At 38.1% G+C, this 67,506-nt stretch overlaps 1 protein-coding gene across 3 annotated transcripts; it reads right to left on the reverse strand.

Annotated features, from left to right (window-relative positions):
* Positions 1 to 2,605: 2,605 nt before the first annotated feature.
* On the reverse strand, positions 2,606 to 44,750 carry STX7 (syntaxin 7). Of its 3 annotated transcripts, none has more exons than XM_017662658.3 (10): positions 44,668 to 44,750; positions 38,186 to 38,335; positions 13,315 to 13,384; positions 11,257 to 11,350; positions 10,457 to 10,594; positions 9,624 to 9,676; positions 8,979 to 9,075; positions 7,686 to 7,758; positions 6,198 to 6,280; positions 2,606 to 3,951 (listed from the first exon to the last, which is right to left on the reverse strand). In XM_017662658.3, exons 2-10 carry the CDS (start codon positions 38,268 to 38,270, stop codon positions 3,859 to 3,861), a joined length of 786 nt encoding a protein of 261 aa, XP_017518147.1. In that variant the 5' UTR covers positions 38,271 to 38,335; positions 44,668 to 44,750; the 3' UTR covers positions 2,606 to 3,858. The 3 variants fall into 3 exon arrangements, with proteins under 3 accessions (XP_017518147.1, XP_017518146.1, XP_017518148.1); XM_017662657.3 differs by having other exon boundaries at positions 44,624 to 44,743; XM_017662659.3 differs by lacking the exon at positions 2,606 to 3,951 and adding an exon at positions 3,958 to 4,604 and having other exon boundaries at positions 44,624 to 44,743.
* Positions 44,751 to 67,506: the final 22,756 nt, after the last annotated feature.

Here is a 67,506-nt window from a genome sequence, read left to right on the forward strand (position 1 = left end):
GCGGGCAGGTGCTGGCCGGACGCAGACAGCAGCGTTGCAGCGGCTTCACGATCTCTTGCAGGTCACCTGCCTCGGTGCTAACAGCCAAGACAGTCACAGCTCCTTGAGACTCACGGCATCAGGGCTGCAGAGACGGGCGACAGGCTTCCCAGTGTTTCCAGAGTCACAGTGGCTCCCGGCCAGCTCCTGAGACCTGCCCCAGGTGGGGCTGCTGCGGCACCTTCCCTCTCCTGCCCTTCTGAAGCTGCTGGAGGCTTTTGATTCCCCACATTGAAACCCTTTGCACTCGTATCAAGTTATCTTGATAGAAACATTAAAATAGTTTAAATTAGCACTAAAGGAAAATGAGTTTCTTACATGTCCTGTTAACTCAAAGAATGAGATGCTGCCTTGCTAAATCCAGTGATTTTGGAAAATGCTGAAATGATAATGACCCTGCAGGTTTATATCCAATTTTTATTTCCTGTGTTTCACTATTTGGAGGACTAAATATGCGGAAAAAGTGGTTTACTTTCACCAACTTATGAACTGGACAGTTGTTATGTAGAGATGTCACGCATTCTGTTGAAGAAGTGGGATAACATAAAACAGGCTCCTATTGGTGTAAATTGTGCCAAGTGCTGTTTCCTTGCTGAGAATTCTAGCTGCTCAGATCTTACAGTGGACCGAAGAGGTCTGGGTTGCACAGGTTAGTTTTTTTGTTTTCTTAAGTGAATCATGAAAATGTACAAACAACTGCTTTTTTTTTTTCCTTTCCAGGAAAGGAGGTTGCCTGATGACGTTCTTTACCACTAATGAGTTATTTTCATCAGACTTAAATGAATTACAAATGTCACATAACTCGTCATTTACCCAAACAGCTCTCTTTATTCCATTTGGAAATTTAATTTTTATTGCAGCAACCTGGTTGCGTGTTAAAAATACAGTCACTTTTTCAGTTCAAATAGTAAGTGCTGAACAAGTTACCCTTGTGAATTGCTCTTTACTATCAAGGTGGAAGATGACCTTTTTTCTTTCTACAGGTTTTATCTTTCATTATGAGTTTTTTCTGAATGAATAAATGGAAAAATTATGCCAACTAGGAAACCTATTCTGCACTTTGCTTGCTAAACCAGACTAATTTTGTGGGACAAGGTTTCCAAAGTCATTTTGTTTTTATCTATTTACCTAAAGAGATTGGTATTCAAAACATTCTTTTGTACAGAGAAAATTTTACCATTTTTGACCAAAGAAGTAAAGACCTGGAGGACCTCAGGCAACCTCTTCAAGATGCAGTGTTCTTAGTCAATGAAGCACCGCCACTGGGCACCCAGCGCCACAGGCTGCATCCATGATGTGCTGTCCTACCTCAAGCTCCGTCTATGCCCACAGCTCTGTTTCCTTAAAGTTGATCCCACGCCTACCAAAGAACAAGCTGTATTATGTTGAAGTAGTACCAGTTATCTTCCATCATCAATCACTATGCAAAACCAAAGCATTTTCATAATACTAATGACCAAGACAATAGTCAAACTTCATGCTACACTGTCATTCGATTTAAGCAAAAAAGGCTGGTGAATGTCTATCTGTGTCATTCAAGTAGGCCTTTGGAGCACACTGAAATGAGCAATGTATTACTCCAGCAGGAAAATGTTCTTCAGTTTGAAACTGGCTGACCCACACAGATTGAGATATGCTGACAGTCATGAAAACTCTTTTTCCAGAGCGTAAACTTCACCTTGCAAAGAGATTCTAAAACTAACTGGAAGGAACACTTAAAGAAGTTTGAAAATCTGGCTATTGTACTGTTTTTAATTTTTTTCTAGTCAAGACTATTCTGTGTTCCAAATATTCTGTGTAAATTTCTCTCTCAAAATTATTGGTTCTTAAAAGAATGCAAGTCACTAAAGTTTCCGTTTTTAATCACTGATTTGTATCCCAGTTAAAATAGTTTATGAAATATTACACTTTTATAAAACACACTGAAATCATGCCCCCCCCCCCAATTAAGTGCTTTTGCTGTTGCTGGGACCTCTCCATGGAATGAACAGAAATAAACGCCTTTGCCTAAATGAGAACAAACATTTTATCAAGTACAACTGTGACCAAAAATTGAATTGATTTGTGGCAGCCACTGGGACTTTTATACAGCCACAAGCTGCTGCTGTATCACATGAAAGAGCATGCTCCTCTGTACTCAGAGAAGGAACATGTTCAAGCAGGCCCGATGGGTTCATACTGACCTCCGAAACGGTCATATCCTATCTGTATGAATTCTCCTCTCTGCATTATCCAACCTGTTCACTAAAGCAAGCTGATTCTGCTGAACACAAAGTCTCAAAGTTTCTAATTGTTCATGCACAGAGAAGTTTCCTAGAGTCTCTTTTGTGGAAAAAACTGAGTTTTGCAACAAATAAAGCAGCTTCTACCTGCTAGTGGAAAAAACCTCTTAAGATCGCCCAAATAAAAACTTTGAGTGAACAGGTATTCTAGAAAAATGTAGAATGGCCACCATATGGTCATAATCTCCTCAAAATTTCAGGTACCCCAGTGGCAGGAGTGTGAAGTCAATGTCAACTGTTGGTCCCATGGAAGCAAAACCTCATGAACTGTAACTACCCAGACACACTTTCAAAATCATCTTTATTTTGGTTGCAAAGGTACAATTCATTAGTTACTTAATATATTATTTGTTCCCATTTGAAGTCTCATAGTTTGCCATGTAAAACAATGCCTTCGCTATCAAACTGCTATATAAGAACATTATAAAATACAAACTACAAACTAAGATAATCCCCTTTACAGTGTTCACATTAGTGCATCAAAACAATGTTGATTTAAAAAGGCAAGTGAGTTAATTGGCAAACATCCCATTCCTTTTCTAACAAAAGACGGTATAAAATGTCACAAGGTAAACATTACATTTTAAGTGTTAGGTGTTCAAAAACAATAATTGTGGGAAAGTTATTTCCCAAAAGTAATTTTGCCCTAAGGATAAAAATGTAACCATTATTCTATAACACAAAGGAAGGTAATTAATTTTCCACCATAATAGTTGTAGAAATAGTGGATAACAAGTTGGGACCTTAGACTTCTAAGACAATAGATGGTGCTTTGTCATACTCTTCCTCCAAATTACATTAAACATTTATAGTGACTACACATACCTCAGTAAATGTCAGACTAAAACAGATCCTATGCAAAAACAATCTATCCTCATATTTACTAGGCAATCTACAGCAAATGCTTAATATATACACATCAGGAGTATGAGATATACTATGGAATTATTCATGAGTTCATTTGAGTAAACAAGGGACTTAACAGAAAACCAATCATAAAAGTTAAATAGATAGTTTATGCTGTTACGTACCTTAGAGGAAACAAAACAAAACACACGACAAACAGATAACGTTAATTTTGTTAAGTTGTTGAGAATATTTCCTCTGCTGACCCAAATCAAAATTAAATTTGAGATTTTTAATTGATGTAACACAATTCTGGGTGCATGTTACACTGACAGAAAGACAGATGTACACAGAACTTCACACACACCTTTAAATTTACTAATTCCAAAAGCTAAGTCAACAAGAATAAATAAATTAGAAATGAAAGGTATATACAATGTAGGCAACAACCGAACAGTCATTAGACCGAAAGCACAGAAGGTATATGCCAGCAGTGATATTTAGAAAAACTTTCAGTATTAGAAACTATCAGTTCTAATCCAAAGGAAGCTTAACCCCCAAACAAAAATAACAAAGTATGGGAACCATTCTTTATGCAATAGCTTAAAAATAATTAAAAAAAACAGGATTACAGGGAAATCTTCCTACATAATTTAGCTAATGTAGTGCAACAGTGTGCTCCTTTATAATTTTAGCTTGACACTCTCCATATGATGAGACCAATAATTACAATTCCGATGATAAGGATAAAAATGATGATGCACAGGGTTTTCCTGGATTTGCGCTGCAGATGTAAAAATAAAAAACATGTTTACAGATGTAATGGAGCATCTCTATAGCAACTGAACATTATTTGGCTCATTTCAAGTTTTTATTGCCCTCAAATTTTGGCTCTACTTTTTTTTTGCTGTTCAAAAATCTCTTAAATACATATGGCACTAATTTTTCAAGTAAATTTTCTTGAATTAATTAATTATTCAGGGGTTAGTGATTGAACTTTTGTTAGTCATTTTTCTGGGTGTGGTTAGGCTTCAAAAAGAAGACACAGCATAATGAAAGTTACTAACTTCAGCAACAGACTGAGGTTATCTATGTATGAAAACAGAGAACAACTTAAAAAAGCTTATACATTTTTTGACTTTTATCAGAAAGTTGCTCTTCAAAATAAGTTCTCTGAAAATATCAGCAAGTATGTTTGGCAATTTTTCCTAAAGCAACTTTGTTGTTTTCCATAATCATTCTCACTCTTTAATATTAATGGAAACTGCATTCACAATCTCAACATACAAATAAAAAAAGAGCTAAAAAAATTATAATACAATCATTTAAAAAGTAAAGGTTAAGAGTTGTGCTCCATTCTTCATTCCTGGCCCAGCTGTAGATTTCTATTTCTTTAATGGCTTATGTATCTCACAGCAACATGCAGGAGTCCTTTTTCTTACAAAAGAGAAAAATTTGTAAATTTGCTTTGTGTCAATTATACAAAACAAAGAATTTCCAGGAAGATATGTTTCTGACTCTGAAATATCCTGGCAACTATGAATACTTTCAGGATTCCACATATTCATCTGCTTTTTCAACTGAATACTCCTCACACATTAAACACAGCTTCTCTACAGCTTCAAGGTCATCATGCCTCCGTGTTTCCCACAGACGCCACTCAGTCCCCACAGCTGCGTGTGTGATGTGTCTACCGAGCAATCACAGGGACTCCACTCCAGTTCCTTGCTGCCTAGGGCAGCCTCTCTAGTGTGGAGGAGGGAGGTCGTGAGTGCGACGGTGACAGGGGCATTTATCACCTTCCTTTATGCTCGTGGTTCACCCACATGGTCTAGAAGTGCCATATTTCACCAAGACATGAGTTTTCTATCAAGGCTCCCAAGCAGAGCTATCAGGAAGCTGCTCTTTCCTGGCACTGGTGTTGTCTGGCTCTCTCCTCATCCCTTCAGGGCCTGTGAGTGTAAGTATGGGGGCAGCTCCAGACCTGGAAGTACAGCTTAGGAAGATGTGTTCCTTTTCCTCAGGTGGCTGCAGGCTTGTCCTTCCACAAAGAGGAAAAGTAAAACCTGGATATATCTCTATATGCCGCCCAAATCCAAAAGCAAAATGAAATAATATGTAAGCCTAATCACTGATGAATCCTGATGCTTGAGTAGTTACAACTGTTGGCACTAAGTGCCATGTGTGTGTGTGTAAAAACGACATTACAATGAGAGGGAACTTCTACGATTAGTGAGAAAAGTGAAAAGCAACTGAAAATATCTAAGATGGTGGCACTATCTTAGATATTTTATAAAAAGGTAGCAAGGTCTGAGAAAATAATTATGAAAAACAACAAAATATGGAGTTTTAAAAGAGAAAGCAAATGCTATGGTTGTATCTAGGGGTTTCCAAAAAGCCTGGTTTTACCCTTGCTGTCTTCATAATGTATGATATATTAATAGCTCATGGTCCTAATATTTGTATAGTACTTTATATTTGATGTGTACATACAAACTCCCTATATTACTCTGATTCACTTAAGAAATCAATTCATTCCTAGTGAAGGGTCTGCTAAATGCTGAGAGAGTATGATCGAGGACACTCCAGGCAAGAGTAATTTCCAAAGGACCTGATGAGATCTCTCTAGGACAAAGATCTTTGCTCTTCAGTGCAGGGTGTCACTGATGAAAAGAGGAAAACGAAGTGAAAGGGAACAGTGGGAAATGGAGGGAGAAGGTGTCCGAGGTTTCTGGGTCAGAAGGTCACAGAGGCACTGGAGACCACCAGCTGTCAGAAAAGCTGGGACTGTCTGCTCCTCTCAGGATTCTAAGCACTGAACTTCCTATCCTGTGGACCACAGATCTGGCTCAATTCTGAGAATAAACAGGATAAACTCAGTTTAAAACTGACTGGTGCAATTTCTGACCTGTCTTCCATAGGATTTTAAATTTAAACATCTCCAGCCACTTTCAGCCTGATCTCCCTCTCTCTCTCACACACACAGGATTAGAAGTCTGAATTAGATGACAATTTATTAGTTAATATTACCTGATATTCTGCCGCTCTTGACAGCTGCTGGTTTGCTTGCTGGACATGCACCTCTGCATTTTCAACATTGGCTTCTATGCTATCTTTAAAATAAAACACATACACACACACATGAAACTGTTACATGTGTTGGTGCTCCAGTAACAGAGCTGCATAAACCATGAGATTTCATGCAAGGTAAGATTAAGCATGTTCACTACTCATAGTTAATAGTAGTAGTATATGGGCAAAGCTGAATTTCTTCTTAAACTGGCTGTGATTCTTCACTATACTATTTCTCAGATGATCCAAACTATACATAAAATTTTGAGGAAAAGAAACTTGACAACACAACTCCAATCCTACCTGGTAACTCCTGAAAATCACTGTCTCCTTAGTTTGCATTCTGATGGCCACCTGAGTACTAAGCATCTGACAACTTTCATTTAGGGTAAATAAAGGGAATTAAAAACTATCATTTGCTCTGTGGCTATCATCAACCTCTTTCTGTGCTAAAACCTAGCCTTCCCTAAGGGCCCATGTGCCAGCTCTAGTGGTTGTTTTCCTTCCCATCATTTACTTACTTTTCTTTCTTTTATGAAAAAATTATCTCTATCTCCAATTGAATTATAAGATCCATGAAGTCAGGGTCTTTTATCTGTTGTTTAATTTCAGTTGAATCCCCAGTGCCTATATTTGCACCTGGGTATGGTAGGCCCTCAATAAATAGTTACTAGATGAATGAATGAATTGCATTCTGAAATTTTACCCCATGATCTCCTGGTGCTTCAGAGGAGGTTAAGAATGGACAAAAGTTATATTAAACTACAGGTCAAAGTATTTGAAACGAACTAAATTCAGAAAACATTAAATGTATCTTTACACATACCCAGTGATATCTTCGTATTTCAAAATTACAAAAGTGACCAGGATCCTAATCAATACTGACAATTAATTACACCTTACTTGGAGAACTATTACATTTAAAACTTAGAGGAAGTCTTGGCTCCTGACATTTTAAAAGAATTCTTAAATACTTTTGAGCATCTAAGTAATACTACTAGATTCATCTACTGTAAAGATACTAGAATGACTGGTTAGGCAAAGAGCTACCTATTTCCTCTAACCTAAAAGACAAGATAACTATGCACAATTATCACTAGCACAAGTTTCCGGAACAGTCCTTGGTGTGATGACAGTTAAACTGGGATAACACTGAAACCAGGGGTCTGGCTGGAGTGATGTTCCATGGTGCCTTCCATGGTCTCAGTAGCAGTAGATTAAGTTTGGGGCTTCTGAAATACATGAAGCTGGTCATTTCAGCCATTAGGAGCTGAAAACGAGACCTGTTTTAGATAACTCCAATGATTTTGTCTGTTGCAGAGATTGTGCTTTTGATTTCAGGGGCACCAAAAGAGAGAGAGGAAGCAGTTATGCTTGCCTGAGAAGTCACCACACATAAATTGCAAAGGTTGCCCCCACCTCATGAAATCTAATCAGCAGGCTTACCTATCACATCTCCTTGCTCATGAATCATCATTCCCAAATCTTTAAATATTTCATTAATATCCATGATATCAGCCTAAGAGAAAACCACACATATTAGTATAAACAGAATTCAGTCCCCAATCCAGAAAGAGGGAAAAATTAAAAAATAAAAACAAAAACTACCATTCATACATAAGTGATCTTACTACTCGACCTAATAAACAAATTCTGGACATATCAAGGAATGGGTTTCACTATAAGCAATCCTAAGTAAGGAGATCTTCAATAACAGTAATCAGTTCTTTAAAAATAAGTTTGTGTCATTAAAAATACCAAGCAAGGCAGGATGGAAATGAAGGGTCTATAACAAAGAAGGGCCCTGGTTACCTAGTTTATGTTATGCAATCTGATGGTTTTGTTATCATAAGCAGTATTTCCTCACAAGAGTAAAGTAAAGAATTTTGTTATGAGGTATTTCTAGTAAAAATTTACACATCAATTTGGCAATTTAAAAAATAAACATTAGGGCTAAATTCAGTCTCATGTTACTAAATAGGAATATGCAATAGAGTAGTGATGGATAAAGAAGTTATAAATTTACTTCTCTTCAACATGTTATAACTATTATTTTGCCTGATTATAGAGTAAGTTTTCATATTTTATGGAGGGAACAATTTACATATTCATCCTGTGCCTTAGTTTTCCTGTCTGTAAAATGGTGATGATAATAACACAGGTAAGTATTTCATAGAGCTTTTGTGAGAATTAAATGAGATAACAAACACAAGCATTTATCACATACTGCATGGCACATGGAAGCCCTCAATACATGGTAGCTATTCCTAGCTGTTATTGGCTCATCTAAGGAATAGACAGGTTCCAGAGAACTCAGGCTTACTTAACTTTTAGATCTCCTTGATGTCATAAATATACTAAAGATAAATAAAATACTTTCAAAGCTCTCATAGAAAGTCTTATTCACGCAGGTATGAGGTTTATCATGTGCCATGGAAGCCACCCAGTCTCTTTGAAATGGATATTTATCTCGAGACTGATTATTTTCTCAATGTTAAGGTGACCTGAGATGACTTAACAGAATAAAAAACAAAAGCTGGAGTTGAGGGAGGTATGTTCTCTCATCTTAGCACAAATTCTAAAAAAAAGGGAATTATTCTAATTTATATAAGAAATGCCACCAAACAGATACATTTATTTATTTTCTTTCTCCACCCCTTTCCTAGCATTACCGAGGCATCCTGAAGATAAACACGTTAAGAACAGAGCAGAAGTCCACCTATATGGTGTGAAGCTTACTTCAAGTTGCCGAATAGAAGACTCTCTCTCATGAATAAGGCGGAGGTCATCCTCCGTAATTTCTTCATCCTGCACCTGCACTTGTGGTTGAGTTTGGCTAAGAGAAAGAACAGAACATGGAAAAAAGAAAGACTGGGATTAAATAACAGGACTTCTTTCTTTACTTAAGAAATACTTACTAAATGGAGTATTTTTTCTTCAAAGTCTGATAATTGCTCCCTTAAATTCTAAGAACAGAAGTGTGAATCAAATTTTATTCATGTTTCACTTCACTGATACTGTTTTTTATTGTTACTTAATTACTGGAGGCTACATTTGGCAACAGTGTATTTCTTTTCAGTTGACTTAAACTTCACATGAGGAAATAATCTATATCAAATGATAATTAACTCAGCAATATTTTGGATAAACAACTACTTATAAAATAAAGTATTACTGCTATATTAGAATGTTATCAAATTTGTAATTCATACTTTATAAATCATTGTCTTGAATTTTTTCAAATTTGTTGTTTTCTATTTATAAATAACAGGATAGTCATTACATAATATACTGAAAGCTTGAATTCTATTTCAGAGATTATAGTGTATAAAATGTATATGAAAAATCTATCTTTTGATCTACACAGTGTTTTCTATTTCTTACCTTTCCCAGGATACAAGATTCCTTTCTTTTGAGGTGTCCTCAGGAAAACCACCCTGAATAATTCAGTAATAGAATAGACTGAGAAGGAGCAAAGAAAACCCCCATAAAACTCACATTTTCCTTTATAATAACCTAACCTGATTTACAAATACCTGTGTGCACACGTGTGTAGAGGAAGAGCAAAGTTCGTGTTCTAATTTTATAGGTCAAGTACTTCAAGTAATAATAAAATTACATCCTAAACTGACAAGGAAGGAATTCATTAAATATCCTCAAGGGCCAAATAATAAATATTACTTGATCAAAACATTATGTAGTCTTGGAACCTCTATATTAAGAAACAAAAAACTTGTGACAGTTTCTAAGGGAATTTAGATTAAGTCAAAATCCCACTTTACATTATCCTTTTATGTATTTTCTCCAGTCTTCTATTCATTTTTAGTGTTTATATGACATACTGTGCTCATCTGCATCCTCTTCATATAACCCAGGAGAGTAAAATGCTGTCTAATGGAGCACAGACACTGACAGCCTCAAGTACAGATCAGTGAGGGAATACTAGTCAGGATTTACCTCTCATCTTTTCTGATAAAATGTTCCTATATTTTTGTATAATCTGTAATGTTCTGTTCCATGACATGGGCAAAATAACCACAATACATAACTATCATCCTTCTTAAAATTGAGCAGAAAAAAACTGAAAATAAATATTCAAATACCAACTTCCAAGATATTTAGGTATTTATGACTTAAATGCTCATGCCAATGTAGTCTTTTAAGGGACCCTTAGAGAATATCACATTCATTTTTACAATGCCTTTTCAAATACTTACAGATACTCTGGAACTGGCTCTTACTCGAGCCACAAACTCTTTCTCTTTCTCAGCAGCTTGCCTCTGGACCTTTTGAAAATTTGTCAGTGATGTTGTGAACTCAGCCACTAGGCGATCCTTCTGTATTTTCCTTTGACGCTGGAGGAAATGGGGAAAAAAACCTACTAGAATCAAGCTGTGAAGTTCTATAGAATTTGCAAAAGCTGTTTTACCACTAGCTGGCTCTTTATTTAATTCTGAAATTCTCACTCACTCTCAATTACAGGGTCTTACTCAATAAGTCTCAATAACATTGACAATTAACGTTCAAATACTGTGTACATTTACCTTGAGGTAAAAGGCCCATAATGCTGGATTTCTCACCAAAAACTTTTATTCAAACAACTGAGCCATGATTCTGAGGTTATTTCAAAGTAGTCTTTTTTTTTTTAGGAAAATGAAACCTTAAACTCCTATCTAAGCAATAACTTTCACTAAATAAGCAAGGAATAAAGACATGGTAAATGAGTGTGCATGTTACATAGAGTCAGTCCTGGAAAGCAGGAAACAATTACTCAGGAAGTATTTTCTGAGCACATAATTAGGGGTTACAGCAACAGCATGGAAATAAATTTTGCTTTACTGAACCACAGGATACTACCTGGGCAATTAAATAGTTTTGTGTTATGTGAACTAATCTCAAATAGAATTCCCCCCTCCCCTAATTTCCTTTCTAGTACAGCAATTCAAAGATCCTACAATGCATTTGATTTCTTTCACATTCATTCAGCACATCAACAATGCGTCTTTAAGCCTGATACCTGTTCACTGGGGGTGGTGGGCAGAGATCCAAACTCTTTAATGTACTTATCTGTTTCTTTGGCGAGTTGGTTAGTGTACTGCTGCTTCTGATGCCTGAAGGGAGGAAACACGCATTACGGCCAAGAGGCTAATGTATTTCTTATTTAAGCTACTGCTCAGCCACTTCAATCACCCCTGATAGTTTCATAAAAATCACTTTTTTATAGACTGCTTCCAAATTTTCCCTATAAGAACAAAATTTGTAGGTTCCATTCTTTGATACATATCGAGCAAATTGCACATGGGAAGTTCTTTATTCACATAGGGTAACTGAGCTTTGAGAAATAAAAAGCAGCAGCTTTGGACAGGAACATGGCTTGAGCAGGCATGATACAGTAGGATGTCTGGTGTTGGAGATACTGGAAGTGTGGGAGCCTTTTATCTGCATCCCACAATTGAGAAGTCAATGGAATAAGTAAAAACAGATCTGTTGCTTTAGATTCTACCTAGTTCCTAAATCTTAGGGTATATCTAGCCTCTCTTCTTTCTCTCCTGTCCATTTATATCTTTAAAATGCTTACATTAAAAAAAAAAGGAAAGACGTAATAAGCAATAGTATAAATTTCCTACTATTTCAGTCTGCTGTGAAAAAAATAATATTGTTTCTCTGTAAAGGAAACAGGATTACAAGAGGTAAACTGTACTGTATCTTTAAGTTGGTATCTTTAGCTCTTGTTAGCAGGCTTATGAAGTAAAAAAGTAAAATTTTTAAATAAAGAACTTAACACTAAACAGATAAGCTTGTATTAACGTGATGCTTTACAAATTACAGTATTTGAACCTCTCAAATATATTCTCTCTTATTATAACATGTATTGCTCACATTTAGGACCCTTTAAAATAATGAGATACTACATAAAAGTATGGTTAAGTGTTGATATCTGTATTTGAGTGATAAGAAAGAATTACAGCCTACTTATATATATTTATCATGTACCCTATCTTTAATATGCCTTTTTAAATCTTTAGGAAACATAATATAGTTAAATTTCTTAAAGGAAGGTTTTATTTTACACCATTCAGAATCTCCACTATTTACACCTTAGCAAATGTTGTAGCTATTAAGAATTATGTGTTTCTATTACATTTTACTTTAATAATGATGGTTTATTATTTAGATTTGGGGCATTTTTACTACCCTATCTATCTGCTGCAGAAAAATACAATATAAATGAGAGAGAATTATAAATTCCTCCAGTTTCACATCAGAAAAAATATGAATTCTTATTACCTCTTTTAATTTCTTCCTCTTTGCAATTTTTCCTTTTATGGCTAATGTTGTTTGGAATATCACCTACTACATATATATTACTTGAAATTTGGCTGTAACAGCATTGAATTAAGATTTAAGATTCAGGTGCAGAATGATGTTAGACAAATCATCAAACCCACAAGAGACACATCTTCCTTATGAGCAAAATGGAAATAGTTCTTTTAATCTATACATCTCACTCCAATTTTGTAGGGTTCAGAGGAGAAAATGTGTAAAAACTATAAAATCTATAATACCATGAAGTATTATTGTTCTTCTAACGGCATATTTACTTACTAAAACATGTATTATATAACCTCGTGATAACTTTTTTTAAACCGAGGCTAATGCTTTCCTAAATTCAAGGATCTCAGCATAAGCTTTTGGGGGGATAGTTCATATTGGATATGTACTGGATCTAAACGAAATAAAAATCTGGTCATTGTGGGGATTGTCAGCTATGGGAAGTAGGTCACATAAACAGAGAAGTTTAGAGTACCATTTTTCAAAAGCCATCCAAAATAACCTATTTAAATAGTATGATAAAGGCCTTAAAGGAAGTTCTGCTTTGATAGATCTTTAAAGATCTGCTTTAAGCCAGATCTTTAAAGTAAAAGGAAAACACTTGCCTACACTGGACAGGGAAAAACCTACACAGAATCTTGGTACAATTAATTTTCCATTTGCTTCTCCAGTTAACATAACACTAAACCCTATCAAAGCAACAAAACAATAGGTCTTTCTTTCTGTTTAATTAAATACTTACAGCTGTTGCCTCAATTCAGGTGAGTCTTGAGGTGTGCCAAGTTGATTCAGAGTCCTCTGTATTTCCACAGCTATTACGGTGGTAAATAAATACATGATTGTTACAAATGTCAGGGCAACAGAAATTAAGTTAGAAATTAACATAGGCAATTGGACAATTAGAAAATGATAGAAAAATAAAGATGAAAACATTAACTGAGAAAAAAGAAAGGGTTTTGGGGTTTTGTTTTGTTTAAACCTAATTAGTGACAATAATAGATTACTTTTTAAGTGGAAATTATGTGGAGATGTGAACATGTGAAAATGTACTTATTATCCAGAAATACTACCTTCTTCCCTATCACATCACAACATTTAGTACAACGGCACATGGACTTTCACTTAAACTCTATTGGCATAAAAAATGTGAGGAAAACAATTGTAAGAATTATATAATTCATCAGAATATAAAGTGAATGAATTAGTTAATAAGTGAGGGAGGACCAGAAAATAAGGGAGAACTAGAAAAAAGAATTTTTTGATTATCTGTGTAATAACTGAATGAGGCAAGGATCATCAAAGGATGTTAAAAACAGAAAATAGTCACACAACCTGAAATTATCACCTCACAGGTGACATTAATTATAAAAGTGTTAACTTTATCATAGATAAGTTTGTTGCTTAAATCAAATGACCAAATTTAGCAGCACCAATGGGACAAATTGGTATTAAGAGCATCCTGACACACAATGAGAAAATCAAATTGGATCTATACTTTTCTCTTGTCAAAATATTTAACCTGAATCCAATAATAAGAGGAAAAAAATCACACCAATGTAGACTGTGGTATAATCTACAAAACCAACTTGGTCTGGACTTTTAAAAATAGCGATGTCTCTCACACATACACACACAAACAGCACAGGCAGGGAGCATTCCAAATTAAAGAAGTAAAGCACCCAAAATACTAAACCACTCAAAAGGCAATGTATGAGTTTTGACGGGATTCAGAATCAGTCTAATGCTATAAAAATACTGTGGGGACAATTAAGAAACTTGGATTTTGAAATCTGAATTTGGAGAGAAATAGATACTAGACAAAAGTGGAACAATGTCAGCAGTTGGTGAGCCTAGGTGAAGGGCATATAAAAAGTTCATCCTACTATACTTCTACTTTTCATAGGTTTAACATATTTAAGATGATCAGTCAGGGTTTTAAAATTCATGCTAAGCTCACTATCTAAGTGAGCTCACATTCTAATCCAAAATCTAAGTACTGCAATAAAAAAGTCTCTTCACAAAAGGGGAGATCTATAGCTTTATGCCAGTGTGTCCACAAATAACATGTTAAGCAGAAATAAGTTGAAAATCCATCTCCAAGCAGTGAAGTTTCACATTGCCCAGAACTAGGGAAAAATGATCTAACCCACCCAATTCTTTTTATTTTAAACAAGTGGTGTATTTATATAGTTTAAATGTTTTAAAATAGTCATTATTTATTTATGGGATCAAGGAAATGATTGCACTCCAAATGCAGGATAATTGTGTTCATTGAGGATGATGTAATGAACATTGCTTTCAAGTCAAAGCTGGAAAATATAAATACTGCAGAGAGTCATAGAGCTTATAGGGACTGTTAACCATTCACGTAGTTTCAAAGGAGTTTTTTGCCTGTTTCTGTTTGGTAGTAGATTTTTCTTTTGCAGGGTAGAGAAATCATGTTTGCTGTTTTTAACTTATGACTCCTTGCAATTAGTTATATATATTTTTTTCAATCTCAACAGGTTTTTTGGACTTTCTTACAGGAATGTAAAGCTTTTATTTTCAAAAGAAGTATGTTAAGACAAACTGTAGCGTGGGCATCTGTAGGATAGAAGCAGGCATTCCGCTCATCTCTCGAGGGTTCTTATCTTTTAAAAAAGTCATTTTAAGTGAGAAAAAAACAGATTATTTAATAAATGACACAAGGAAAACTTACTAACCATTTGGGGATTGAAGCAGAACTCTATCTTACTTTAACAAAATAAATCTGTAATAAGTTATTAATTTAAATATTAAAAATTTAAATCATTAAACTGACACATGAAACTACAAATAGATATTTAGCATATGATCTTATTTATGATTTTAGAGGAGGATAAAATATTACCTAATGATACAAAACTAAAAAGCCTGAAGGAAAATACGACAAATTTGACAACACAAAACTTTTTAAGTTATATGAAAAATGTGTACCTGTACTACAGATATACATAAATTACACATGTGTATGTGTGTATATGGGATAAAATATCTGCAGCCATTGAGAAGGAAAGGTCAATATCCCTAACATAGAAAAAACTCCTACAAATTGGTAACAGAAAAATGGATAAAGGATATCATCTTGATATTTACAAGCAAACAAACATAGGAAATTCAACTTCTCATCAATAATAACTTTTCACAGATCAGACTGGTAACAAGAAAAATAAGCAGGTAAAGATATTATAAACAAAGCCCTAAAAACAAGAAGTAGAGGTACATGTAAGAAGAAAAATATCAATATTGCATGAAGAACCAGAAATTATTGAGAAAAAGTCACACAAGCCAGCATAAAAATGGGCCAAGAACAGTTACTTTAATAATAGTCACTGGATAAATGAAAAGCAAAAAACGACTGAAAAGTAGATCAATCTTGGAAAGGATAAATAACTCTGACGTATGACTGCTCTGTAGAATTGCTCAGCCATTCAAAAGAATTAAGTAGAACTGCTTCTGACAGGCCCCATGGGAGCCTCTATCTACCAAGTGGTTATTTCCCTGGTATTTTTAACAGATATACTCAGCGAGCCCCGTGTTCACCCTTACCTCCTGAGTAAGGGCTCTCAGGGGAAGGAAGAGAGAGATCATCTGAAGCCACTGGAGGCGCTGCATGCTAACAAAACTGTAAACCAAAAGCAATTACCTACTCCTGTCAAATTGCTCAGAAATGCCACTACAAGCTGAGAGTGCTGATGCCCTCCTCTTCCCACTATGCTGGCCAGCCTGGCAGGGGCATGCAGATGTCATGATGGCTAGAAGTGTTTTCAGATGCTGACTTCAAATTCAATAACCTGCATTTGAAGAGATCATTACAATCTCCTGATGATACGGTAAATACTTATTTGCTCTATCTTAAAAAAGTAGAGAACATGAGAAGAAGTTTGCATTCAGTTGGATGAGACAGCAGTGAGCTTTCAGTGTCAGGGTTATCTATTATACACACTCTTCATCTCTATACTACAATTTAGTTTTCAAGGATGATCACCTACACTAGTCCAACTCACTGCTTACATCTGCTTTTAGGACCTGAAAAGCAGCAAGTACACCCTTGGAAGGAGGTAAATGTGCCAGCTGGTAAAAGATAAATCCCACAGCAAGACAGGGCCTTGTTTCCTCAGCCAAGAACCTTGGTCTATTCATTCATCTGTATGAAGTACTGACATGCTCCTACAAAATAAATGACATATTGCTTTTCTTTGCAATCTCAAGTACAAATGAGGAGCAGTGCTTAGTGAAACTTTCTAGTTTGCTCCAAACCATTTCACTGAATGCCCGCCAAGGTTGGCAGCTCTGGTTTTAAGTCCCCAAAAGAAAGGCTACCCAGCTGGTTCAAGTGCGTACCCAGCAATACAATCACCTCAACAACTTGGCTTTAGTGGCTGTTTGATCCAATGGTAACTTAAGTGCCTGTGTAAGTATCAGGATGCTGTATAAAACTCCTAATAGGAAAAAACACGAGTCCTTTAGAATGGATTTGGTAGTGCATGGGATTCCACACACTAGTGCTTCTGATCAGACATTCATTTTACAGAGAAAAAAAATTAACACATCTTCCAAAGACAACAGGATTCACTGGTCTGCCAGTATGGCATTATCCAGAACCTGGTGAACTTCTGGAATGTTTAATGGCCCATTTTAGACTAATTATGGTGTCACCTAGGAGACAATATCATGGGAAGCTAATGTGCTGTCCTATAGGAATTGAATGCTCTCAAATAACAACCATGCTGTTTCACCCACAGCCAGTGAGAAAACTCAAGATTTGGGAACTAAGGTGAAAGTGAAGAGAAACATTTCATATTAACACCTAAGTACCTACTTACAAGTTTTCTTCCATCCCCCGAGGTAATTTAGAGACAATATCCAAGTGAGGAGTACAACCCGGTCAAGGCTGGGACTACATCTAGCCACCTGGAGCCAGGGTACTGTAATGTCAACTGAGGTAGTTAAAGGGGTGCAAGCGTATGCTTACACCAAAGTCAGAAAGAGGAGTGCAAATAAGCTCAGTAGATTAGCTGGAGGAAACTTGCTAATACTGCCACCTTCAGTCATATAGTCAGTACCACATAGCATGTGAGCAGGAGCAAGGACCCGGCTTCAAAGTCTGGGTCACTGCAAACAGCCGAGGTGTGAAATGAAGGTAAGAGCATGAAACAGCCCTCAAGGAGAAGCAGTATTCATGCAAACTGCAGCTACGTTTCCTGCAGAGCAGCAACTCCAGCGCCTGTCAGTATCTTCTTCCTTGCTCTGCAATGTGTGTATTTAGATGGTATAACTATCTGCCTCCTGCCCTATCCATATCCCCCACTGTTTTATAGGGGTGTGTTGTTAGTGGTCATCACACTTACACTCTGGTCTACAGGCTAAGGAATACTGTGACTCAATCCTGCCGAAGCAGGGGAGGAAAGAACTGGAATCGCTGACGAGACCTGGCACTGGATGCAGGAGCTGAACAGGCCTTGCTTTTACCCCTTCTGGGGAAATGGGAGAGGCACTCTGATGGTGTGACAGTAGAACTATGTTAGGCAGGGGATTTTTTTTTTTTTTTAGCTTATGTATTAAAAAAAAAAGGAAATGTCACTGTGGGAAATAAAAGGGATGAACTATAATGCATATTTATTTTTGGCTAACTAATATCCAAAATGCTTATTATATTCAGATCTTTCGGTTAAAATATCATGACCACTGGGAAGCACCATTAGAGAACCAGTCCTACAGGAAAATGCTGGTTGTTAAAGCAATATAATGGTTTTAAGAATCCTTGAGCTTTGCTTACCTCCATTATAAATAGATGTAACTAATAATGAAAAACTTAGTAGCAATCACAAAAATAAAGACCAGATTCTGAAACAAGCTGGTTGTAATGAAAAGCTATATTTATTTAGTGCCAGTTAGGTTTTATAGATACTGAAATTCCTTACAAGTCCAATTCTTTGGTTGACAACCTTTTCATTCTGAAACAATTATTTTAACACAGTATTTTATAAAATGAAATTTCTTAGGAACACTAATAGAATGCATTTAACTGAAGGGCTAGATGTTTCCATGAATACAAAAACAGGGCCCACTATACTCATGTAACACACAATCTAAGAAAGGGAAGTAAAGTGCATGATATAAACCCAAAGAAGAAGTTACTAATGCTATTATTGGAAGTGCTTCAAATAAGGACCTGTATGAGTTCTCTTAGAGGACAATCCAAAAAGTTTTAATGGAGGTGGTATCTGTAACGGTTAGTTTGGAGGTTCAAACCTCTAATACCATGCTTAAATATAAACTGAAATGATCAGATTACCTACTGGTAATGCTCATCTTGCAAGCAAACTCCTTAAAGGCAAGAACTAGGTCTTACTCACTTTTGTGTCTCTAGAACCCACAAAATGGTTGACATTCAAAGAGTATTTTAAGAACTGTACCACAAAAGAGCATTAGAAAGATCAAACCTTATGTAAGAAATTACACGTATTTCTAAAATAGAAAGCATATATAAGAGGAGAGTTAAGAAAGGTAGTAATACTGATTTATTTTTCATTCATTCAACAAACATTTACTGGGCATCCACTATGTACCAAGCACAGTGGGCAGGCTTTGGACATCAACAATGATTCAATTGTTCCTTTGATTTGTAAAGCTCTAAATTTGAGGATCACTTAAAGGTATCATCTGGTCAGGTGATAAAGGGCCAATAGAAACATAAATTCGAAATTACCGCATCAAACTTAGGAGAAATATTATATGGCCTTAGTTTAATCCTATTTTACAAATGAAGAAGTTGAGACCAGACAGAATAACTGATTTGTCCAAGAAACTACAGTTATTTCACAGAAGAGCAGGGATTAGAATGCAGATTTTTGGTTTTCAAAACAATTTTCTCCAGACTGCTAAAAAGGACTCAAAGTAAGTCTTTTTAAAAGATTATTTTGTAATTTAGGTGTATGACAGTTGCCACAGCAAACAAAGGAAAAATTAAGTGTGCGAATAATTTAAAGAGTTGAGTTGTTGAGTTTCACAGTCACCAGTCGGGCAGAAGGTCCTACAGCCCATAGGAAACTGAACAAGAAATAAATGCTTGTCTTTTCTTCAGGCAGTATGAACTGGCAAGATTCCAGCGACATCATTTAACATATGCCTGGCATTATCCTCTTACATCAGGCGCAGCAAATTAGGCCGGTTTTGTAAAGCCTTCCAGCTGAGAAAGGTTGTTACATTTTTAAAGAATTAACAAAAACAAAAACAAAAACAAAAACAAATAAGGACAATATGCAAGAAACCATGTGACTTGCAAAGCCGAAACTATTTAGTATTTGGTCCAGGAAAAAACTGGCCAATCCCTGTCTTAAATTAGTAAAAATTCTAAAACTTTGTATTCACAAACTAAACTCCCCAGGTTACTTGTACTAAGTATTATTATGTGACTAGGTCTACCTGCTATAATGTTTAACAATGTTTCAAATCTTCTACTGAACATGTGTACTTACTGATTTGAATTTTCTACAATTTTCAGAAAGAACATGTAATCAAAACTTCACAGGTTCTGGCTTGAGTAGGTTATTATTTCCAACCTCATATTAATTTAGAAACAACTGTAGTTAGTTTGTCATATGTAGGAGAAACACTTTTGAAGAGTGACTGTTGTTACTGTTATCACTATTATTTTATTACTCTCCAGTTTTTGACTATCTCCTAGTTTTTTTTCCTTCTGTTAGGTAAGAATAGTAGGAGAGTAGTTCATGGGATCTTTAGCCACCCCCAAGTGGACCATGTTAAAAATGTTTAAGAAAAATTAGCTTAGAGACAAAAATTTAGGTTTCTAAGAAGACAACAAGCAAGACGGTGATCTGCAACCACTGAGAAACACTCTTAGTTTCTTCTAAGTCAGTTCCTTTAGGATTTCACTTCCTTAGCCTGGGGTTTTGTGAATTTATAGGGTAGTCACATTCAATTTTAATCGGTATATGTCCAACTTTAAAGAAAAAAAAAGTCATGAAACACGAAAATTAAGGAACAAAAAGTCTTCACATAACCATAAACAGTTTCTTGAAGACCAGACACATGGAGGTAGGATTAAAAGAAAGATGCACCTCTGCAAGAATGCAATGAACAGATTATTTTTGCCTTGCCCACAATTTTGAACTATTTGCACCATTTCTCACTTCCAGAGAGGTGAGTTTAAAGAATATAACACATTTTTCATAACATAAAGAGAACAGTATTTCCCACACATCCAAAAAGGAGCACTATTATCTCCTCAAAAACAGAACAGTCCCCTTTCTGGCTCTTTTTACCTTCAGTACCGAAACCACATTCTATTCCATGTGGGTCTGCTGCCATCTAGTGGATTATTTAAGAAAACAAGCCTCACAGCAAAGAGCATGTATTTTGCCATAAAATTGTAGATAACAGCTGGTACTCGGGGTTCCAGCCTGCTGGAGTTCACCGGGGTATGGGGAGGACCCTGCCGAGCAGTAAGGCTGGCTGGGCTGCAGGGACACCTGGGCCAGCCCTAACAGCCATGTACAGCTTTCCAAGAACTGTCTCCGAATTACTGAGAACAGAATACAGCTATCTTCTTTTATAGCCCAAAACATTTCTTTTGCTCAACACAAAATAACTCAAAGTTGTAATAGCTAATCACAGAAAAAAAACAATGGTTAGTGAAACTCCTGGACAGGTGAATTTGAGATTCTCACTCAGTCTGACCCACATCCCACTGAGGAAGAAGAAGTAGAGTTTAATGCTGACCAGCCGGCAGCCTGGGAGGCAGTCTGATTTGGAAACCCGCCCTCACTTCTTCCTGGCTGCTGACCTTGGGCAATTCACCTAATCTCTCTAAGCTAAAACTGTTCCAAATGGAGAGAAAAATCACCTCTTTCTCAGTTGTCATGAACTTGCATGGAAAACAACATTAAGTACCTTGTACATACATAGTAAGAGCAAGTTCAATAAATGAAAGCTAACAGTATCAAGTAGTTTATGTTCTTCTGAAAGTCAGAAAAGAATATTCTTATTAACATGTTTAACTAAATAATGTGAACCAAGCTTTAGGAGAGCACTGGAACTTAAGAATCTGTGACATAGTTATAAGGATTGTAGAGATAATGATAAATATCAATGGACATAAAATATTTATATCCCAGAATTAAGAGAAAAGAGTCACTACTAGTAACAGTGATAAGCATGTAGCAGTTACATACAAGGGATATACTTTAAACTAAACTAGAAAAAGGAACCTAAATATTAAACCAACTCTGTTTTATTTAGACTTAACTCTTCTCATCTATCAATCCTTCCACCTGCTTTAAAGGGGGTTTGGAGAATTACATGAAATTGTATATACACATGAAAACATTGTGGAACTGGCATAGATCTCTGTAAGAACACAAGATGCTATTACTAATAAGTTTACAGTAATTAGAATCATTAGTTAGGTTTGTTACAGAGTACAAGGGGCACGGGGTCACAGAGCAAAGAAACTATCAGCTAGCTGAAAAAAGTAAAATATCAAAACAAAATGGTTGTAAGGAAAAAAAATCAAGTGAACTTGGTCTATCTCATAAACCAAGAAAAACTAAGAAACGAATATTATAATTCTATAAGGCACATCACAAGCAGGAAAACTCCCTAAAGGATCTGAAAGACAGCTACTAAAATAATTATGGGCTTTTTTCGAATATGCCCTCTATCTCATGTTGTGTCTTGTGATCCAAACAGGGAATTTATCTTCCCTGTATGTAAAAGAATTGATGCAATCTGTGAAGAAGAGAAGGGGTGGGGAGGAAGGTGAAGGATCAAGAGCTGAGCTCCCTCCCCGTGGAGTCTGTGCCTCCAGGGGCCAAGCCTACCGGGTGTGCCAAGCTCTGCATCCCAGACCAGCACAAGGCAGGCATATTCACAAAGCAATCTCAGATTTAAAACACACTAAACACATTTATTTTTCACTTTCTCACCAGTTTTCTTCCCAGAAACTGCAAAGGTAGAAAGGCATACAGGTTAGCAAAGTAGAAATACAGTGCATTTTAAAGTTATTACAGATTAATGAGTTAAATCTGAAGGTACGGTTCTTAAAAATAAACAAAGTAAAAAAACAAGCGATTTGAAAACTGTATGTAAACAATACTTTGCATTTGTAAGATTGCTGGAACACTGCAAACAATCTCTTAGCAAAGATACTTGATGCTAACACTTTATCACATGGGCTTGCTCAGGGGGAGTCCAGAATCAGAAGTACCAAAAGCCCAGAGGAGGACATGGCCCCTTGAGAAGGGCATCTGTGGAGGACTTGCCCAGCCCTGCCATTCCAGTTCCCCAGCCTGACCCTCCCTTGGCCCACCTCCTTGATGAGCTTCCTTCCTGTCATCCCGAAGTCCCACTAACTCTCCTACTCCCAAAGCAGCCAAGTATCAGCTATCACAGTAAGTTCACCTCCAGTTTATACAGCGGTGATTTCCAAACCGTTCCCTTAGTCCTAATTTCTGATTAGTTCTGTATGTGAAGACACTGTGCTGCTAAAAACACTGAAAATGAATTTCTGCTTCCTACAAGAACATGGCAGAAGTTTGTTTCTGAATCTTACCTTTTCAAGTCATACAAAAGATGGGGTCGGGAGGATGACCCACAAAAGATATATTTTCAGAGAAATAAAGACAACAAAACAACTTCTCAAAAATATGTACATGTGGCTAGAAGCAACAGAAAATAGCAGATCGTGAATGGGAAGCCATATGGGTGGGCAGGGACCAGGGGGGCTGCAGAAGGAAACTGGGGAGGCAGAGAAGACATCACCAGCAAACATCCACTTTCAGAAGATGACCGCACCCTGGTGGGACCAGGAGCAGAGCTGAGAATGGCCTGGGCACTCTGCAGAGCACGTCCAAAGGGGAGGCCTGGACTCTGCTCAGGGGGCCCACAGGCTGCTGATCTATCAAGGACTCCCTTTCTCTAAGAGGAGGCAGACACTTTAGAAAGAGGTGGCTGTGCATCTTGGGCCAACACGATTATGGGGTTGGGGAGAGAGGATCAGGACTTAGGGAGAAAGACCTATGCCGGACTCCTTCTGAGAGACAGAGGAGGAAAGACTGCCTCAGGCCAGGACAGAGATAAAGGAGCCCTTGAGAAAAGACAGGCATTTCCCTCTCCCTTCACAGGACCCTCCTGCCAGGAAAATCAAACTCATTCCATTGGAGAAGAAGAAAGAAGTAGATAGAGTAACCATACACTTGAGACTAGAAAAAAATTGTAGAGGAGAACAGCAACATTCCCTACAAAGAACACACAGTAGGAAGAAACTGTTGCCACGAAGAGGATAAAGTCAAAATTATAACCCAAAATTGCACGACAATTTTTTTTTTACTCAGTGAAGCAATTGCAATTTTAAGGGGAGACCACAAAAGAACTCACAGGTGAAATGGCCTGGTAACAGGCGTTGGCAAAGTAGAAATTAGAGAACTCAGGAAAGAAAAAGGCAAATCAGAAATGAAGACCAGAGGGCGGAAGCACAAGAATGAATAGACGCATACAACAGCCACTGTGCATTCACCACCGGGGAAATCACCCGGGCTCCTTGGCCACGCCCCCTCACTGTCCCGTAGCTTTTAGCTCTTGGCTTGCTCACCGCGACCCGTCTCACTGCCTGGCGATTTCAACACACATCAATGATCCTTCCACCATCCTGGCCTCCATTCTTTGCACATTTCTCCCTAAATGATCTTGGCCTCCATCCTACCTTAGTCACACACTCAAAAGATCATATTAAAGGCTTTCTCGTTACCAGAAATAGTAACTCTGCCCACCATCTTACTTTCACGCACACTACTTACAAATCACCGCCTCCTGTGTCCAGCTCATCATCGCTGGTGCCCTGATTCCAACAGGCCTCACCACCAGTCCTACCACCTGTTGGTCCTACCACCCTCTTATCTTACCATTTTGCCACTTTCCCTCACACAACCTCCCCGCCACACCTATGTCTTTACTCGCCTCCTGACCCAACTTTGCCACCACGATCAGGCTTCACATTCACCTCTTGCTGATACCCTCTGTGAGCCCTTCTTCTGTTTACCTTAACCACCTGGCAAATCCAAAACTCTGGTTGAGCCCACTGTGCCTCCTGTATCATACGCACGTGCCATACGTCATGAAACCAAACCTCTGTTAATGGACGTTGTAAGGATTCTATGTTTAAAAGTTGGGGAACTTATCACTTACACTGCCTCCATAAATGAACTCTACTGAGTTCTATATAGACAAAGTAAAATGTGATGCTGACTATATGATAAAATTCTCCCATTGTGGTTCCACATTCCACTTATTTAAATGCTCAAAACCCAGAGTGCAATCCTGAGTCCCTAGAATGGCCTGCATGGCCCCACTAACCCACCCCCAGCTCCTACTCTGCCCTTTCTCTGAGCCCTGTGCATACTAGCATCGTTAGCACACCCCCGCAGCACGTTCCCACAGTGGCATCCTTGTACCTGCTCTTTCTACATCTAGAACATCCTTTCTCCAGATACCAAAGGATATACCCCCTCACTACCTTTAAATATCTGCTTGACTATCATCTCCTCAATAAGGCCTAGCCTGGCACCTCATGTGCCCATTTACAACTGTAATCCCTTCTCCAGGATAACAGATTCCACTGTTATGTTTCTGTCTTAACACTTAACATTTCTTTCCAACATACTATATAATGTACTTACTTATGTGTGTCTTCCCTCACTAAAGGGTAAATCCATAAACGCAGGTATGTTTTATTTCATTCACTGACATTTCTCCAGTATCCAGACAGTGTCTCGCACATCACAGGTGCTTAATAAATACTCCTGGAATGAATGAAAGCACCTACATGCACAAGTAATGCCCTGGTACAACATAAAACAAAATCCAAATGCATAGTGCTACATGAATCAGACTGTTCTAGGTTTAAATACCAGCCTCCCCACCAAACAGAGGATGAGTGTGAGCAAGTGACTTAACCACTCCAAACCTCTACTTTCTCATTTGCCAGAGTTGGATGGAAGATCAAGTGGCAATGTGCAAAAAAAACATACAAAATACCAAATACAAGGCACACAGTACACAGTTCATAAAAGACATTTAAAACTTAACATACCTTCCAGAAAGAGACTTTTGAATAAAGCAGGGTGCAAAGGCAACACTATATAACTAAAGTGGCTGGGTTTAGTTGCGCCATTTGCCCAGCTTTCCTCCCTCCCATGCAAGGCAGTGCTCTGCATACTCACAAGTAACAAGCCCTCAGATGGGTTTTTAGTTAAAGAAAATAATAGTGCACAGGCTAGGAGGGGATCTTGGTGATATTTCTGGGACTTTAAATGGGATGAAGACAAAACTATCCCAGAGAAGCAGACGGCTATACTAATATTGGTTGCCTCAAATAACGATCATGATAATGACGCTCTAACAAGAAGGAAGACTGAAAAAATCTAATGCACCAAAGACTTACAGAACACTACTCTGTATAACCTGTGGGTTCTTCCAAATAAATTAACAGGCAAACCAATTAATAGCTACTTTAAGAAAAAAATACAGTTTGGAGTAAGTAAAAGGCAATTTCTCTAATGAAAAATGTTACTCAGCAATTGGTGAAAAACAAGAAAAGACTCAATGAGATGAAGACAAGAATTTTCAAAACCATTTCAAGAAACCCAAACTAAGCAGCCTAGCCTTATATGTGCTCTCTGCTCTCAGATCTGCACCCAGCCGACTAAAATGTGCAGGCTGGCAGCAGCACAGAGGAGCTGAGTGATGTTTACCCAAACAACCGTGAACTCTTTTTAATAAAAGAGAAGGCACTCTTTAATACAACTACTACGAGACTAAAGATACTTACAGTGAAACAAAATCTAGTAATAATAATTTTAAGATAAATGTGAGTGTGGAAACATACATATGAACATTTTCATTGTAGACTCAGCATCACATTTTATCTACATGGAACTCAAGATTCATTTGTGGAAGAAGCATAAATGTTAAATTCCCCAAATTTTAAACATACAATATTAAGGCAAGATGCCCATTAACAGAGTCTGGTTAAATGATGTATGGAACATTCACATAATGGAAAATTACACAACCAACGAGAAGAGAGAAAAAGCAAGCAACAAAAAATAGGTATAAGATGACCTCATTTTCATAAAAAGTAAAGTAATATAATTATGAATAAATATAACCACTTAGATTTATTATTAAATAAAAGCATGCAAATTGACCTTAAAGTTGATTTTTGCCTTAGTTTGCCACTGAAGAGCAAGCGATTTTAGTAGATAAGTGCTGAGAAATAAACTGATGTCGTTTTGTTAGTCTTGGCTTATCTTTTAATGGCTTATTTAAAAGTAATGGCTTCAAATAGGAAGCATATCATAAGGAATGTATGTTTAGTACAGATATTTCTATATTACTACCCATTTCAGCTATTCTTCTTAATGTGCTATTTAGCAAATGAAAACATCCTTTGGTATCTTGAATTTTTCATCCAAGTCCATTAAGTTATTATAAATATCTCTTCTCTCATTCTGTTTCATGTGATCAAGAATATCTTCCAAAGCACAGTCATATCCATTACTTTATGAGAGGCAATTAAGTTATAACAAAATACAGAACCTCAGGGTTCAAAGGCTAATTTCAGTGTTATAGGGGTTTCCTATGACTTCAAATCCCAGTACAATGTGGCTGGGAATGCAGAACTGCATTAGTTTGCTAGGGCTGCCATGACAAAATATCAAAGACTGCACGGCTGAAACAACATAATTTTTTTTTCTCCCAGTTCTGCATGGAAACTGGGGAGTCTAAAGTCAAGGTGCCAGCAGGGCTGGTCTCTCCTGAGGCCTCTCACCCAGCTTGTGGATGGCCTCCTCACCGCGTCCCCAGGGGCCGTTTCCCTCTGCCTATGCACCCCTCATGTCTCTTCCTCTTCTTGTAAGGATACCAGTCTTATTGAACTAGGGCCCCATCCTTTCGCTCTCACTTAACCTTAGTTACCCCTTTAAAGACCCCATCTCCAAATACAATTATGTTGGGTAAGGGCTTCAACCTATGCATTTTTAGAGGGGACACAATTCAGTTCATAATGAGGACTTTCATAGAGTTACGTGAGAGGTAATTGGAAGAAAACTACTAATGAATAAATAAACACACCTCTCATGTATGTTCAGCCTACACTCAATGAACGAGTAACTTGTACCAGTCCACAGCATCCTTAGAAAGCCAAACCAGAGGGGCCAGTCATACTCACTGTAATTTCCCCCTACTGGTGCCTTCTTGCTCTCCCTAACACCATGAGGAACGAAGGGAGACCCTCTCCCATCTGACAACCCTCAACTCTTTAAAGCAGCAATCCTGGCTCCCCTCTAGGTGAAGTGTTCCCAGTACTTTCAAGTGCTCAGTACTATCAACGTATCATAGTGGAATTTCTTTACCCTTCTTACTCCTCCCTCTCTTTCCATCATTCATATTTAATAACTGCTTCTTTTTAAGAACTGAGGTCACAGGCAGGTAATGCGCCTTTCCTTTACAACTTCTGTATCTAATTGTTCCTTCTTCATTAAGGTAATTTTACAACGCATTAGGATTTCTGAGAGCTTCCCACCACTGGACTGTCTTTTTTCTCTCCAGTGTCACAACACGTTGGAATCACAACATTCTCTTTTCTGAAATGCTGAATTCTATTGCTCTTTGTGAAGCTCTTGAGGAATATATCTATGCATAAAGACATGATTCCGGGCCATAGAAGACATTAATAGGCCAGTTAAGGAAAAAAAAATTGGCACTTAGAAAAAAATAGACTAAAAGATGAAATACAAAAATATTCACAACCAGCATCTTCTTACCAAATAAGAGAGAGGAGACCGATGCCACAGGAAAGAAGAGAAAGGAACATTTATCCAATGGTTACTACATGCTAGCCACACTCATCCCCACTTCTTGAAAATAGATAAATGCACTTTTGGTACACTAAGTAACCTATCTGAGATCATTCATTCCAATTTCAGGCTGATTCATTACCGAGCACTATTTTTATAGTACAGATACTGCTAGAAACAAGACATATTAAGCCCTTTTTTCCCAAGAGCTGACATTTTAGTAAGGAAGGCAGAAAATATAAATTATAGTAGTTCAATTTACTGATAAAAAGCATTATAAAAACAAAACAGGTAATGAGAAAAAGAATGAATGGAGGAAAATGACAGGGAATCTCAGGGCTGTGACCTCTGGTGACAGGTTAAGTGACCTCTGGACTGACACTTGAACACGGAGAAAGAGCCAATCATGTGAAGATCTGGGAAGACATCTGAAGCAGAGAAAGAGCAAGTGCAAAGGTACAAAAAAACAACATAATTTTATTTTCTCCCAGTTCTGCATGGAAACTGAGGGTCTAAAGTCAAGGTGCCAGCAGGGCTGGGTTCTCCCGAGGCTCCTCACCTGGCTTGTGGATGGCCTCCTTCTACCGGCGTTCTCAGTACTATCAATGCACCACAGCGGAATTTCTAAACCCTTCCCATTCCTCCCTCTCTTTCCATCATTCATACTTAATAACTGCTTAATAACACCGTAAGAATGAGTTCAAGAAGCAGAAGGAAAGTCAATGTGGCTGGAATGTTGCAGCGAGGAGGGGCATGGCACGTAAGGGCAGGGACCAGGTCCTGGAGGATGCTGTGGGGCCTGTCAGGGATTTACATTTGATTGTAAGTGCCGCAGGAAGTCATTTTAGAGTTTTAAGCTATGGGTGACATGATCTGATTTAGTTTCAGAAGTTCCCGTTGGCTAGTGTGTGGAGAATAGACTGTAGATAGGCAGGAATAGAAGCAAGGAGAACAATTTGGAGGCTGCAAGTATGTGAAAAAGAAATAGCAGTGGTTTGACATGTGTGATAACAACAGGGATGGAGAGAAATTAAATTTGGAAGACAGAACCAACAGGACTGTACTTAGACTGAACAAGGGAAGCAAAGACACACAGTAGTAGGGTTTGGGGTTGGAACAAAGGGTAATAAATTTCATGTTCTGGGCAGAGGCATGTAGATGGTTCACATGTAGAAGCAGGGAATGATAAAGTTCCCTACGGCCATATCTTAATGCTTTGGTTCATAAAACAAAAGAGTTTACCCATATTCAGTTATAAACAGCACTCAAGTTAGGTCATATACAAAAAGTCATCAGAGAAAAGAAAAAAACTGTTCCTTTTTGTTAAAACTCGCTTGGATAACATATTAATTTCCACACCTATCTCTGTTCTATGTCAACACCTTAGGCATGAAGAAAATCACAACAATGAAATCACAGCTACTTGAAGTTTTTCTCTGTGAAAGGACAAAATTCCAACTGACTATTTTCAGATGTGTGATGTTAGGAGTAGATATATCAAACAGCACTTTAGGGGTGGAAGAAAGGAGGGAGATAGGAAAGAGAGAGAGAGAGACCGGGAAAGAGGCGGAGGAGGGAAGGGAGAGGGGAGGTGAGAGAACAAACTTTCAATTCATTTTTTCCCACAAACGGCCTTCCCATCCACCAACACCCGCCCCAGACCACCCCAGAAAAAAAAAGAAACACCCCCAATTCATGAATAAATACACAGTTCCAGTAAATTAATTAACTTCTCAGGACTGAGGTTCTTTTTTTAAAGAAAAGGTTGGCCTGGCACCAAAAAGAGAAGTCAATGATATTAGCTTCCCTTTTGTGCAGTCATGTGTTAAGAATGCAAAAATAAGTGTCCCCGTCACCAGACTCTAAAGAACTATGTTCATTCTCTAAAGCTAACAAAGGGCTCACACTTCAATACAGACTTTATATTTCATCTCAAAGTCCTAAGAAGCTTCTGGGGACAAGAGCCAAGCACTGATCCTTCATAACAAAAAAGAAAAGTACAGACACAGAATGAAAAGCTACTACAACATGGAGAAACCAGTATTTTTTTCAACTCTAAACAAGTCTGTGCTGAACTAACAGCTTTAATCTATAGGAGACAAATGATTCAGAAAGAAAAGATTCAACATAAACATTTTTTTTAGTCACCTTCTCTTAACCTTTATAACATGGACTTAAGTTCACACATTTTATGCCTCTCTAGAAAGTTTTGCCTTCCCAAATCTGCTGGAACATATACACACAGGACATTTGACACATTAGGCATCCGCCAGCAGAAAACTTCACTTATAAATTTGGCTGGATATATTTTATGTTACCAATGGATCTATTTTGTTCATTTTCCAAAGGCTAATTTTTAGCTACACTCTTTTTTCCTTTTAGATTATTCTTAAAAAAAAAAATTCAAATGCCAGAATTCTCATTAGCACTGATGGTAAGATTTACTATATGTACATACAGGAAAATTTTATCTCAATGAATATGTTTCATGGTCAGCTGTTGTCAGTTCTATTCATCAGTTTCCTTCAATTCATAAGTTAATTCTGACATGATTCAGACTGGAATCTCTTATGACTGCAACTCTGCCATCTCCTAATACTTAAAAATAACACATAAGTCTTAGCAGAACACTAGCTGTTCTTGTGAATGACTGTTTCTAGTATGGGGTTTTAAAAGTATGCATTATGGGTCCATATATGGCAGTTGGTCTCTTCATAACAAAGAGAATATTCCTGCATATGTTAGAGGAGCTTTCAGGATTCTTTAAAACTTTGCTTAGAATTATAGCTCATTCAAGTTAGAGTAGGTCATAATCCAATGCACAGAAAATATATGTAAGAAAAGCATGCCCTGGAGAGTGAAATAGCTTACATACTCAAGGTCACACTGCTATTTGGACCTGACTTCAGGAAATGTGCATTCACATACACAGAGCTTACCTAATTAGAAACTTTCCTTATTGTCTCATTGATCTTTCTAACTTCACAATATTCTGAAAAGTCTGATTCTCATCAGGGACTTGCAATATATAAATTACAGTGAGATATAACTATGACTAAACTGGGTAAAATTTAAAAGACTATCAATGCCAATGTTGGCAAGGATTTGGAGCAATATGAACTCTAATACACTGGCTGGTGGGAGTTATTTAGCTGTATCTACTAAGCAACCTTCACTACAGCTGAACATATACATATCCTATGACCTAGCAACCCAATTCCTAGGTGCACACATGAAGCATAAGAATGGACAGGAATGTTTAGCATTGTTCATACTACTAAAACACAAAGCCAAAACAAAAACCAGAAACACTCCAAATGTTTGACAGTAGATAGACTGTTTGATATGCTTGGATCTGGAATACTATACAGTTATGAAAACAGATGACCTACAGCTACCTGCAACAACATGAATGAATTACACACACATAATGGGAGAAAGAAGTCCAAGATAAAATATATTATTTGATTCTATTAAAGTTAAAGAATTAGGAAAATGAATCAGTGATGTGAGAAGTCAGGACACTGGTTATCTGTGGAGAGTATGGAGGAGATATAAGCATGAGAAAGGTTTCAGGGGGCTGATAATATCCTATTTGTTCATATATGTGGTGTTGTAACAGATAATTCATTGAGCTATACACTAATAATTGATGTGCTACTCGATATATATTATACTTCTATACTTTATCAGTAAAAAGAAATCCAATCTTTATGTGATGGATTTCAATATATTTATTGTTTCTTTCAAAAACATGAGTTCTTTCCGTGTGATCGGTATCATAAATACATACTTCTACATTGTTTGTATTTGTGCAACAATGAATAACCCCTGTGAAAATATCCTACTCTGGTTTCCACAGAGGCTTGCTTATCCTTATACCATACACTTCACTAGTAGAAATTTGTCTCATAGAAAATACAGACAACAATAAAGGGTAAATGGATGTATATCTCATTTCCAGATACTGCTAATAAAAATGTTACTTTTGAACACCTCAATGCAAAGCTTGAGAATTAAATCTAAGCATTTCTTTGGTGCATTATCATCTTCTATTACAAATGGTTTTATTTACATGCCAACTCCAGTCTACTGGGAATGGTTGCCTGGAGCACTGAGTTAGAAATACTGGATGCCATGCCAGGGTCAGCGACAGAGCACACTGTTGATGCCACTGGCAGAGGATGGAGCACAGGGGGCAAAAATACTTCCTGACTCTGTGAGAGCCAAAGGAACACTTTCTCTCAAAGGATAAAAACATTTTCTTAATCATTTTAAATGCTCCACAGAAAAATATATAATAATATTCTAGTTTGTTATACCAGTTTATTACTTATTCTTAAAAAGTCATCTTAACATAATCTATTTCTAATACAGTTTATATTTAAGTATTTGTAATAATTAAATATTTTCCTAATATTAATTATATTATTATAATATGGTTTAAATACCTCACCAGTAAAGCAAATTGACAAAGACTATAACATTACTCTTAAGAAAAAGAAGTTTAATACAAAAAAAAGTTTAAAAACATTGGTTTCATCTATCTTCTTCTTTGCAGAACAGAACTCCCAGATTACAAGAAAGAAAGAAACAAACAAACAAAAAGCCCCACCCCAATTCCAATCCTATTAAATGTTATGCTTGGTTCCTCCAAGAATTAAAAATCGTTTTGATTGCTATTTCTTTCTTTGGTATAAATTAAACCACACAATTCAATATTTTACAAGTTTTCATTTACCTTATCAAAACTAATATGAAAATCAACCTTTCCCACTGTAGTACCTAGGAAGACTTCAGTTGTAGTTGAAAAGATGCTTATATGCTAAATGAAGGGCATTACCTTACTTATATGATGTTTTCTAGATTTTTGTAAAACTAGATAATTTGTACTGACACAAATTCAAAAGACGCAAATGTAGTGTGAAGGTGAGCACCTAAGTGTGGTGCAAAGCACCATTTTATTCAGTCACAGCCAGTATTATTAGCTTTACCAGATGGGGAAAAAAGTGAACTGAAATTTCATGCTTCTGTCTTTCACTTTCATGTGATTTCTTCATAGCTCTTATCCGTGATACACACTGCATGGTGGGTTAGATTTTTAACAACTGTAACTCTACGTGACTCTAAATTTCCCTTCATTTCGATGCTGCATCTCAGAACTAGCAAAAATACCCAGAGATGACAGGTTTCACTGAACTCTTAATTTCAAATGTCAAATGAATACTCAAGCTGTCAAACAACCCTTCTCTATGTCTGATATACGGCAATTGTCTCAGCTGTCAAAACTACAAGCAGTCACCTTCTCTTCTTCCCATAAACTACCAATAGTCTTTCCTCCCATTTTTTAGCCAAAGCCTTTGACTCCTGTTTAATTTACAAAACAGCCCAGACAGGAACTCTTCATTCTTCGCCAACCACACTTACTGTCCATGCCACACTATGCCTTGAATCTACAGTGCATGGAAGGCAAGCCAGATGCTAGTGATCCATTGCCCTCTTCTCTTAACTCTGTACACTATTTCGTGATTATCTTAGACCCATGGTTTTATACTCTCATTTATACTCTCATCTCCAAATTCATTTGTCTAAACTAGATGTTTGAAAGGCACAGCAAAATTTACATGGCCAAAAATCTCTTGAAGATAAACACAAGCACTTTTCCTGGACACATCTCCCTGGGCAAGGGAAACAAAATAAAAAATGAACAAGTGGGACTACATCAAACTAAAAAGCTTCTGTGCAGCAAAGGACACCATCAGTAGAACAAAAAGTACCCTACAGTATGGGAGAACATGTTCATAAATGAATCAGTTTATAAGGGGTTAACATCCAAAATATATAAAGAACTCATACACCCCAACACCAAAAAAATAAATAAATAAAATAACCTGATTAAAAAATGGGTGGAGGACCTGAACAGACACTTCTCCAAAGAGGAAATGCAAATGGCCAACAGGCACATGAAAAGATGCTCCACGTCGCGAATCATCACGGAAATGCAAATTAAAACCACAATGACATACCACCTCACACTAGTAGGATGGCCATTATCCAAAAGACAAAAAATAACAAATTCTGGTGAGGATGTGGAGAAAAGGGAACTCTCTTACACTGTTGGTGGGGATGAAAATTAGCACAGCCATTGTGGAAAGCAATATGGAGGTTCCCCTCAAAAAACTAAAAATAGAAATACCATTTCATTTGGTAATTCCATTCCTAGGAATTTACCTGAAGAAAACAAGATCTCTGATTTGAAAAGACACCCCTATAATATAAACCCCTATATTTATCACTGCACTTATTGTAATAGCCAAGATATGGAAACAACCCAAGTGCCCATCAACAGATGAATGGATAAAGAAGATGTAGCACATATACATGATGGAATGTTATTCAGCCATAAAAAGAAAAGAAATCCTCCCATTTGCAATAACATGGATGCATCTAGAGGATATTATGCTCAGTGGAATTAGTCAGGAGGAGAAAGACAAGTTCCAAATGATTTCACTTATTTGTGGAGTATAAAAACAAAACAAAACAGAAGGAACAAAACAGCAGAAAACTCAGACACATGGAGAAGGGAATAGTGGTTACCAAGGGGGGGAGGGGTTGAGGAGGGGTGAGGGAGAGGGTGAAGGGGATAAAGGGGCACAATAATTTGCAATCACAAAATAGAATGGTCACGGGGATGGTAGTACAGCACAGAGAACACAGTTAATGACTCTGTAACATCTTACTATGTTGACAGATGGTGATTGCACTAGAGGGGGTGAGGCTTTAATAATATGGGCAACTGTTGAACCACAGTGTTGTATATTTGAAGCCAACATAAGATTGTATATCAATGATACTTTAATAAAAAAAAAAAGAAAAAGAAATCTCCTAAAAAGAAAAAAATTTTTACATGGCCAAAACAAAACGCTCCTCACTTCTCCCAAACTATAGTCCTTCCATCTCAGCAAATGCTCACCACTGTCCACTTGGTTAGTCAGTGCAAAAACCATGGAGTCATCTCGGACTCCTCTCTTTCTCCCAATCCACTCACATTCATCAGCAAGTCCTGCTGGCTCTGCCTCCAAAGAACATTCATCATTTCTCTGTCCCCCTGCTACCACCTTAGTGCAAGCCCATACCTCTCTGATCAGACCCAAGATGGCCAACGTGCCTCCCTTCTATTTCCCCAAAGTCTAATGGCTAAGCAGCAGCCAAAGTACTCCTTTCGAAGGACAGGTCTGATTGTGTCTCTTCCCTGCCTTTTAGAATGAAATATATATTTCCTAGATGGCCTCAGAGGCTTTAGCCGACCTGCTCATCCTCCTCTCTAATTTCGACTCCTGCCACTCTTGCCTCATGCACTGTGTTCAGCACACTGGATTTTTCTTTTTTCCTATTTTCGGAACACCTCACACTCTGGATTGCTTCCATCTAAATGCTCTTTCCCTGTATCCTCTCACTACCAGCCCCTTCTCACTCAAGGGACCATCTAAGTTAAGGTAGCTTCCACCCCACCAGTTGCTTTCACATCACTCTTTTTATTTCTCCATAGGAAATTATGTTGCTCATTGTTTTTTTTTTTTTAAACCATCTGTTTCCTGACCTTGCACTATAAGCTACACCAGAAGAGAGCCTTGTGGATCTTGCCTGCTGCTGGGTTCCCAGGGTCTGGCACACTTGACTAGCAAGTAGAAGGTGTTCAGTACATTATTTGCTAAATGAATACAGACAGACTGTAATAATTAAAGTCACTTAGTCTGAACCATTAATCTAGCATGTAAACCTCTTAGCAAGCGACCTGAGCCCCAGAATCTGCCCAGTACCTGCCAGTCACTTGTGCCTGGGATCGCACTGCTCCTGGGGCTGGCTATTCCATCCCTCAACAGCAGGGATGATCCCAAAGCCCTTATTCCTCCTCAAGCTGAAGTCTCACTGCTGTTGTTTCTGTTTGTGGAGGCCCTTACAACGATGCAGAATACATTTCCTGTGTTTTACATAAGACAATGCTTCAAATGGGTGAAGGTGGTGCTTGTTGCCTTCTCATGGCTGAACAGCCACAGTCTTCTCAACAGCTCTTCACAAGGCCGAGCTGTGAGCCTTACCACCACTCGGGCACACCCCACAACTACCCTGAATTGCAATGCAGTCACGTACTTGGCTATCAGCCACACAAATCTGGCCCAATTTATCATTTCTCATCTGGCTGGATCAACTAATCTCTTTCTTAGGAAGCACAACCTGATTTAAGTTAACTCTTGTCTCCTTCCAGTTCAAGCCCACACACGATCCATGTATCTTTCATACTTCAATCTCAGTATATCAGTCACTCCTCATTTGTGTCCCAGAATCCCTGACACTGTTTGTCATTCTCAGTACAAGCCACCACTCTTATCCTTTGGAGGAAAGCCTCCTGGTCTCCTTTCTTGCATAAAGATCCTGATTTTCCACACATGTAACTTAATTAAAAGCTCTCTTAATTTTCACAAAGGTGGCCTGAGACCAGCACTATTTCTAACCAGCAGCAAGGGAGTCACAAAAAGGAGTCACAAAAGGGCCCTTCTGTCTACCATCACAATAGATCTGAAGTTGGAAAAGCAAGGTGGAGTCACTGGTGGTGTCCTGGGACAAACTGGGGCAATCTTGGACAACATGAGACCTCTACTTTTTTCACTTCCTTGCTTCTCTAAGAATAGCCAAAGAAAACAAGAATTACCCTAACTCAGAATAAGGGTTATTTTACACTACTGTGCACAGCAGCACTGTTTTAGAACTTTCCATAATCTAGCTGTCCTCCCTTTACCCCCACAGCACACTGCCATCTCATTTAAATCCTTTGGGTTGGAAAGTTAATGATTAGATAAGAAAATACGGTTTGGTCATCTGAAAACATTCTTTATTTTTGTAGTTTCTTAACACATTGTGGTAAAGAGAATAACCTTAACGAAGTAGGCCGAAGAATAAAACTGTATTAACATACACCAAAAGAGTTGAGGTAATGCTCAGAGGGCCAAAATACTGGCCAGAAGGTGACCAGAATGATCCAGGTGTGTGACTAGCTGAGATTTAGGAACAAAAAATCCACTCAAATCTACTGCAGCAATTTTTTTGTACTTAAATATATTCTGAGGAGTAATGATTTCAAATAAAATGACATGGGATCAGTCTATCAGTATTCTGCCTTTGACAGGTACAGCAAAGTTTGTGGGAATCCAGATAATTACCTTCTGTATCTGCCTCAATAGATTAAAATGATGCCTCCTTAATTCTTCCCTGCTCCTTAAAAATATATTCCCTTTACAAAATACCATGTATTTCCCTTTACAAAAATCTTATTTTCAACCAACATGTCCCTGAAGTTCTGAGTGGTGCTTCCCAGTTCCAAACCTATGGGATTTAGTCAGTAAGTCTTATTAATATCATCCAGAACCAGATGGTCTTAAAACAAATATGAGTATTATTTTAAACCTTTATTTCACTAATGAAATAATGTATTATGTGCCTGGGGCTGTACAGAAAAACACAGTAAGTAATGTATCTTCTAATATAATTATAGGTCCTATTCACTCTAGAGTTCTAACCTTCTGAAATCTGTTCTTAGAGGAGTGTTCTTCCCTCTCATCCACTAAAAGCTGTTCCTCTCAACTCAGTTTTCCTTTTATGGACCTCCACCAAGTTAAGAATTGAAAACAAACTATGAAGTCAATTTAAAACTTAACGCACAACATTGTGTGATCTTCTGGATGTTGGAAGAGATTCGCTGGGCCAGCTGGGCAGGGTCACCACCAATTCCTGGAGTGTAAGACATAGCTGATTTGCTTAGTCACCAATTTCATCAGATGTTGGTGGGCTGAGCAGTTTCTAAATGGTCACCTAAAAAACATAAAAGTGACATAATTATATTTTTACAGTTATTGACTTACCCTTTCAAAATTACTAATCAGGGAGGTTGATTAATCTAAAAGGGTTAAGATCTAGCAAAGGGACAAGTTAAGAGGTAAAACTCCTGCCTATCAAAAAAACTAGACTTTACCTCCAAGTTGTAGGTTTAAAGGACAGAGTCAAGTTAAACAAGTAAAACAAGATTCACATTGTTTATATATTTTCTCCTTAACTCAACTGCAAACAACTGTAAGGCAGAGCCCACGTGTTATCTTCCTCCAACATTTAAAAAATTCTGGGCACAGAACTGGTATTTCAATATTTATTAAATGGAACACAGACTTAATGGTACACCCTAGAAATTTCATTCTATGTAATTTAGCAGACACAGGAACAGCTAAGGAACATATGACTAATGGGTCTCTAATTTTAATGGAAAGGTCAAATGTGAGAGAGCAGATGCTCTAAACACCTTCCCACCAGAGAAGAACAACTGTCCTTTTCCAGAAGCCAGCACCTTAGGAGAGGAAGGGCAGCCGAGAAAGATATGGGACGGAGGTAGATGACATTCTTTTCTTCTCTAATTCACACCCCACCTGGGAAAAAGAATGAAAAGGGGTGCCCCGGCATACACAACCGTGCACAGCAAAGGCTTTCAACAACTCTGACACCCATCTTTTCACTGTGTGTGCACTGAATACTTACAAGTTGTAGGCAGTTAATTTGCAAGTCAATGCTCTACTAAGAGTCTGCCACATGCCCAGCATTAAATGAAGCACTGCCGAGTTGCAAGCAAACAAACAAAACAACGAAGATAAAGATTCTGCTCAAATCAAGTCTGTCATTAGGAGAAAGGATAAAGTTAATGATATGAAACAGCAAAAGCCATACAAGTCAGCAAAAGCTCATATGTAGGCAAAAGTGACAGGACTACAATAAGGAAATACCACTACTGCCCTGATCTAGAAAGAATTTATGAAAAGAGAAACATAAGATTTGGATACCTGGGTATGACCAGTATAGAAAAACAACAAAGGCAAAGACATGAAGTCTGGGTCGGATGGACTCAGAACATGTGAACAGGGCAAATGCAGTATGTCATCTACCAAAGAAGGGGAGGCTTCTGGTCAACCCTGGATCAGATGATTCATGGCTGGGACGAATGGGAGACAACACAGGAAGGAGTTGGAATGAACTAACATTCCTGTGCAATGAAAAGCATTTCACATTGACTGTCTAATTTAATTTTCTAAATCTCCCCTTCAGAGTAGGTAGTAGCGAATAAACCTTGTCTAACAATAAGCAACTATAGCTTATAAAGATTAACTGGCAAAGTAACCCAACCCAACCATCAGGTGGAGGTGGGATTCAATCCCAGGTTGCTGGGTCCAAAGCTATCCATGTTTGCTACCACACAAAACTAATGTCACAGAAGAAGGCAGGTCTGGATGCTAAGGTTTACTCTGAATACACTACAATAAGAAACCACTGGAGATTTTTGGTAGGATAGAAGAGGTCACAGGGAAATACATGTCTTTGTTCTAAGGGTCAGTGTTGGCAGAAGTGCAACAGCTGAACTGTCAAGATGGGTAGGACAGTACTGGTTCTATGCCTGAAACTTTGGTACATCGTGGGATGAGCCCGACTGCCCTGGAGATTCTGGAAGCTTTGAGATGCTCTCCATTCTGCTTCATGGATCCACAGGTCCAGTTGATCTATTCTGCACCTCCCCAAGTCCTAAAGATAGACCCCAAGCCAATTTCATAAAAGGGTAAATGCAAACCTCAACTCAAAGACAGCAGAACAGCTGGAGCAGGGTAGCAGGAATGAACTTCCCTGCAGGTAGCCCTGGACCTGGGCCTGCAGCTGCCTGAGGAGCTGGAGCTGAGATAGAAATGAGACCATTCCCCAAGCCTCCCACAAACCACCAACTGGATCTTTAATTTCTGCATTTTTTTTTTCAGTAAGAACTTGAGATGTAATTCATATATCATATGCTCCACCCATTTAAAGTGTAAAATCCAACGGTGTTTTAAAATATTCACAAAGTTGTACAACCATCATATCACTTTGAAAACATTTCATTACCCCAAAATAAGGCCCATACTCATTAGCATCACGTCCCCATTCTCTCTGGCTATGCCAGCTATAGGCAACACTAACCTACTTTATGTTCTTTGAAGGTTTACCTATTCTGTACATTTCATATAAATGGAACCACACAATTTGTGTTCCTTTGTGACTGGCTTCTTTCTCTCAGCATGTTTTCAAGGCCCATCCACAGTGTAGCATGAATCAATACTTTTTCTCCTTTTCATTGACTAACAGTTCATTACATGGATAAAGACAGTTTTCTCCTGGCTCAATGACATCCTTCTTTTTCCTTTCCATCAGCTTGATCACTTAAAAAAAAAACTGGCTCACAGCCAATGCAAACACACTGAATGAGGAAATGTTCCTTTTTCTTATTTATGTGCTCTTTAGAGGGCGCTCCTCTATCCATGTTCACAAATGAGTCTGACATCCATGCCTCTTAAGTCACACTCTTAACTCTAGTGTCAACATGTCTGTGAGGCTACAGGAACCCACCAACTGCCTCTAATAGCCTTTTCAGCTGCTGGTGCAATTGGCAACCGGAAATCTCCATGTTGGGCAAGATACCATTGTGGGCCTCGCTGCCAGGATCAAAATGAGGTAATGCATGTCCAGGGGCCAAGAGCTTTTCAACTCAGGGAGGAAAGGTATGATCTGCTCTTGGATCTGCAAAGCCAACATGGACAGATCCTGACAACCTTTCCTTCATCAGAACCACAGCACATCATTACCTGAAGCCTACTCTCTACCCAGTAGAGGGGGTGTGGTCACGGCATCTTGTCAATTTGAGCTTAGTATTGAAGCATTCTCCTTCACTAAAAACTCAGGCAAACCCAGTCTAAGCCTTCTCAGTTTTCTTTTGAGGCCCCCTTTTTTCCCTCTTTACTGAATCACCCAATAGCTACAAACCCTACCAGTTTTCCTCATTCCTTTACTCAAGGGCCTAAATGTGGGAAAGTTCCTGCTGGTGAGATAATGGGGCTTCATCCACCCAGAGAGCACCTACTGTTGGACTGAGTGTAATTTCCTTAGAGAAAGGGCACAGCAGTGATCACTTTGGCTCAATGTTGAGTGAAGCCTGAAAAGAAATTGTAAAATGATGGAAGAGAAAGATACATAAAAACTCAACAAGATCACCAGCAAACTTAACTATTTCCTGAGCACTCTGCTTAGGACTTTTACATTTATTTCCTCAGTTGATTCTTACAACAAGCCTATGACCTTTCATATGAAGAAACTGAGAAATAATGAGAATAAGCAGGTTGTTTCATGTAAGAAGAGAGTTATAATTTGAAACTAAATCTTAGAGCTCACATTTAAAAAACTAAACCATATTGCTTCCTTGTATAACAAATTAAGGATACATGAACCCAACCAATTAGAAAACCCAAATTTATCACCCTTTGTCGACCCTGTATGAAGTTTTGCTAAATCAAGTTTTAGGATGAGGAAACTGACTTGAGATAACTACATGTGTGGATCAAGCTAACCCAGCGAACAGCTTTCTCCTTTTCTGTCTTATCCTGTTAATAATGATATCCAAAAGACAATGGTTGGCTCTTCTGATGAGGAAAAATGAGAAATACAGGAGCCAAATGACTGATTTTACTGTAAAAAATACATATACACATAGATTGGACAGCTAACTAAACTGACTTTTAAAGTGCATAATCTTTGCAAATAGGCTAAATCCACCAGGTTATTCTGATGTCTGCTTTTCACGTCAGTCTCCAGCACCTAGCACAGCTAAAACGCGCTTAAGTACTCTTGCTGAGTACTTGTGAAAGCCCAATCAGAATTCCTAGTTTTATTGCTTATTATCTCTACCTACACTATCAAGTGTGCAAATATCACATGTGTGGCCAGCAGCCTGCACAGCTCACATGCAGAGCATTTCCACCATACTCTAAGTTCTACTGAACAGTGCTCATCTAGTCATCTCAATAATTACCTTTCTATGAAGATACATAAAAACTATAAAGGGAAAGAAGGAAAGAGAGGATCAAGTGCAATATTTATAATGAGAATCTTCTTAAGACTGTTCTCAGAGCACCAGTGAAAGAACAAACAAAGGGAGTTTTAAAATGGAATACTGAGTGTTAAACACTACTCCCAGTTACTTCTGGGAACTGCAGAATCCTTAAGGTTAGCATTAAGCATGAATCTCATGCTCTGTGAATCTCAGCATGGACAAAGCAACAGAAATAGTTTTCTTAGTTGTGAGCACCAGCATGAAGCACTGGCCTTTCCTCAACCCTCTGTCTCAAAATGTAAGTTCCCAGAGGGGAAGGGGTTTTTGTCTAGTTTTGTGGACTACTGATCTTTTCTGAGGACCTGACTGTATAACAGGTGTTTCAGAAATATTTTAAAAATGAATGAATGCACCTATTTCCTAAGAACACACACCCATCCTGAGAAATGGTAACTATTTACCATTTCTAAGACACTGAATTCCAGTGCCTTCTTTCAGATCCTGAATGTCCCAGGTGTATTACTGCCTTGGAGCCTTTGCTGGGTGCCATTTCCTATCCTGAGAAGGCTCTTACCACGATCTCCTGGGACTGGCTCCTTTTCCCCAACACAGTCTCATCACATGCTAGCAAAGCCTTCCGTGGCCACCCTGACCTGCAGGGAGAAGTCAGTAACACTGCCACTCTCTCCTGGTCTAGTTTATGACCTCATAGTGCTAATCCCCATTTAAAATGATCTAGTTAGTAGTATTTATCCCACCTCTGGAATATAAATATGAGAGAACCTTGTCATCTTGTGGAACCCACAGTGTCGGCTGCACAGTGGCTGTTGCATGAATGTGAGGCTGATGGCTCTATGGACATGAGCATTCTTACATAAACAACATTCACTGTTCTTTAGCTTAGCTGCTCCATCAACTACTCTACTATTCCTTTTAGTTCACGATCCCAAGGATTATTTTTAATCCTTTCATAAACTAAACTTTCAAGTTAAATGGAATCACGGCAAATTTTACTCAGACTTTACTGCAGGTATTTTTTTATAATTTATTTTCCAACTACCAGCACTTGGCTAAAGTTTGGGATCCTAACCAAAATTAGGACCTACTTTGTTATTGGGAGTAGCAGAAATAAAATAACTGAAGAAAAATGATGTAGACCTTAATAAGTTAATATGGTATCATATTAACTTTAGAAACCTTGAAACTAGAGCGTAAGTCCTAATTAGTCACAAGTCTGAGACAAACTTCTCAAAGTGGCCTGCAAACCAAAGGCTTGTCCACATCACAAGACACAGTGTAAGGCTCTGTGCCCGGGTGAGACTCAAGACAACCCCAGAAGAAACGTCCACCATCAATATAACTAAGGAGCACAGCACTTCATAATCATTTTCTCTTCCTCCAGATTCTGTGAAAGTTTTAAATTATAGTCAGAATACATTGATCTGAATTAAACAAAAATTACTGTGCGTGTGTGTGTATAAAACAAGCAAATACAAGAAGCTTGCGCAAAAAAAAAAAAAAAAAATACAGCATTTGACCAGAAAGGCAATGCTGTTTTTTCTTTTTGTCTCTATTTAAAGGAAATAACAACCCAATATACATGGGGAAGAGGAGGCATCTTGAAATATTTTATGTATTGTTAAAGGTCTTAATGTAAACAAATTAAATGACAAGCACTGAGAGCATCAAAGAAAACGTGCCATCATGGCAAACAGAAAATCAACTACAATGAGCCTCCGAATACACGTATGTGGTTCCTTTCTTGTAGCCACACATTTCCAGTTCCTCTGTACTCGGGAAGAGAACTTTAGTGTTCTCTAATCCGTGAGTTAAAAAGAGGAAGAGGTCGGTTCGCGTCTTGCTCGAGGCAGAAGCTGGATTCCTGAGCTCGGCCTCCGCCGCTTGGGCGCGGCCCGGCGCGGGTGCACGCAGCCAGCCGGCGGGTGCGTCTGGGCGAGCGCGGCCCGGGGAGGTGTCCGGGCGGCTGCGCGGTAGACGTGGGGTTGGCGGAGCGGCCCTTGCCGGCCTCACCGTGCCGCGCACCCGCACCCGGCCAGGAGGCGCGGGAAGCTGCGGGCGCTGCCGAGGTGGGGCAGCGCCGCCCTGCTGCGGCGGCGGCCACCTGACAACGCGCACAAACAAGGAGGCGCGGCAACCTCGACAACGCGCCTCCAGGGCGCTCGGCCCGGGACCCTTCCCCAGGCTCCTCTTACCCGGACCTCCTCGGCTTCCTCCTCCTCCGGCCGCGGGAACCCACCTGCCCCAGAGACCCCAGCTACAGTCCTCAGCTGATGGGCGGTGGCGCTGGGACACCCAGTGCGCATGCCCGCAACGCAGTCCTGGGAAGGAGGCGGGGTTCGTTCCCCTCCCATTGGCCAGAGAGGCTGAGTGATAGCTTCCCTTCCCGCCCCACTCAGGTTCTAAGCAAAGGAGTAACAGAAAAATTGCAAGGGAGGTGGTCTTTGAGGTTTTATGTACAGACGGTGATGCCTCACCCTGCGTGCAAAAAACAAGAGGAGGGGTTGGAGAGCAGCTCTCTTCTTTATCTGGCGATGCTGCGTCCCCTGGACTCATGTCTTCAGCCTGCTCCGTTAAATCATGCCTATCTTGTTTCCTAACCTTTATCTGCAGTAGACTGCATTCATAGCTCCATTTAAAAATGTGGTCGCAAACATGCACTCCTAGTAAGAACAATGAAAGAATAAATGAAGAGCCACCTCCATGTGTTCACTTAGGACAAGTTTTTGCAGCACATACGAGTCATTCTAAGCATCCTTGAGGAGCAGAGAGTAGGTTTCACAGGGTTTGAAAAGAGCAGGGAATGTTCTCATGATAACTATACAAACATAATGTAATTGTTAGGTAAAAACCACAGGCGAAATAGGTGAAGAGGATGAAGAGGTACAGACTTCCAATTATAAAACACTTAAGTCACAGGGATGAAAGTACAGCATAGGAAATGTAGCCAATTATATTGTAGCAACTGTATGGTGGTGAGCATTTCATGATGTATGTAACTGTTGAATCACTATGTTGTACACCTGAAACTAATATAATATTGTATGTCAACTATACTTCAGTTTAAAAAATATTTTTTTAAGCATCAATTGCTTCAGGTGAAAGAAATACCAAATTAATGAGAGATTTGACCTTTGCTTCTATCAAGGAAACACTATTTTCTGAAAGAATCCTGAGGATATTGAAAGTCCAGATGCACTTAAGTGGAATAAAACCCCCAAATATTCTGATTTGGTACCCCTTGAGTACATTCTAAGTTGTTTTGTTATTTATACATATATATGTATATAAGTGAGTGAGGTTAGCCAGGGATAATAAATACAAGGGTCTCTCTTTATTTTTCATGTTTATATTTTTAACAGAAAAATATGCACAAAATATATTTCCTATTGCTCATCTTTCCTGAAGAAACTACAGTGCAATTATAATAATAAACAGCAACTTATACTCTGCCTCTGTGAAGAAAGAGCAATAGAGAGAGGTGGGCATGCTGGCCAAGCAGAAGGCACAAATCCCATCTAAAAAGGCAGCATGACTCAGCTAGAACCAATTGTAGACTTTTAGGAATATGGCTCCAATATGATCAAATTATCTGCTTTGTCAAAATGTAGTGGAAATTCAGATTTCTATGTGAAATCTTTTTTTTCAATATTAAATGTTTATAAAACACTCTGTGAACAAATAGGTATTTCATCCTCTATAACAAGCAATAGTTTTAATCATAGAGTATTAAAGATGGAGAGGGCCTTATAGGATATCTAGCTCTACATCATCATTTAGAAAGAGATTAAAGAAAATGAAACTGAAAAAATCTTCATCAAAATCACACAGATAAGTACAAGCAACACAGATACAAATGATATAATTCAAAATCTTCAATTCTTCCTATCATATTATTTGCTCAGCAAATATTTATTGAGAAACTGCCATGTGCCAGGTAACGTGCTATGCACTGCAGATATAAAGATTAGTATGGTATAGTATTTCCCCTCAAGGAGCTCAGGGAGTGAGATCCTTCCTAGGACACTGTAAACAATGCACTGTATATGTACAGATAAAGATTTGTACACAGCACAGTGGGAGCCCAGAGATAAGGATGACTTACTGTGGGGTCAGAGACCATTCCAAAGGGGAAGTGTTAGCAGAATATTGAAAGATGCATAAGAGTTCGCTATGAAAAGAAGACGGGAAAGGATATTCTAGGCAAAAGGAAGATGACATAACTATTCATAAAACCATAGGCAAGTGCAAACTCTAAAGGATCTCTGTATAATTTTATTTAGTAAAGCATAGTAGGTGGGTTGGAGGGACATGAGACTGGAAAGGCAGGTGGAACTTACATGATGAAAAGCCTCTGTACATTGTTAAATGGGTATCTAATTGGAGTTGAACTATAAGCAAATGTTTCATGTGATCATGATTCCATGCTATGAAGAAAACTCTGGAAAAGTGGGGAAAATTAAAGGGAAATATCACTGAGTCTGGAGGGGTGAAGAAAGAGGAAAAGAAGAGGAATTGAGACCAGTACTAAGGCAAATACATTGGAAAAGAAGAGGTGAGGATTGCTCTAAGAAATATTTGAGAAGACTTGGAAATCAATTAAATATGGAGAATGAAAGAGATGATTACTATTTTTTGAACCTGTGAAGCTGAGCTGAACATGATGTAGCTATGTGAGATCTAAGATTGATAGTAAGGCAATTGCAATTTGAGGATGGAGCTGGGGAAATGAAGGAGAAAGTCACAATAAATTTAGCTTTAGAGGTGTTTTATGTAATATTCTGGAGAAGTGATATCTACTTTGAGATGCCCTACAGGCACTTGAAAATGTGAGCTGGAGCTCAGGTTGCAGTTCTGGCTGGAGCTATGCAAAGAGATGTACTCCCTAACTCTTCCAAGAGGGAATGTTATGGCCCTTCAGTGTGTAAGGAAGGGTAGAGAAAGAAAAACCCTGAAAGGGGGTGGTAATCAGAGAGAGAGGAGGTAAGCCAGGAAAAGGTGTAGTAGAGAATGAAGGAAAACATTTCACAAAGAGGGAATGGTCTAAAATATCACATGTCACAGAAAGTTCCAGTAAATTAAGAACCAAAAGCTGTGCATTGCACTTGAGAATTAGGAAACGGTCAGTGAATATAGGACAAGGCATTTCAATCATTCAAGGAACTGTTGTGCAAAGAACTTAACATCTGCATAGGGTCTTCTGTACTTTTCAAACATCCTTTCATGTTAACTTTGATAGAACCATGTGCTGTCAGAAGGGAAAACACACACTGCTTGGTAGAAGAACCGGAGTCTAGGTGGCCTCTTCAGGATTCCCTGATAGTTACTGACTGAACTGGGACCAAAATTCACTTGTCTGAATTCCCCTCCTGGGCTCCTTCCAATTTCTCATGTTGTAAAATATGAGTGGATTCCTTCCAGGTCTTTTGAAAACTAGGAATAAGATTTCACTCCTTTGTCCTTAAGTGGACAAATATGTATAGTTTAGGTAATCTTGCAGAATTTTGAGGCACAGAGCATAAATGAATTCCAAAAGAGTTCCTGACATAGACTCCCACCTGAGCGTCTGCCTGCTAGTACTTAGTGACATTCAGCCAGGTGTCTTGGACCCAGTAGGGCTCAAGAAGAACACTGATTTGACAAGGGATAATTTTGCTTTTCTCCAAACAAACCGTTTACACTTGTGGAAGTTACTTATGTCTGATGGCTTGTAATTTGGATTGTTACCGGCATACTTGTTGTGTCCTTACTAATAGAAATACCACCTAAATAACTTCTGCGTGTGGGATGAGGCACTCTCCTCTGCTCTATCTCCAGGTTGGGGAAGAGCAGTGCTGGTGAGCAGAAGGACATAATCGCTTGTTCACTTAATAGCTCCTCAACTAAAAAAATGTTTTAAAAGACCACCATGTGATCTTGTAGTAGAGCCAGAGAAGCAAAAGACGCAAAAAGGATTGTATAGCAAGAAAAGGAATGTACGGAGAAACGAGAGGTTCAAGTTGACTTGTGAAAGTTTGTTTTTGATTTATAATACAATGGGAAAATTACAGTTTTCAGAAGTCTGTGACAGATTAAAAAGCAGCTTAAATTAGTATCTAATAAACAGGAGTTTATTTCACCCTGTCTTATTTTTAAGCATCCCCCTCCATCTCTCCATCTCCCTCTACAGTCTGCTTGTTTTGTAAGACCACACAAGCCTAGCAATATGCCAAGCACAGAACAGATTTTGGTCTGTCTGTTTAACCTAGAAGTAATAAATAGTCAACCCACAGGAACCTTATAGACAATTAGAGCATGATGATTGGTATGTTCGTTTCTCATTTTACCTCCTAAATATTGTTCAAACGTGCCCTCTCCTCTCTGTCCATCAATGTCTATGTCCTAATCCACTGCAACAGCCTCCTTTCTGGCATCTCTACCTCCAGTTCTACTCAGTGTTATTATCCTCAGAGCCACCATGGAGCATTTGAAGCACAAATCTGAACACATCACTCCAGGCTTCATGCCATCTCCATGACTGCAGCATGCCCCAAATATACTCTTTAAAAATAAAAGTACTTGAGCTGAGCAGGGGTGCAGGGCTGAGTAGGTTGGGGGAACGAACTAGAAAAGGATGTCTATGGAGAAACGTCTTGGAAATTGTATTATGATACATTCATCAAGATTGTAAATTAAAGGCTCTGGAAAGTAGTTCAGTAAAGAAACAAATATAACTTCTTTTAACCTAGTATTTTCTGAATATATTTGACAGTAAAACTTCCTTATGCCTAATAGCTGCAAGGACCTTCAAAATATGCATTATAGAAAACAATGCTCTTGAAATCAAGTTCAAGCCCATTATCATGGCATATAAATAGGGTGACCATACATCCTGTTTGCCTAGGACAGTCCCAGTTTATGATTTTTGTCCCAGTCTCCTGTCTGCAGAGCACCCCCTTTCATTCTCAGAAGTGTCCCAGTTCAAATGAAGCATTGTGTGGTCACTTTATGTTATAAGGACCTACAGGATCCTGCCTTTCTCTGAATCAAAATAATCAAAAGTCATACTCTGGGATATGCTAGCTTCAAGAACTGCTCCCTCTCTTTCTGTCCCTGCCTGCTTCCCACCAGCACTCCACACATCAGGGGTTTTCCTATTTCTCTGCTTTGCTCATTCAGTTCCCTTTAACTAGAATATGTTCCCTCTTCCTCCTCATTTTTAAAATAAACTCTTAATTTTAGAATAATTATAGACTTACAGAAGAGTTGCAAAGATAGTCCAGAGTTCCCATAGACACCTCATTCAGATTCTCCTAATGTTAACCTCTTATATAACCACAGTACCTTTGTCAAAACTAAGAATTTCACATTGGTATAGTATTACTTAAACTATTGACTTGATTGTATTTCACTAGTTTTCCACAAAAGTGCATTTTCTGTTCCAGGTTCCAATCCAGGACACCACATTACTTGTACAGTATGCTTCCTTTGTCTCCTTCAATCTGTGACAGTTTTCTGTCCTTCCTTTTGTCATGGACTTCACACTTTCTAAGAACACTGGTGAGTCATTTTGTAGTATGTCCCTCAGTTTAGGTTTGTCTAATGTCTTCACATGATGAGACTGATTTATAGACGTTTACGGTTTTTCTCATGAGTAGACTAGTTTATAGATTGTTGGAAAGAATACCACAGAGGTGTTCTCACTGTACCATTTCATGGTGTACGTGATATCACATGATCTCCTCCTGGTGATGCTGACTTAGATCACTTGGCTAAGGTGATGTCTGTGAGTTTTCCCCAACATGCAGTTACTATTTTTCCATTTCCATACTACACTCATTAAAAGAGAATTAGCAAGCCCAGTCCACAAGAAAGAGGAAGAGAATTGAGTCCCATCTTTGGAAGGAGGAATAGTAAAAATGTACAGATTTATATTGAAACTACCCTAGTGAGTAATACATACATGGAGAGAGATACTTTAAGGTTATGCATATATCCTGCTTTTCCTTAAAGTTTTGCCCACTGATTTTAGCACTAATCTATGTATTTTGTCTATTATTGTTATGGTCTAAAGATGATTTCCTATTTACTTCAGTTCTTCTTTAAGTAGTATTTGTTACTTGTCCCTAATTTATTTTTTCAATCATTTTTTTATATAAGTGTGGATTTATGGATATTTATTTTATTTTTTAGTTAAGTTCCCTCTCCATCACTGGGAATTTTTTTCAGGTTGACTCCTGTGTCCTTTCACAGATTCCATGTCTATCCCCCTAGCATTTCCTTACTTGTTGGTACAACAAAATGCTCCATGCGTTTCTTATATTTTCCCTGTTTCAGCTCTAAAAGCAGTCATTTGACTATGTAGCCATTTTTTTCTTTTACTGGAAAATAGTATTTAGAAACCAAGATCTAGGAGCTAGCTTTCTTGTTGTTACACTTTTTCATTGCTTCTATGCCATCTAATTAGACATAGCTAAGAAATAATGCCTATTAACTCATGTGCACACATATCTGTAATTCTATCTGATCTTATCTGTATGTATATAATATAAACTCATATACCTAGTTCTGACTCCAATCCAGCCCCACAGGTTCATTCTACAGCCTTCCCTACTTCCTTATTGTTAACTTCTTTCTCTAACAGTGAGGAACCTAACTCCCATGGACCTAAGATTCACTTATGTATTTATGTAATGTGGTTTCAGAATTGCTGACTCGTACTCCTGTGAGAGAAAAGAGTAATTTTTCTGTACTCAAAAAGTACAAAAAGACCATCTTTTTGTTTTTTTATCTTCCAATATTGAGTCAAAACAACGTTTTCCAAAATTATCAAGATCAGCTCTTTTCCCCACCCCCTTCAGTGAAGTTATATGTTTGTATTGCAGTTAGATTGATTCGTCACACATCTGCATTCTATTTGGAAAATCACCAAACGTACCAGCTGATTTTTTTTTGAGTAACGTTTTCTCTTTGTGGTATACAATTCTATGGATTTTGGACAAATGCATGGAGTCAGGTATCCATTGCCCCAATACCATAGAGAACAGTTTCACCTTGGTAAAATTCCCTTTTTCAGTAACTTTTAGTAAGCTTCTTCCCCACCCTTGGTAACCACTTGTATTTTCTGTGCCTATAGTTTTGTTTTTTCAGGACGTCACATAAAATGAATCATACAGTATGTAGCCTTTTGAGTCTGACTTCTTCATTTAGCAGCGTGCATTTAGGATGCATCCACATAGTTGTATGAATCCATAGTTTGTTCTTTTCTATGAGTAATATTCCATCCGTTGCTTAGATGTAATGTGGTTTATCCATTCACCTATTGGTTGTTTCCAATTTTGGGAAATTACAAATAAATCTTCTATAAAGGTTTTGATAAAAATATAAGTTTTCAATTCACTTGGGTAAATATCTAGAAGTAGGATTGTTGGGTTGTATGTATTTATTTGCATAAGATAAATTGTTTTCCAAAGTGGCTGTTATCATTTTGCATTCCCATCAGCAATGAATAAGGATTTTTGTTGTTCTGAACCCTTGTCACCATTTGATATTGTAGGATTTTACTTTTTAATTTTACCCATTCTAATAGCAATATAGTGGCATCTCATTGTGGTTTTAATTTCATTTTCATAATGATGAACATCTTTGTATACATTTCTTGAGATCCGTGTGTTCTTTACTGAAGTGTCTGCTCAAATCTTTTGCTCATTTTTTGTTGTTGTTAGGTTGCCTTCCTATTATTGAATTTTAACGGGTTCTTTATATATTCTGGTGTTTTATCAAATATGTCATTTGCATATATTTTCTCCCATTTTGTGGTTTGTCTTTTAATTTTTTCTTACGATGTCTTTCACAGAGCAAAATTTTTTAATTTTGACAGAGTCCAATTTGCTGAATTTTTCTTTTATGGATCATGATTTTAATGTAGAATCTTTTCATCACCAAACCTAGAATTACACAGATTTTCTCCTATGTTTTCTTCTTAAAGTCTTATAGTTTTACATTTTACATTTAAGTCTCCAATCCATTTTGAGTTAATTTTTGTATAATATTTGAGGCATGTATCAAGTTTCTTTTGTGTGTGTGTGTGTGTGTGTGTGGTATGGATATGTAATTATTCTAGCATTTGTAGAAAACTGTCCCTTCTCTATTGAATTGCCTTTGCATTTTGTCAGAAATTAGTTGACCATATTTGTGTGAATCTATTTGTGTTCTCCCTATTGTTTCATTTGTCTATGAGCCTATTTTTTTCAACAAACAGCATATTGTCTTATTTACTAAATAAGCTCTAGAATAAGTTTTAAAATTGGGTTATGTGCATCTCTTTTTTCCCAAAAAATGTTTGGCTATATCAATTCTTGGGCTTTTTACATAAATTTAGAAGCAGCCAGTCAATAGCTACAAAATCTTGCTGAAATTTTGGTGGCAACTACATTGAATCCATAGACTACCCTGACAAGAATTGATGCCTTAAAGATGTTGAACCTTTTTTTCATGGACACAGTACACCTCTACATTTATTTTATTCTATTTTATTTTTTAAATCAATGTTTCATAATTATCAGTATGCAGATCTTGCACATATTTTGTAAGTCACATTTAATTTCTTCATTTGTGTTAGTGCTATCAAAAATGTATTTTTAATTTCAAGTTCCACTTGATCTTAACTGATATATTAAGATCTTTCATATTTAAAGTCATTATTGTTATATGTGGATTAAAATCTACCATCTTTCTAATTTTTGTCTATTTGTTCAATTTGTTCTTTGCGTGTCTTTCTGATTCTTTCTTCCCTGAGTTTAATTAAAAAATTTTAAGTGATTTCATTTTACCTCCTGTAGCTTTTGGGGAAAGAATGTTCCCAGCCTGGGGTTAATAAGCCAGGGAAACCAGTGAAGCTAAAATTAGTCAAGGGAAAAGCTAGATGGGAGAAGCTCTTTATTGCTTACAAGATGCCTGGCTTCACTGGTCTCTCTCCTGCAGCTGCTCTCGCTCTCAGTTCCTTTCCTGTCCCAGCACCCGCTCACGTTTCCCCCACCCCTTCTGGGAGAAACTCTGCAGGCAGAACCCTCGCAACTGACAGGCACTAGACCAATTGAGCATCAAGGGGAGGAAAGAACAGCTTCTGTTTACTCCTTGTCCCCAGAGGCTGCAAGAGGCTGCAGACGTAAACACCTGTCTTTATGTGTTACCCACAGCCCAAACCTCCAGAATTCTTGATGTATGATCTACTCAGTTCCCATCTTTTACAATGGCCCCTGTGTAAGAAAGCTGGGGCACTGTAACCAGCAGGGATACAGGTAATGATAAAATCATGATAATCCTCAAGCTTGAGTATCCAGCTAGGTTTAAAGTCCTACTCCGATTAAGTTCATAGCTTGCCCATTCTACAGGAGACAGATAGGAAGCTCTGTGCATACTCAGCAAGCAGCAGCTGTAGCCAAGAGGTGGGTCCAAGCAACGAAGACTGTAGAAGAAAATAACCATAAGGGCAATAAGATACATGTTTCAGTGATAGTAGCGTAGGCAAATCCAGCCCATCAGGTAGGATGCAGGCAAGAGGGTGGTCCTGTAATAGGACAGTGGCAGGAATGGGATCTGTCCTATTCCTATAGGAATAGGTCTGGTACACCAGACCTTCACCCACCTCCCTGTGGGAGTAACAGATGGGTCAATATATAAGGCTATGGGAGGCATGTGCACTGGCCACAGAGATAAAACAAAACTGCTGCTATAGAGGGAAGAGCTGCATGCAAAGGGGGTGTGACTTTATTCCATTCTCTGTAATCCACGGTCATACACCAGGCTTTGCCTGGCCTATTCTTTTTTTATATTTTTTAAAGTTTTAAGGTATTATTGATATACACTCTTATGAAGGTTTCACATGAAAAAACAATGTGGTTACTACATTTACCCATTTTAACCACTTCCCACCCATACTCCAATGCAGTCACTGTCCATCAGTGCCACAGATTCACTATTTGCCTTCTCTGTGCTACACTGTTTTCCCTGTGATCCCCCACACCATGTGTACTAAACAGAATACTCCTCAATCCCCTTCTCCCTCCCTCCCCACCTGCCCTCCCACACCCATCCCCTTTGGTAACCACTAGTTCCTTCTTGGAGTCTCTGAGTCTGCTGCTATTTTGTTCCTTCAGTTTTGCATCATTGTTATACTCCACAAATGAGGGAAATCATTTGGCACTTGTTTTTCTCTGCCTGGCTTATGTCACTAAACATAATGTCCTCCAGCTCCATCAATGTTGTTGCAAATGGTAGGATTTGTTTATTTCTTATGGCTGAATAGTATTCCATTGTGTATATGTACCACATCTTCTTTATCCATTCATCTACTGATGGACACTTAGGTTGCTTCCATATCTTGGCTATTGTAAAAGGTGCTGTGATAAACATCAGGGTGCATATGTCTTTTTGAATCTGAGAAGTTGTATCCTTTGGATAAATTCTAAGGAGTGGGTTTCCCAGGTCAAATGGGTTTCTATTTTTAGTTTTTTGAGGAACTTCCATATTGCTTTCCACAATAGTTGAACTAGCTTACATTCCCACCAGCAGTGTAGGAAGGTTCCCCTTTCTCTGCATCCTAGCCAGTATTTGTTGTTCTTAGTCTTTACGATGCTGGCCATCCTAACTGGTGTGAGGTGATATCTCATTGTGGTTTTAATTTGCATTTCCCTGATGACTAGTGATGTGGAGCATCTTTTCATGTGTCTGCCGGCCATCTGAATTTCTTCTTTGGATAACTGTCTGTTCATATGCTCTGTCCATTTGTTAATCGGGTATTTGCTTTTGGGATGTTCAGGCATGTAAGTTCTTTATATATTTTGGATGTTAACCCCTTGTCAGATATGTCATTTACAAATATATTCTCCCATATTGTAGGATGCCTTTTTGTTCTGTTGATGGTGTCCTTTGCTGTACAGAAACTTTTTAGTTTGATGTAGTCCCATGAGCTCATTTTTGCTTTAGTTTCCCTTGCTCAAGGAGATGCGTTCAGGAAGAAGTTGCTCATGTTTATATTCAGGAGATTTTTGCCTATGTTGTCTTCTAAGAGTTTATGGTTTCATTACTTACATTCAGGTCTTGATCCATTTCAAGTTTACTTTTGTGTATGGGGTTAAACAATAATCCAGTTTCATTCTCTTGCATGTAGCTGTCCAGTTTTGCCAACACCATCTGTTGAAGAGGCTGTCATTTCCCCATTGTATGTCCATGGCTCCTTTATCATATATTAATTGATCATATATGGTTGGGTTTATGTCAGGGCTCTCTAGTCTGGTCCATTGGTCTATGGGTCTGTTCTTGAACCAGTACCAAATTGTCTTGATTACTGTCACTTTGTAGTAGAGCTTGAAGTTGGGGAGCATAATCTCCCCACTTTATTCTTCCTTCTCAGGATTGCTTTGGCTATTCGGGGTCTTTTGTGGTTCCATATGAATTTTAGAATGATTTTCTCTAGTTCGTTGAAGAATGCTGTTGGTATTTTGATAGGAATTGCGTTTAATCTGTAGATTGCTTTAGGCAGGATGGCCATTTTGACAATATTAATTCTTCCTATCCATGAGCATGGGATGTGTTTCCATTTATTGGTATCTTTAATTTCTCTCGTGAATGTCTTGTAGTTTTCAGAGTATAGGTCTTTCACTTCCTTGGTTAGGTTTATTCCTAGGTACTTTATTCTTTAGATGCAACTGTGAATGGAATTGTTTTCCTGATTTCTCTCCACTAGTTCATTGTTAGTGTATAGGAATACCACAGATTTCTGCATATTAATTTTGTATACTGCAACTTTGCTGAAGTCAGATATTAGATCTAATAGTTTTGGAGTGGATTCTTTAGTGTTTTTTATGTACAAATCATGTCATCTGCAAACAGGGACAGTTTAACTTCCTCCTTGCCAATCTGGATGCCTTTTATTTCTTTGTGTTGTCTGATTGCCGTGGCTAGGACCTCCAGAACTATGTTGAGTAAAAGTGGGGAGAGTGGGCATCCTTGTCTTTTTCCCCAATCTTAAAGGAAAAGCTTTCAGCTTCTTGCTGTTAAGTATAATGTTGGCTGTGGGTTTGTCATATATGGCCTTTATTATGTTGAGGTACTTGCCCTCTATACCCATTTTGTTGAGAGTTTTTATCATGAATGGATGTTGAATTTTGTCGAATGCTTTTTCAGCATCTATGGAATTGATCATGTGGTGTTTGTCTTCCTTTTTGTTTATGTGGTGGATAATGTTGATGGATTTTCTAATGTTGTACCATCCTTGCATCCCTGGGATGAATCCCACATGATCATGATGGATGATGTTTTTGATGTATTTTTGGTTTGCTAATATTTTGTTAAGTATTTTTGCATCTATGTTCATCAGGGATATTGCTCTGTAATTTTCTTTTTTTGTGGTGTCTGCCTGGTTTTGGTATTAGAGTGATGTTGGCCCCATAGAATGAGTTTGGGAGTATTCCCTCCTCTTCTACTTTTTGGAAAACTTTAAGGAGGATGCGTATTAGGTCTTCACTAAATGTTTAATAAAATTCATCAGTGAAACCATCTGGTTCAGGCATTTTGTTCTTAGGTAGTTTTTTGATTACCAGTTCAATTTCCTTGCTGGTAATTGGTGTGTTCAGATTTTCTGTTTTTTCTTGGGTCAGCCTTGGAAAGTTGTCCATTTCTTCTAGGTTGTCCAGTTTGTTAGCATATAAATTTTCATAGTATTCTCTAATAATTCTTTGTATTCTGTGGTGTCTGTAATGATTTTTCCTTTTTCATTTCTGATTCTGTTTATGTGTGTAGACTCTTTTTTTTTCTTGATAAGTCTAGCTAGGGGTTTATCTATTTTGTTTATTTTCTCAAAGAACCAACTCCTACTTTCATTGATTCTTCCTGTTGTTTTATTCTTCTTGATTTTATTTATTTGTGCTCTAATCTTTATTATGTCCCTCCTTCTACTGACTTTGTGGCTCATTTATTCTTCTTTTTCTAGTTTTGTTAATTGTGAGTTTAGACTGTTCATTTGGGATTGTTCTTCTTTCCTGAGGTAGGCCTGTATTGCAATATACTTCCGTCTTAGCATGGCCTTGCTAGTATCCCACAGATTTTGAGGTATTGAATTATTGTTGTCATTTGTCTTCATATATTGCCTGATCTCTGTTTTTATTTGGTCATTGGTCCGTTGATTATTTAGGAGCATGTTATTAAGCCTCCATGTGTTTATGGGCTTTTTCATTTTCTTTGTGTAATTTATTTCTAGTTTCATACCTTTGTGATATGAGAAGCTGGTTGGTACAATTTAAATCTTTTCAATTTACTGAGGCTCTTTTTGTGACCTAATATATCATCTATTCTTGAAAATGTTCTATGTGCACTTGAGAAGAATGTGTATCCTGTTGCTTTTGGATGGAGTATTCTGTAAATGTCTGTTAGGTCCATTTGTTCTAATATGTTGCTCAGTACCTCTGCCTCTTTACTTATTTTCTGCCTAGCTGATCTGTCCCTTGGAGTGAGTGATGTTTTGAAGTCTTCTAAAATGAATGCATTGCATTCTATGTATCCCTTTAATTCTGTTAGTATTTGTTTTACATATGTAGGTGACCCTGTGTTGGGTGCATAGATATTTATAATAGTTATATCCTCTTGTTGGACTGACCCCTTTATCATTATGTAATGCCCTTCTTTGTCTCTTGTTACTTTTTTTTGAAGTGTATTTTGTCTGATACAAGTACTGCAACTCTTTTTTTCTCCCTTTTAGTTGCAAGAAATATCTTTTTCAATCCTTTTATTTTCAGTCTGTGTATGTCTTTGGGTTTGAAGTGTACCTTTTGTAGGCAGCATATAGATGGGTCTTGTTTTTTTATCCATTCAGTGACTCTATGTCTTTTGATTGGTGCATTCAGACCATTTACATTCAGGGTGATTATCGATAGGTATGTACTTATTGCCATTGCAGGCTTTAGATTCATGGTTACCAAACGTTCAAGGGTAATTCCCTTACTATCTAACAGTCTAATTTAACTCACTTAGTGCTATTACAAACACAACCAAAGGTTCTTTTTCTGTTTTCCTCCTTTTTCTTCCTTCTCCATTCTTTATATGTTAGGTATCGTATTCTGTACTCTTCGTCTGTCCCTCAATTGGCTTTGGGGGTAGTTGATTTGATTTTGCATCTTCTTAATAATTAATTGTTCTACTTTGCTCTGGCTTTATTTCCCCTGGTGACAGCTATTTAGCCTTAGGCTAGTAATATATTTCTAAGTACATTATAACAGTGTATTCCCAAATTCTCCCTCTCATTCTTGTGCTATTGTTGTCATGCATTTCACTTTCACATATGCTATGAAAGCACAATGTATTTTTCTATTTTTGATATAGTCATTCATCTTTTAGAGCAATTTAAAATGAGAAAAAATTTATTTTAACTTTGTATATTCCATTTCTGAATATCCACATTTGTGTTGATCCAAATTTATGACCTATATCATATTCCCTTACCTAAAAGTGACTTTTTTCACCTTCAATTGAAAAAGGCAAGGAAAGCAGAAACCTTAGAGGATGATTTGCATTTATGACTCTCGTGGGGGAGGAAAAAAACTTCCTTTACTCTTTTGTATTCTGTAGCTAGGGCTTGTGAATTAAACTAACAAAAGACAGATTAACAGGACCTAAAGGTTTTTTGAATATATGTAAGAGCCAATAAAGGTAGTAGCTGGCTTATCAAATGTATAGAGAAGGAGGCTTATATACCTAACTTAGCAAGGAAAGAAAGGTAAGGAGCAGTAAAGGCTTCTCATGGAAAAACAAATAGGTTTCTTTAGGAAAGATGAATCAATTTTTAAGAGAACAGACTACAATTAAGAATGTTTGTCTTTGCAGGTCTGTGTAGTCTTAAAACTCCCTTGGAGAAGGGATTTGGGGTAGATTTTATTTGGGGGTCTCCCTTCTGAGAGTAGATTTACTCTGAAGAGAAATTTTCTAGCAGTAATTTCTCAGAAGTTTCTGCTTTTAGTCAGATAAGAGAACTTTTGAGAAGGTACATTAGTTCATTGTTTCTTTTTCATCTCTAGAATCTAAAATATCTTCAGCTTACACTAATCTTTATGCCAAAGTGGTATATTTTGTGGTAGCATATTCGAATCGCCTTCACATAAAAATTCATAATTTCCTCATTAAAATCATAAACAAAATGAAACAGAATGAGAAATTAATAGAAAATACTTGCAAGCTCTAATACAAAGGTTTACATACTTTTATTGTTGAAAAGAAAACCACAGAACCAAGAGAGAGTCACTTGTGCTGGACCAGGTCACCAAAGCAGAGCGCAAGCCTAGCCTAAATGCAGTACTGACCTCCCCAAGAAATGCAGTCTTAACAATCAATCAGGAATTTTCTAGTCAGCGCCAATGAGGTAATCTGTCACATGAGCCCCTCACTACCACCCAAAAGAAGGTGGAGTAATCTGCATAAGACCCTTTGCATTTCCCCTAAGAGTGACCTTGTCTGAAACAATACTTTCTTAGCATTTGCTAATAATTTCTTGCTCTATTCTCCTTCCTATAAAAAGCATTCCATTTTGTACAAGCATCTCTCCACTTGTTGGATGGGAATGCTGCCAGATTCATGAATCATTTAATAAAGTCAATTAGATCTTCAAATTTAGTGAGTTGAATTTTGTTTTTTAACATCCCTTACAAGAAAGACAAACTTCACACGTAGATGTTGTTGATTTGCCAACCTGATTCCTTTTAACTGTCACTGTAACCTACTATAGTTGCCATATCAGCTAAGGACAAATCTCATCTGCCTTCTCTGGAGAATTGCCTTTGACTCACGCAGAAGTCATCCTCCTCTGACCGTGCAGGCTTAGTCAGTGACTGGAATCAACTCCTGGGCTTGTAGTGAAACTGATTCTGTGGTCAGCTTGTGCTCCAGAGCTTTCACATGGGATGGGATGGAAGCTAGTAACCAGCTGAGCACATTCTTTGCTTTCCCACTGCTCATCCTATTTTCCTTATTCCTCCTCTCCTGTGAGCAGTCTTCTCAGTGTTCTATCATTCCTCACAGCAGTTTGGGTATCTAGAGAACCAATCTAACATATTAGGCTAGGAAAATTAACAAAAGCTCAGAATAGATACTTCACAGAAGTGTCTTAGTCCAAGTTTCCAAAATAATAGAGCCTAAGGCACAATTTTACATACTAAAGCTTTTTAAATTGAAATATATTTGACATATAACATCATGGAAGTTTAAGGTAAACATGTTGATTTGATACACTTATATATTGCAATATGATTGTCAGTGCAGAGTTCGCTAACACCTCTATCACTTCACATAATTACCATTTCTTTTTTACGTTGGGAATAATTAAGATCTAATATCTGAGCAGTATTGAAATAAATTCCCAGGCCCAAGGAGAGCGAAGATGGGGTGCCATGTTAGCAAATGCAAATTTAGATAACTTTCCTATCCTATAAATGCTTCACTTGATCAGAAACACAATAGTCAGTCAGCCAATCCCCAGATGCTAAGCCAACTCTGGTTCTCACCCTAAACAAGGCTGACTATGGCCCCAGCCAATCAGGTATTTTCTATTTTTCTCTTCCTTTTTCTTTATTCTTTACCCTGTGAAAGTTTCCTGCCTTCTGCTCCATTTTGCAGTTCTCTGAGAGTGTGTACTTTAAGAAGTGTTAAATTAAGTTTGTTTGTATCACCGAACTTGTCTTCTTTAATCATTTTTTAACAGCAAGTTTGAAGTTTATCATGCAGTATTGTCTATATTCATTTTACTCTGCATTAGATCTCCAGGACTTACTTATCTACCAGTTGCAAGTTTGTACCCTTAAACCATAGCTCTCCTATTCCCCAACCCTTTATACTAAAACTGTTCAGTAATCCTAGGGCAGCAAGATCAAGGTGGAAGGACGGACAACTGCAGGAAAGGAGGGAGAGTGAATGCAAAGTGGCGCATCAACAAAAAACATGGCTTAGTCACTTAGGACCAACAACAACATAGACATTTTCCAGATGGGCCTTGTAGAACCACTGCTCCTTCAAACAAAATTTGGAAGAGTGTGAGGGAAAAGGGAGAAGGGAGAGGTGTTTACTTTTGCCTCCCAACCTTCTCTCGGATCAAAATGTACCCCATAGGCATTAAGCCCTCCACACTTTCTGGTTGTGTTAACCACGTTTAGTAGAAAGCCAGATCCCAAGCCTAGAACTGCACATTGTGTGAGGGGAGAGTGAGGGAAGAAGCATAGTCTTTATGGATTGACTGATTTAGAACTGTCAAGGAAAAATTCATTGAAGTCACCTTGAAATAAAGATGGAGTTTTACTTGGGCCTGTTAGGCTGGAGAAGGAAAAACAAGGACATGCAAACAGAACAGAGAGATACCATAAAAGGAGAACAGACCAGACCCCAAGGTCTGTGCCTTATATGGAAAGGGGACAGCTCTCCCTGAATTCCATCCTTCTGATGTGCCAACCAAGACCCAGATGTCAGCCTCCTCCCTCTTGGAAGGAAGAAAGTTTCTAGTTGCCGATCATGTCACCTTTAGCCAATCATACCTCTCCACGCCCCCTAGGATAGCTTGCCCACTCTTCCCCCTTCTAACCCCTTATAAGCCCCCACCTCCCTGACCAGGTGCGACATCCCCAACCTGCGTTTCAGACTGGTGAACCTCGCCTGGGAATTGAGCTCAAATAAACCCTTTGTTGCCTCTGTCGCCTGCTTGTTTTGGTTGGAATTTATCTTACAGGGCCTGGCTGAGGATTTATAAGTCCAGAAAGGATAATTCCATGGACAGGAGAAATGGCCTTACTCCTACTCCTGCTAAGGTTTTTATATCCTCAGAGAGACAGGCAAGAAAAGCAGAATTTCAAAAAAGGTACATTCATTTAAAATATGCAGTGCTAAAAGAAGGGTCGAGGTTGATATACATCTTGGCACCAAAGGACAAGAAAGGGAAGGGCAAACATTTTTGCTTATCTTATGTCCTTGAGCAAGAATCTGGATGGCAAAGGAGAATTTTATATATTCTGTTTAACTTTTAACTTGCTTTTAATGAGCAGACGTTATTGCACAGTTGGAAGTTTCAGTTTTCAGAGGTGATCATTTGAGGCTCCCAGAGTTAATGAAACTTTCAATACTTAGGCGTTACAAATCCTTTTGGTGGTCCCCAGCATGGAGTCAGTTTTTCTTTATTTCGCTGAACAGTGCACTGGTCCTCCTGTGGCTCACCCAGACTGCCTGGCAGAGACTCTGCGGGAACCTAAATTCATGACAGAGAAGCAGAGAGACCCAGGGGTGCTGGGTTGTCCCTGCAGGCTGAATTTCTAAGAGACAAATGACTGACGTCCCCTGGGATTGAGCAAATCTGGGGAGGTTTATAAATTGTGTAAACAGACACCCAAATAGCCAATAAACACTGTTGAAAAACAAATAATGGTATACACCAAGAAAGGGAAATAAAATAGCTGTTGTTATTTTGACCTGTTAAATAAAAGACAAATCAGGACTTAGGAGAGATGGCTTGAAAGTTGTGAAAACTATTTAAGGGAAACCTCACTGACGTGATGCTGGGAGCCCTTCAGGAGAAGCTCATGCCCACCATCCCTGGTAAATCTCAGATCCCATCAGAAGAAATGGAGGCCACACTGTTTCACTGCTTACCACCCACCTTTCAGCTCCCCATTACAGCCTAGCCAATGAGAGACTGTCACAACTCAGCCAATGGGAAGCCATGATACACAGGACTGCCAGTTAACGCCAATGGACTTTTTGCTTAGAAACACTCCTCCTTATGTGGCCCATTTCTCTATAAAAGAATGCTCCTTTCCTTTGTTCTCTGGCCATGTCTGTGGTCCTGCTGTAGCTTTCATGTCCTGGATTGCAATTCTTTGCTATTCCTGAATAAACCTGTTTTTGCTGGCAAGATAACTGTTTTAACTTTAAGATAAGCACAGTTATTGCAATGGAGGAAACCCTTTGACCGGAATAGCTGCAAATATCTCATGAATTAGGCAATAGGATTTTTCTTTTATAGAAAAGAGTAAACAAGACTAGAAAGAATTGGGTGTGGAGGGAATAGGAGTGATAGTAGTGACAAGACCAGAAAATGTTTCATGCTGAGGCCAGTTTATTCTAAGGAGAGATTGTTCAGTAGAGGCCGACTCCTGGCTCAATCTGAGGATGGACCAAAGATCAGGCAAGTCGGGGTAGGACCAAATTTTAAAGAACATACAATGAGGAAAGGATAATCTCTTTAATAAATGGTGTTGGGCAAATTGGACAGTCTTATGCAAACTATTGAACAAAAGACCTGAAAGAGAATACCTGCACATTGTGGTGGGAATTTAAACTGACATAGCCACTGTGGAAAGCAGTACAGAGGTTCCTCACAAAATTAAAAACAGAACTACTGTATGACCCAGACATATTCCACTTCTGGTGTTTATCAAAGGAAACAAAATTACTGTTTCAAAAGATATGTGCACCCTTATGCTCATGGCAGCACTATTTATAATAGCCAAGACATGGAAATGACCTAAGTATCCATCAATAGATGGATGGATAAAGATATGATACATATCTACAATGAAATATTAAGCTACAAAAAAAAGAGGTAATCCTACCATTTGGGACAACATGGATGTACCTTGAGGTTATTATGCTAAGTGAAATACATCAACTTAAGGAAGACAAATACTGTATAATCTCACTTTCATGTGGAATAAAACAAAAACAAAAACAAACTCAGATACAGAGAACAGATTGATAGCTGCCATGGGTGGGGAGTGGGCAAAATGGATGTAGGTTGTCAAAAGGCATAAACTTATAAAATAAATAAGTCCTGGGAATGTAATGTATAGCATGGTGACTATAGTTAGTGATACCATATTGCATATTTGAAAGTCGCTAACAAAATAGATCTTAAAAGTTCTCATCACAAGAAAATAAATAAAATGTAACTGTGGTGATAGATGTTAACTAAATTTACTCTGGTAATCAGGTCACAATATATACATATATTTAATTATTATGTTGTACACCTTAAAGTAATACAATATTATATGCCAATTATATCTCGACTTTTAAAATATGGCGTAAATTGGAATTAAAGATTAATGAAGAATGTAAAAAAGGTATAAATGTTAAAAATATTGAAGAACTTCCAATGCTAGTCAGTTAGCTCATCCACAATTTAGGAGCTAATTCGCTGAGCCTTGACTTTTAATATTCCTAGATATGACCGATGGTGGCTCTTCTTCTCAAAACTTGCTATGCCATTCTCCCTCCAACTTCTCTTTTCCTTCTTAAAGTCATCAGTATAATTTTGGTGCCTCCCTTTTCACAAGCCGCTGAATTGAAGAGGGGAGAGAAAAGAAGGGACTAAGCTGTCCTGGCCATCAGACAGCTTCCAGAAAGAGTGGAAGACAAAGATGCAGATCTTCTTGGAATCTTAGTTCTGCTACTTCCTCTCGTGAACTTGGGTAAGTTACTCAAAAGTTTGGTCCTCAGTTTTTCACATGGGAGGTAGAAATCATGGTAGTAACTTGTGAGTTGTGACAATGAAATGAGTTACTGCAAAGCACCTGTGAGAGGACCTAGCACAGAGTGAATGCTTGGTAAGAGTTCTCACTATTACAGGAGTCATGGGCAAGATAAAAACACCATGCATGGCCACTGACCTTGCTACAGGAAGGACCCTGACAGGAGGAGGTGTTGGGTTGCTGGGCTGTGAAAGAGGAAGAAACTGGTATGCCCTGGGAGGGGGTGGCGAATCACTTCTCTTTCTTGGTTTCCCTCCATCCCTCCCTCTGTCTTTCTATTCCTTCCTTCCTCTCTGTCTCTGTCTGTGGATTGTATCTCCCCTCCTCTCACATTCTCTCATCCTATTTTCCATTTGGAACTTTCTCTGACTGAACTGAAGTTTCCATGATCAACAAGACTACTAAAAAATGAGTTTTGGATTTCTGTTTGGTAGATGACTGTGAAATTATTAATGAAACTCAATGAGAAGTTAGGCTCGTACCTGTTTTGGTTGGAAGAATAGCAAACTGCTCTTCCTAAGACATCTGGATCACATATATAAATAAGACCGCAAAACACTGTGCAGTAGCTATTTGGAATCAGTGAATGGCATCTTGGGATCAGTTATTTTACCTCTGACAAACTCTGTCAGCACTATGAACTGTAAACACACTGTCAAGCAAAAGTGAAAAGCTCTAGAAACAGAGTTACAAATCCACATATATATCACCTTTTTTGATATGAATAACAAATTGAAGCTCAGAGAGTTTGGAAATGTGTGCAGGGCCACAGAAATTAGAAACTTGAATTCTACGTGCCCTTACTAACTTAATCCAGAGTCTGTTTAACTGGACAGCTTCCTACACTGAAACACACCCACTTGGCTTTCCCCCAGGCCTGCCCCTCCACCCCCTCTTCGCGTTCCCAAGAGCTCCTTCTCTCTATTTCCAGACTTCTTACCTCTGAGCGCTGCAGCTGTTTACTTGGCCTCTCCCAAACTGGACTATGAACTCATTCAGGCTATGGATTGTGGCTTGTACCTGCATTCTCAGCACCTAGCATGGATGCCGGGCACTACAAGGTGCTTAGCAAGTGTGAGTGGAATGAATGGTCCCCATTTTTATGACACCAAGCTTAGAGTCCTTTATAACAGTACTAACTCCCCTGGAGCAGTATTTCTTAAAAAGTTGTGTGTGGAATGCCAGAAGCATTTGGGGTGCTTGATTAAAAAAGCATATTTCAGATTCCACTTCAGTCCTGGACGTGAGAACCTCTGGGTGTAGTAGGGCCTGGAAGTCTGAAACAACTCATGTGTTAATGAAGACTAAAGTTCAAAAACCTTTCTTTGAGTTGTTTCTATGGAGGGGTGCTTGGGAAGGGAGAGGATAGATAGCCACTTACCAGGTGTGCTTTCAAAGTGTGGGTTCTGTTCTTTTTTTTTTCAAGGCGTGGGGGTTGAGGGGTTCATTTTTAAACATGCTTCCCTTTGGGCTTTTACCTATTAGCTTTAATGTCAGCGTAGGATTGCTCACTGACCGCTAAGGGGCAGCAGAGTACAGGAAAAAAATGAGGGTGGTAAACAACGGAATCTATTACCTTTGAAACAGTTCAGTAAAGAGAAAAGTCAAAAATGACTTAATATGCCCCACCCCCTTCAGACTATTACCTACTATTTTAGGGATCTTATTTTCAAGCATCATATTTTATATGATTGTTAACTAAATGATTTCTAGATTACAAATTATTATACTCCTTCAAAACCAGGAAAGTGATGTTTAGAAATGGATTTTTTTCTTAAAAATCAAAGAAACTATTTCAATTGAAGATATGTCCTGACACTGTTAAATCAAGAGGAGAAAATTTTTTTAAATCGTTGAAAAAAATTCCCTTATACCATATGTGCTATGTGATAGAGAATATTGTTATCAATAAAATTCTGGTCAAGAAAGAATCTAATACTGGAAATTTCAGAACAGTTATTGTACCTAACTTATTCCATGCTCTATAAAATAAATCAAGCATCTTGGAAAATTTTATTCAGAGCATAGTATGGAATTATAAAGTCATAATATGCAATTGTAAAGTAATGAATTGACTTGCATGTGACCTGAGAAAAGCAATTTTAATGAGTTATAGTGTCACTTAGTAGATGCCCGATGTACAGTAGAGTCATAATAAATAACCACTTCTTTTACACTGTTAGTTTCCTGGGTGATTGATTATGACATGTGATGATGGCCCCCAAATAACTCTTTTGAGCTGCACACAGATCTATCCATTTGTCTACTGGACAGTTCCCATTTGGACTGTCCATAGGCATCTCACCTTTAACATGTCCCAACAAGAAATCCTCTCCCTTTTCCATCCCCAACTCAAACTTCCCCCTCCTTTGAGTTATCTAAGCTTGAAAGTAAGGAAGCATCCTGGAATTCTCATTCTTTCTCATTCACAACACTAAATCCACTTTCAGGTTGCTTTATGCAGAAATTTAAGTCATTGGAAAAGTTTAGGGTAGATTAAAAAATATCCAGGAAGAGAACCAGGTTTAGAGAGGAACCAAAGGAAG

This window comes from Manis javanica, chromosome 13, assembly GCF_040802235.1.
Source record: "Manis javanica isolate MJ-LG chromosome 13, MJ_LKY, whole genome shotgun sequence".
Classification (NCBI taxonomy): domain Eukaryota; kingdom Metazoa; phylum Chordata; class Mammalia; order Pholidota; family Manidae; genus Manis; species Manis javanica.

Bases quoted from the DNA above. Each gene is read 5' to 3' on its own strand.
- STX7 (XM_017662658.3), bottom strand. From the start codon at position 38,270: ATGTCTTACACTCCAGGAATTGGTGGTGACCCTGCCCAGCTGGCCCAG. The intron at 7,759-8,978 runs GTAAGCTTCACA...GTTTTCTCTTAG, and splicing joins CTTCTATTCGGCAACTTGAA to GCTGATATCATGGATATTAA. The intron at 6,281-7,685 runs GTAAGCCTGCTG...TTTATTTTAAAG, and splicing joins TGAGCAAGGAGATGTGATAG to ATAGCATAGAAGCCAATGTT.